Source organism: Carassius auratus, unplaced genomic scaffold (assembly GCF_003368295.1).
Source record: "Carassius auratus strain Wakin unplaced genomic scaffold, ASM336829v1 scaf_tig00031195, whole genome shotgun sequence".
NCBI lineage: Eukaryota > Metazoa > Chordata > Actinopteri > Cypriniformes > Cyprinidae > Carassius > Carassius auratus.
In genome coordinates, this window is record NW_020525904.1 from 26 (window position 1) to 72,114 (window position 72,089).

A 72,089-nucleotide genomic window follows, 5' to 3' on the forward strand; every position below is an offset into this window, starting at 1 on the left:
AAAACCATTAACTTTAAATTGTAATAATATTTCACAATATTACTGTTTTTACTGTTTTTTTTAAACAGAGACTTTATCAAAAACGTTAAAATGGTAATTTTCCAAACATTTAACAAAGTACTGCATTAATGTAAAAAAAAAAAAGTCATACACATACATGTAGAAACATTGCACTGACACACTTTTCTTTGTATTCATTAAAAATATATAAAATAATAAAAAATAATAATGTCAGGAACATTTCAGTGCAATATTTGGAATTCAAACAAAGCCTTGGCTACGTGTCTGAATATTAAATTCTATGTTTATTAAGAAAGATGTGTAGCATGACAGGTGAGGTGACAGTGAAGTGTTACCTGGTGACCCTGTGGTTCATGAGGCACTGCTGGAGTGTGTCAGCCAGCCGTTGATGCACAAGTGAGTAACGGATAAATGCTCTGCCTTTACCCAGAGACGTCTTCAGCTAAGAGAGAAAAAGATCAAAGCTTTTACTGCCACTCAAGTATCTGCACTGTTCCAAAACATATCGGACATTATTCAAATTTGAATGGCAACGGATCAAATAATTGTTGTTTTTTTGGACATTTTTCAAGGTAGTTGCAAGTTATTGCTAGGATTTTTTGGGTGGTTACTTACTATTTGAGGTGAATGACATTTTAAAATGTTAAAACTTTTTAATTGACAGAATTTTTTTCCTTTTAAACTGGTGGATGTTTGACTTTTTCTGTGTGGCATAATTAAATACCTTTGTTTATACATGCATACAGACTACAACCTGTAACCAGTCAAAGCTGAATAATTTACCTATTGTTAATCAAATTTAATTCCCAAAATTCAGCATCTATGAGACCGAAACTGACCACACCACGAAACATGGAAGTTGGTCACCACTGTAGAAGAGCTCAGTGTCAAGACAGTACAAAAAATCTGACCGTGAACAATATCAAACAGCTTTCAAGTGGAAGTGGCTCTTTAAAAAAAAACATGGCCTTTAGATCAGCGTATAATGCGGGCAGACAAGGAACAACCTAAACAATAGTATCACAAGAGAACTGGACAAATCTGACAGGAAGGTTTGTTTAAACAATAGGTCTGTTTTTACAGACAAGAGATGTCCAGTAATACAGCACATCATAATAAAAGAAAGGGTGGTTAAAATTGACCTTTTCCGCTTTTTCATGCATACACAAGCAAGAGAATAATACATTTAACAATAAATTATTACTATTATAAATTAATAATAAAATATTAGTCACATAACTAGTATTGTTAGTTAGTTATTAATAAGTGAATGTGAATGATACAGGTTTATGAATTTTTATTTCCTGTATTACATGTTTATGCATTTGCATTAGTTTGTTTTTATTGCTAACATTGTAAAAAAAATGAGAGTGAGATTGATATTAACCTCTGGAATTGATTTAACAAAGCGGATTCCATCGTTTGCTCCTCTGATTTTGGCCAGGCAGTCGCTGAAATAATCCCAGTAGTCTTTTCTGTATCCCAGAAAAGTTGTTTTCTCCTTCTGGTCGAACTGAGCAACACAACAATAACATAACACTTCAGATAGATGACTGAGAAACATCTTAAAAGCAGGCTCAAAGAAGTTTAAATGAAAAAGTAAAAAAAAAAAAAAGAACAGAAAAAAAAACCTTAAGGTATGAAAAGCTCTTCTACCAACCACTAGATTATGAAAATAAATTAATGTTTTAAGATTATATCAAGTTATATTTACTTGAGATGCAATTACATAAAATAATACTTTCAATTTGAAGTGGGTTCATGATTAAAACATCTGCCAACGAGCTCAAAACTACAGTGGCCCATAGAGCTCAATGCACTGCAAAATGAAAAAAAAAAAACACATGCAAACAGAAAAAACACCAAGCAAATAAGAAGACATGGTTATTATAGTTAAACCCTAGTAATCACAAATGACACTAACCATAGTTTAACTGTTGTATTTGTGTAGTAAGTACACAAATGGAAATCAACCCCCCAAAAATGGTACTTGTAAAAAATAGCAAAGACCAAAAACATAATTAATACACCTTTTCTATAATATAATTATGGTTAAGAATCACACACACTACATGCTGTGTGATTCTGTATTTGGTCGTTTTGTGTGTATTTGCAGTGCGTTTTTGTATTTGGTCGTGTTGTGAGAATTTGTAGCACATGTGTTGTCAAAATGATGAAGATGTTTTCTTAATTTGCTGGTGCTTTAGACGGTTTCATCGGGGCGCATGCGTCTGACCCTAAGTTAACTTCTGGTCTGTTTTTGTTTATCAATCTGGCCATGGTGCTGTCTACAAACACAGTTAAAAGTTAAGATGATGAGTAGTAGACTGAAGTTGGGCTCAAGACTCTTGTGCTGTGGGATGTGTTTACCATATGTGTATTTATTTGTGGTGCTCACAATATCAAAACTGACAGATTTTCCAAAAGGCTTCATTGAATAAACATGAGCACGTACTGCACGTTTAAAATCAAAACGAGGCGCGGGTGTTTTTATATCACTGTATTTCTGAAGGAAGACTATTTTTAATTAGTCTACAAAATTTTCGATGTAATTTTCATTTCATCTCACATGTTATATGTCTGATAAAACAGCGTTTGTGAGCTCAGCGCTGCTTTGTGTACAACAGTTACCCGGGAAACCTGTTTCTCCCGCTTTAAAGCACCTCCTGGCAGGTGGAGAATGAATTAGCATTTTCAGTAAGTCTGATTTACATATTTTTCAAGATTCAAACATATTTTGGATGTTATCAAAAATAATCTACTCTAGATGGACTACTTAGCTGTTGTTATTGATTCTATTTGGAAGTCTACCGGAGTTAAGTTAGGGCCACAAAAGCGAGCATGCACAGTATCGTATGTTTATGTCGTTGCCGTTGAAAACGTCTATTAGCATGTGCTTTCTTAAGTCGCAGTGTGTTGAGCTCTCTCGGCCACTGTACATAACAAATTCATTTAAAGGGAAAACATATTTAATAGCCCATTAGCCAATTATTTTTATTGCTTTGTTAATTTTTCTAAGACATCATCTTACATTTGCATTCCCAGGTGTACCTTTGATTAAAGCTGCAGTAGGTACTTTTGTAAAAATATATTTTTTACATATTTCTTAAACCTGTCATTATGTCCTGACAGTAGAATATGAGACAGATAATCTGTGAAAAAATCAAGCTCCTCTGGCTCCTCCCAGTGGTCCTATTGCCATTTGCAGAAAGTCATCCGCTCCCGGTAAAAAAACAACCAGAGCTACGGTCCGTAACTTTGTTTGTGTTTAAAATGTAGAAAAATTTATATAATAAGCGAGTACACGATGAATCCATTTTCCAAACCGTGTTTTTAGCTTGTCCTGAATCTCTAGGGTGCACCTATAATAAGTGTTTATATTCAGACTATTTTAGATTGCTTCGGGGTTACCGCGGCAGAGTAACCCAGTACCTTTGTGATTCTTCATAGACATAAACAGAGAGAAGTAGTTCCGGCTACGATGTTCTTCTACAAGACGCAAGCAGTTCTGTTTATTAACCGCTAGAGCGTCAAAAGTTCCCTACTGCAGCTTTAAATAACAGTAAAGTTAAAAATCCTTGTTTTAGCACAATGCTTGATTGGCAGGTGAGAATGTGATACTGTTTTGTTGGTCAGGCTGCATGAGAATTTACACAACAAATACAATGAAATCATACGCATTTTTTAACAACTTTGATCTATCAAATAAGAATTTTTTGGAGCCCGTTTACATCTTTTTTTCCGTGTCCATGTCTCTGACCTGAAGCAGGTACTCCAGTTTGTAGGAGAATTTGTGCAGGTTGGTGCTGTCATCTGTAATGGGCTCGCCGTTCTCCTTATACTCTTTTGTCAGTTCTGAAACAGCATCTGTTAGAAAAGACCATCAGAATAAAGCAAGTATGACAATCAAGATGACATCAAGATATGTAAAGGCACATTTTAAAACAGAGGAACACACTGCTATTAATAATGATCACAGACAACCAAAACCCAATTTTATAGTCATTTTTTCAAGGGTTTAAAAAGTGTCTTCTTTAGCCCATTTTTAGTTGTATGTCTTCCACGCGCCTTTCATCCTCCTCAGGAACTGATACGGCACACATAAGGGATGAACTCTGACAAGCAGGTCTCTCTGGTTTTGCATTTCTCTTTCCCCCATGTTGAAAGCCAGCACCCTGAGGACTGTAACTGCACGTGCTCCACCATGGACCACATGTCTCTTTTCACTCTCTAAACAATAGCTCTGCCTCTCTCATGAAAGCCAACGCACATCCGTACCACGCAGATCTCTGATAATCCGTTGGATCTGACCCTCCCCGACTGCAGCACCAGCGGCCATGGTCTGACTAGTTTCCTGCCAACAAGGTCAAGAGGTCATCCGTAGTCTGCTGAGTGAAAGAATCACAGTAACTAAAGATAACTCACATTTGATATGCACATTATATTTATTCATAGAGAAGCATGATATATCAGTAATATTAGTGATTTTGAGTGGTATCCCTTGTTGTCCTCCATCAAAATCCACCAACATATCTGCAATTCCAAATTTCTTCAAATCTGGTATTATAATGAAACAAACTCATCTACATCTTGGATGACCAGAGAAAATTTTGGATTAAGCAGTAAAGCATCACTACTAGTGCTTATACTTTTTTCCCCTTTCTATGTATGAATGCTTTATTTTCCAAGTAGTAGAGATCAATTACATTTCTGATTATTTTGGTATCGCTATAATCGGGATCATTGCTGAAATACATCAAACCAGTTGTCCTGAATGTTTCTGCTAAACTAGGCATCTTTTAAGCAGAAATACAAAATCTGGTAATGTAAAAGCTAAATATTTTTCACTATAAAAGGAACTACTAAAATTGTACCAGTCGCAAGCTAAAGATAATTTAAAACAAGGTGAGAAAACCTACTTCTCTAATCTATTTTAACAGTTGGTTTAAACTGGTTTGGTGAAGATTCTGTGAAACAAAAATACTAAGAACTAATAACAGAAATTTTGCTGACAGTTTTGTTTTTATATATACGTGGCCTTAATGTATAGATAAATAAAATATAGACATATTTTCCATTTAAGGCATTTTAACTTATCTGGTTCTTCTTAAATAGTCAAATGACATTCACTGCGTCTACTTTTTTTATGACTACCCAGAATTTAAAAAAATAAAATTACAAAATGATCACACATGCCATCTGAACCCTCAGAGTGGAACAGATATAAGATCTATAAGAGAAAAAAGAACATGCATTTTTACTGTACTGTACTGTTCGCTAGAAACAGCTGTTTTGAAATGTAAACAAACATCAGCGTCCCGCGTTCTTTCACACATTCCTTTGTCTTTCACTGTAACGAGTTCTTTGGAATGAGTTCTTTTGTTGCCATAGAAACCAGATTTAAAAAATATATATATAGAATAATAACGAACAGACGTTCAACTACATAAAAGTTATGTCATAAGGGTAAACAGCCAGTCACGCGCAGGATGACATGTCAGAATGTTTATTCCGGATAAACGCGGTTTTTAGACTGAAGTTGGCATGCATCTATTACAGCTGGACGTTTGTTAAATGTGTTATAAATGTACTGAAAGTGAAAAAAGAAACTGACGTACTTCGGCTTTTGTAAGGATCCGAAAAGGTCCACTTTTAGTTCACATCGCGAAACAACCTTGCTAGGCTACGTTTTGATTGACAGAAATTTCCTCCATAGACGGCAGGCTTCACAACCAATCTCATTTTTTATTGGACCGAGAAAAATAGCCCCGCCTTAGTTTGGTTACGATAACAAAACAGCCCGTTCTCAGTGAGATGGATTTGATGACGATTTTGTATGATCTTGGATTATTTGGTTCTTTGAAACTCATTATAGGCCCGTATTCAATCATGAAAAATCTTAGTGCTACGAGTTGCTCCAATTAAAAAAATTCTAAGAAAAGTCTGAGACATGTGGGTGTTTCCTCTTAAAATTAAAGAAAAATATCCTAGTGTAGAAAAAACTAATTCAGAAAGCATCTTAACCCTTAAAAGAGGTTTTAAAGTCCAGAATTGTTAAGAGTACTGACGAGGACATTCAAGACGTTTATGAGTCTCTTTAGCAGTGGAGAAAATGGACAAAACTTGAAGAGGGAGAATACATGTGTTGCGCAATGCATAGGGTTGCCACCTTCAGTGAGCTAAAATAAGAAACACCCATTCACGACGGTTCAGCAGCTGTTACCTGGATGAGAAACATTTTAAAATTTTTTTTTATTAATTTGCTTAATTTAGGACTACATCAAATCTAATTAAACCCGACTCTTAAACTGTTGACATTGGTTGATTTTCCCCCGTGGATTAAAAGTTTGAAATGTTGCATAAATTAATTTTGCATTACCTATGATAAAAGTGTGCTGTTAAGTTTTGTGAACGAGGGCCACTGGCAGGAAGCTTTTTAGCTGTGTTTATGATCAATATGCATAACAGTTACTGTAAAATATTTATCTTAGGTAGTACAAGGGGAGTCGTGGCCTAATGGTTAGAGGGTTGGACTTCCAATCGAAGGGTTGTGAGTTCTAGTCTCGGGCCGGATGGAATTGTGGGTGGGGGTAGTGCATGAACAGCTCTCTCTCCACCTTCAATACCATGACTTAGGTGCCCTTGAGCAAGGCATCGAACCCCCAACTGCTCCCCGGGCATAAATGGCTGCCCACTGCTCCGGGTGTGTGCTCACAGTGTGTGTGTGTGTGTGTGTGTGTTCACTGCTCTGTGCGTGTGCATTTCGGATGCGTTAAATGCAGAGCACAAACTGAGTATGGGTCACCATACTTGGCTGAATGTCACTTCACTTTCAATGGAAATTACATATTTTGAGTTTTAAAATGTGGGATATGGCCAGTGCGCTACTTTGGGCACTACTTTAAACACCAATCAACCAATCGACCCCTGCTCCTCACCTCTGTCCTCTTTTTGGAAAACTAAACTATGGTCACCCTATTTTAAACCGCGCAGTGCTGCGCTCACACGAGGGCTTTAACGGTGCACGTTCTGGAGACTCCATCATTGACCTTTTCTATTTTCTTATGAAATTAATTGCAAAATACTTATTTGTTGATTCAGCTTTTTGGCCTTTGTAAAGAACACTCCATTTTTATTTGTTTTAGATAATATGCTCACTTAACATAGTTCATCAAATCCGATTAGTCCGTTAGCATCTTGCTCAAAAATGATCGAAGGGTTTCAATATTTTTTTTAAACTTTACTCTTCTGTAGGTAGGGTGAATTGCCCTAATGTGGGACATTTTTAGCATTTCAGATTTCTGTGACATATTGCATTGTGTAACCAAAACATTAAATTGTCACCATTTATTTCCTATAAAATGTGTTAAGTATGACAGTGTTGTGTATTGAGTTATGGTTTAACCTGTGGAGGGCGATGTAGCTGACATGGGAATGAATGTTTGGTACAAACAAAAAAGAAGAATAAAAGTGAAAGTGAAGCTAGTGTCCGGCTCTCGTCTGTTCTGCTGTGACTATTACAAGGTAAAACGTAACAGACAGCAACTAAAACAGGAAAAAAAAAAAAAAAAAAAAATCACACCTGTATTTTCAAATTGAAGGCTTATAATAGATCCTACTTTTAAAAGGGTCATTTTATTTACTTCTTGGACAGCCAACCAATCAAAATCTTCAAAAAAAAAAAAACTGTATAGCTAGCAACGGGGTCAGCCCTGCTTCCTCACGGAAATAAGTCAATGACATTGAATTAATAAAGCATAAAAAAAAAAAAAAAAAGATAAAAGTTAAGAGCTTTTCTTCGCTCACAGTTGTTCTCAAGTGGTAGTGTCAGGAATACACAGGATTCAATTGCAGGTAACAAAAAGTTTTTCGCCCACACTGGGCATACAGGGAAACAAATGAGTGAGCACTAAGAGCACAGGGCCAAAAAGAAACCTCAGCGGGGATCGTTCCTAGCGTCTTCTGTGACACAACGTCAAAGTCACACCGATCTGAGCGTCCTTGGAACACAGCGTCGAAGGCCCACCAAACTCCCCAAATGAGACTATAGAGTTCAGAGATGGGCTGGAGTCAGGTCTTGGGGATCCCAACAGAAAAGAGATGCCAGGGCTGGAAGCAGAACCAGTCAAGTCTGACAGGATACGGTTCCAGACAAACATAAAACAACTTACGACAGTCTGACAAAATACAGAGCACGAGAGGAACTAAAATAGAGGAGAGCTAATGAGGAAAGAGTGGCTACAGGTGTGACAGAACACAGAGTATTAATGATAACGAGTGGGAGGGGGAAGAAACACATGAGCTGTCAAAACAAAACCCATGTGTTCAGAGACTGGGCACACAGACAACAAGACAAAAACACAGCAACTCAGACCTAGGTCATGACAGGTAGAGCATTTCATTAGCAAGTGCAAGATTGGGGGTTTGATTCCCCGGGAACACATGATAGGTAAATATTGTTAGCCTGAATGCACTCTAAGTCGCTTTGGATAAAAGTGTCTGCTAAATGCATAAATTAAATTTGTAATTTTACAAGTGCATCTAAAAAAAAAATTAGTATCATGGAAAAGTTCTTTATTTTTTGTAATTTACATTATCTCAAAATGTTGAATATTCTCTCAAAGATCAATCAAAAAATGATTTACAAAAAATGTTTAAGACCTCCAAAGCAGGTTTGAACTCAATACTTGGTTGGGGTTCCTTTTGCATGAATTACTGCTTCAGTGTGGCGTGGCATGGAGGCGATCAGCCTTTGGCACAGCTGATGCGTTACTGAAGTCCAGGTTGCTTTAATAGCAGCCTTCAACTCCTCTGTTTGTCAGATATTACTTATCTACCTCATCACAATACCCCATAGATGATCAGGTCAGGTGAGTTTGCTGGCCAATCAAGCACAGTAATATCATGGTAAAACACCCAAACCCCACCGAAAGGTTTTTTGTGTCAATGTTCATCATGCGTACATGTACGTAGGTTTGTTGAAAAAAAAAAAGAGGAAGAACAATCTCCTCTTCAAGTATATAAATAGTGAAAACAGAAAACACACACCTCTACCACATATCTGATCGTCAGTCTGTTCAACAAGGTCAGCTCAAAAAGCCTTATATATTTCATTTCAGACTAGTTTGATTCTGAAGAGAGTTTATTGTCTTGCAAACTGACAGAGGAAAGCAACAGGTAAGAACTAAATGTTTAATGAACTAATTTGGTATGTTTAAACTGAAATAAATGTAGATAAATTGATTAATTTAACTTTTTTTCTCTTTCTTGTTTTGTCTTAATGAAAAGGCAGATTTTATCGACGTTTGAGTTGATTCTCCACATCAAACGTCGATAGGTTATAAAGAAACAAACCAGATCTGCTCTGACTGAAATAGTTTGCTGTTTCTGAACAACATGACTAATGAGACTGCATCATATGAATATAGCCAAGTCTATGAAGATGAGATGTGTCACAAAGAGGTGGTGGTGAAAGTCGGATCCTTTGTTATTCCGATCTTTTTCACAGCAGTGGTTGTGTTGAGCTGCATCGGTAACATCCTCGTTCTGGTCATCCTTGCACTCTACGAGAGCCTCAGATGCCTGACCAACGTCTTCATCCTTAATGTAGCTCTGTCAGATCTGCTGTTCACTTTTGGACTACCGTTTTGGGCCTCGTACTACATCTGGGGCTGGACATTTGGAGACGCTGGCTGTAAAGCTGTGAAGTTTCTGTTCTACCTCGGCTTTTACAGCAGCGTGTTGTTCTTGACTCTAATGACTGTTCAGCGTTACATGGCAGTGGTTCATCCTCTGTCTGACTGGGAGAGATGCAGAGGCCTTTCAGTTTCTCCTTTTATCGTTTGGATCCTGAGTGGAATTATTGCACTGCTTAGTTCACTTCAAAGCGAAGTCTTGACAGAATATGGCAATCTGTACTGTGAATATGGCAGTGATAAGTGGAAATATGGCATTGTTTATTTTCAAAATGCTTTTTTCCTCTTTGCATTTGTAATCATGGGTTATTGCTATGGCAGAATGCTTCAGACAATCACCAAATCACGGACTAATAAGAGACACAAGACTGTTAGACTAATATTCTGCATTGCACTGGTGTTTTTTATTGGTTGGGCTCCATATAACATTGTCATGTTCCTAAAATCTTTGAATGTCCATCCATTCACAGACTGTGAAGTGAGCATTGGTCTAGATTATGCATATTATGCTTGCCGAATGTTAGCTTTTACACACTGTTGCTTGAACCCTGTGTTTTACGTTTTTGTTGGAGTAAAGTTCAGGAATCATCTAAAAATGATTCTGGTGAAGATCTTTAAAAAAAAAAACCTCAATTCCAGTCAAACCAGATTGGCAAAAAATCAGTCACAGGGTTCAATGTATTAACAGAAAACTCAAGTACTTTTACTGATTGCAATGAACTGCAATGAACTAATTTTAAAATACAGTGTGAATCATATAGAGATGCTGCTGCTGCTATTTTATCATTATTATTATTCATATGATGAAGCTGATTATTTGTTATATAAATTTTTTGCGCCATTTCAAAGCTTCTGCCAATATATACAACTGTTAGATCTGCGTGATTAAAATGTATAATAATGTATAACATTTTACAGGATAATTCCTTTCTCTATCAAGCAGCAAAAACATTCAGTTGTGAGAAAATTATGTTCTAAATTATAACCGGTGTTCTTACTTTTTGTGGTTGAAGTTCTCAATATTTTGTAAATACAAATATAACTGAAAGTAAGTAATGAAAGAACCCCACCAACAAATATGCCATTAGTAATGCAGGAAATTTTCCAATATGAATTTAAAATATATCTATTCTTCTATCTTTTACTGTATATTATGACTTTTTATGTTTATGTCACTGTTTGTACAATTTATTAAATGGATAATGCAGAGTAAAAGTAAAATACTGCATGAGCATAAAATATGACTCCAGTTTATGCAGCTACACTCTCTTAAAAATAAAGGTACTTTTTGGCATCTATGGTTCCATGAAGAACCTTTAACATCCATGGAACCTTTCCATTGCATAAAAGGTATTTTATAGTGAAAAAAAGTTTATTGAAATATTCTTCAAACTTGGAAATAATTCTTGTTCACTCTTCAATGGCATTTGCTCTTGCTCCAAAATCTTATAGAGGGCGCAAAAGGATAATACATGTTTGAAGGACTTCCACATTTACGCACCGTTTCCAAACAGTTAAAATGACAAATAAATGTATACTCCGAAAGGTCCACAAGACATGTGTGATTATATTACTGGATGCTTGAAACTGAACGGGAGAATGCACATTCTAAACAGCTTATTGTAGAGGTAAGTGAAATGCAGTTCTAATCGAATGCGCTGCTGCACGGTAACGCACACACAAAGAGTAACAGTAGCTCATACGTCATGTGCAGATCGATTGCGCACAGAATCATTCACTGTCAACGCTGTTCTGGGATTTCTCAATAAAATAGCTTAGAAACTAAAAAAGTTCAAGCATATGTTTGTTTATAACTTAATCCCACAGGGTCACTTAGAGAGACACTACCATGTAGAAATAATTCACACACGCAATCGGGTGTTTTTCACAGCTCCAGACTTATTTGTTCATTAATGATGACATTAGCGACTAGTCGACTTCAACTTGACTTTCATCACATAAAAGTGTGCGCATGCACACTGGCTCATCTATCCTGAGAAATAAGCTTTTTATAATGCTATTTGAGCAAAAGTAACAACATTTATGATGTAAGGTTTAATTGCTGATTTCGAATTTGAAATTTAATCATAAGCTTAGTGAACAGTTTTGGAGAATTTTATATTCCCCCATTCAAAAAGATAGGAGCTGCACTTGGATGCCTGAGAGGCGTTTCAAAGATGGCCGCCAAGTCACATGACTTGTCTTAAAGAGACAATGGCCGCATCCAAAGACGTAGGCAGCTGACTTGCTGCCTCGCTGCGGTATCAGGCAATTACTTTGCAGGCAGTGTTTCTGCATGAAGGCACCTCATGAACAGGACATTTGGACAGGCTTCTGAGGCAGAGTAATGGTTTAATGATCTACAGCAAAATATAGAGAGCTTTGGTGATAACTAAGTGGACATCATTGTAGAAATATTAATTTCTCGCTAGAAGTGACATAAAAAGTGGAAAATGTTGATCAAAATGGGTATTAACTGTTACATCACAAAAAACAACATCATAAATACTAAAGACTTTAAATTAAGCAATGCCATCTTTAAATCAATTACAAAGCGCCACAAGAAAAATGGAAAAAGACAACAGCATTCATCACCCTTGTATCACTGAGTCTGACATGGAGAAAAGAAATGTAAATCCACCTGCGCACTGTAGATAACCTGTAATATTATCCATATCTAAATGGTCTTTCATGTGGAAGGTATCACATTTGAGTTTAGGGACATGTCTTCCATTTAAGTAAAAGCAATTATGTTTATGGAGGCCAAAAGTAGCCCAGTCATTAGATAGCTTTAGAGTTTTTGTGACTGGGTATTTTGTGCAGAAGCCTAAGTAATAAATGAAAACACTATATTCATCATAAATTCAATATCTTTCACTTCCTTGCTCAGTGGAGAAAAGGAGAGACATCGAATTAACAGAGGTGTTCACACTTCCATATTTTGTTTAGAAAAATAAAAAGAGGCATGATTGGTATGATACCAGTTATAAGATCACATTTATAGACATTTTAAGAAGGATATGAAATACTGGTTAAAAATGTGTTTACAGATGTTTTGATCACATCTAGTCATATATTCAACATATACTGTATGTCCATTTAAAGATGTAGCCTACTTTTGCAAAGATGGATGTCTAGGAAGCTAAAATAAAATTTATTTTTCTCACACTGGTCTTGCACATACACATTAAATAGATTTCCTGTTATCTCTCAGCTCAAGAATCTCTTTTTAGAGCGTATTTATCAGAGTGCAATAAATAAACTTCTCAATTCATATCAAGGCAAAGCGACTGTAAAGCGAGAGTACATATGTAACTATTTTTGTATGATTTTGAAAGTTGTAAATTATTTCCTGCTTCTACGTGTAATTTCCCCCCATTATAGCAAATTAAGTTACAAATCAAGTGACAATGATTTTGATAAAATTATTAAATTCGTAAAATTCGTAGCTGTTTAGCCTACTGGAAAATGTGAGCACAAGTGACTCTCTTATAAAACTATAGAAGAGAATACTAAAATTCAAAAGCATTCAGTTGAATATCATGTTCTAAATTATAACCGGTGTTCTTCTTCCCTTTTGTGTTTGCTGAAGTTTTAAAGTTTTTGCATATAAAAAAATAACAAAGTATGTAATGAAAGAAGCCCACCAACAAATGTGTTGTCATTAAATCATAGAAGAGGTGACACAGTTTATGTTATTTGGGCTTTTTGCTCATGAAAAAAAAAAAAAACAGGTGTCTGGTCTGTCATTAAAGTAGAGCAGTAACGTCAAGTGTAAAGACCACAAAGCCACTTCAGCTTCCTCTGTGAAAAGAGTCTGAGGGATGATTTTCTCATTCACAGCACTCAGAAAATCAATATGCTTTTTTTAATACATTGACTTGACACGTTCGTATAACTTACAGTTATTGTACTTGGTTGATCTATTAACATAGTTCATGAAACTGCAGTTCATTTCAGATTTTGGTCGTCTGCATTGGTCAATGTATGTGCTTTTCTAATCACCACTGTGCTCTACAAGGTCAGTATCATCAAGAATTCATATATATATTCATTTGGTTAAGGCAAGTTTACACCAAACATTAATAATGAACAATACTGCACAACATGAAGAAGGTCGTTATTCTGAACACGTACAGTAAAGTGGAAAACCTATACTGCAACACCCCATCAGTTGTATTCAATTCTGTATTGCCACCTGTTGGCACAGTTATGTAATGTACAGAACAACTTTTGTTATGTCGGATCACTCACGAGAAAATTAAAGGGATACAGTTCACAAGAAAAAAATAAATAAATAAATAAAAATAATAATATATATATATATATATATATATATATATATATATATATATATATATATATATATATATATATATTAAATACCCCTTAAAATTAATTTACTTCACATTTCTTTGTAATTATTAGTCAAATTTACAAGCAATTTCTGAGTAATAATTATTTCAACAACTATTTTTTTTCTGTATAAAAATCCTTTCACATTATAAAGATTACTATGTTTGACAAGAAAACACTATTTAAGTCTTTCTAAAAAAAAGTCTGGTCAAATCTGATCTGGCTAGTTTGCGACTCCAGAAACAAAATGAGCAATGAGAATTCAATTGACAAGAAGTAGGCCTAAAACTATAGCAACCTGTTGTGTCGCAAAGAGGAGTGGGAGAAATTCGGATTCATTGTATTTCCATTTTTTTCATGTGTGTGTTGAGCTGCTTCTGTAACATGCTTATTCTGGTTTTCATGGTGCTCTACAAAACCTGAAATCCCAGGCCATGAGTTTTTCCTCAGTTACTCATAAGAATTACTAATGATTATTAAATGCTATGTGAATAAATGATTATAAAAGGACAAGGGAAACCATAAAAATAAAAACAACACATAATTTGCACTTGAGGATCTAAGGATCCTTCACAGGCATTACTTGCTGGTGGTTTTACATCAGTAATATTATAAATTGACAGTTTATTGCTGGTCTGTCATTTTACACTGTTGTCATTTTTATATATAATTCATATTATTTTAAGTTGAAATTAAGAGGTCCAATACTATGAAAATCACACAGCACAAAAAGTAGAATTTCATAGATATTGTTTGTTGTTCATTTTTAAAATATATATGAACTTAATAAATGACATAGACTATTTATTTAGCAAAAATCCTGTCATTTTAATAATTCCAATTAAGCTCAGTGAGTTCTTTTTTACCTCTTCTACATTGAACGTCTCTGTAAATACTTCATAAACATACTTTAAATATTAACTGATGCTTGTCACTTTTTATTTAAGTTAATCGATTTTCTATTCTAATCAGTTCAATTCTACAGACTGACTCGGACCTTTGTCAACTAGCATCAGCTTCTCCAGACTGTAAATCTGTAGAAAATTGAGACAAAAATCGTGTAGTGTATTCCAGCCTTTGAGATTTGTTTTCAAGTTGACATTCATTTAAAAAGAGGTTTCATAATGAGGCTAGTTTCTGTGTTCACCCCATGAGTTAAATGTTTTATTAGTTTATTTGATTTTTGAATATGTGTCACTGAGCTGAACGTGGACTAGCATAGATTTTAAAATGTGCTTAAATGACACTTCACTGTGAATATATTGCCTTGAATGCCTTGTTGCTTGTTTTTAGTTCTCTGATTCTATTTTAATTTATTTTTGTTCATTTTTTGATGATTGACTTTGTACGTATACAGTACAAAGTGAAAAATATTGGTTATTTTAAGGGAACTTTTTAAAGAATAATTTTATATATATATATATTGCTTGAGCTAGAAAGAACTACTGAACATAAATAAAATGTGCAAAAGGATTTTTGAAAAAATACCCTTAGAAAGAGCTACTGCATTACTGCATTCGAACTTCCAAACTGACTCAAATGATTCGCGAACCCGCTACGAACCAGGCCATGAGTTTTTCCTCAGTTACTCATATGAATTACTAATGATTTTTAAATGCTATGTGAATAAATGATTATAAAAGGACAAGGGAACCCATAAAAAAACAACAACACATAATTTGCACTTGAAGATCTAAGGATCCTTCACAGGCATTACTTGCATTAATGGGCGTAGGTTTGGTCTCAGCTTTGGTGGGGACACCCCCATACAGCCAACCCCCCCCCCCCCCCCCAAATTCTTTTGTTGTAAGTTACCAGTGATTTAATGATTTCCTTTTTTTATTTCAGACTGTTGGCAATACAAAATATAACAATACAGAAGTGAATCTACTTCATCTCGCTATATTGTGCCCTGACCCCGATATACCATCCGGTATACTGCCCCTAAAGAGTATAACTGTATAATCTCATAAATGCACTCTCAAAAAATAAATAAATAAATATTCACAGCGTCGTCAACATGCGCGCGCGCACACACACACACATACACACACACACACACACAGCGCGCGCATCACCCGCTCGCTGCTAGTGCAAGCACAAAAGTAGTCCCGGTCTGCGCGTATAGCCTGTCAGATACCCCGCCGTCAATCAAATTACAGCGTTTCTTGTACTGTCGTCATCCTGGCCATTAGAATAGATCCAAATAGCAGTGCAAAGATCCAAATAGCAGTTTTTGTTAAATAGTGGTGGGGACAAATTTGTCATCTCAAAATATTGATAGGGACTAGTACCTAGCGTCCCCCCCTAAACCTACGCCCATGCTTGCGTTACTTGCTGGAACTCCCGAACTGACTCAAATGATTCGCGATCCTGCTCCGTACTCCCAAAATGACTCAAATGATTCGCAAACCCCCTACGAATTCTCAAAATTGATTCAAATAATCCGCGAAGCCACTTCGAACTCCCGAACTGATTCAAATTATTTGCAATACCCAAATTGACTCAATGATTCGCGAACCCGCACCGAACTCCCAAACTGACTCAAATGATTCGCGATCCTGCTCCGAACTCCCAAACTGAATCAAATGATTCGCGAACCCGCTCCGAACTCTCGAATTGATTCAAATGAGCCGCGAATCAAGCCACTCCGAACCTACGAACTCCCGAACTGATTCAAATGATGTGCGATCCCCAAACTGACTCAAATGATTCGCGAACACGCTCCGAACTCCCGTACTGACTCAAGTGATTCGCGATCCCGCTCCGAACTCCCGAACTGATTCAAATGATTCGCAATCTCCAAACTGACTCAAATGATTCGCAGACCCGCTACCAACTCCCGAACTGACTCAAATGATTTGCGAACCCGCTCCGAACTCCCGAACTGGTTCAAATGATTCGCGCTCCATACTCCGAACTAGGAAGAACGAGGAAGCATGCATTGTGATGGGTGCTCTGAAAAGCGGCAGCGCAGGCAAAGGATCAAAACCTCTATTAAAACAGATGTCCAAATGAACATACCAGTACACTAAAAGCATGTTCTTGCACATGGAGAGGTGGCGGTAAGCTCAAGAGCTATATTTGGAAGTGGTCGGTGGTACCGGTGTGTACCAGCCACTTAAAGCACTGTATATATTTTTTAATAAAGCTTAATGGGAACAGGGGTGAGCTTAAAGGGTACAAATAAGTTGTCACCATGGAAAATACTGATGAACTTCTTGTGTTCCCTGCCCCAGTCCTTAAGACTGTATATGGTTTCTGTTTTCTGTGTCAGTTTTTCCTAGACTCTAAACAATCTCTGCTGTGGGTTCCCGATCAGACTGTTCTGTCGTGGTGCTCTTCTGTTCCACCATGGTGGGCTCCTGCTCCTCCGGAGTGTGGGGGATTGAATTTGTTTTATTAAAAGTGGGGAGGACTCATCCCCCATATCCCCCTGTATTCTACGCCCATGCATCCATATAACCTGTCCTCTCACCCCAAATTCAGTATTTAAGGTTTGTTCCTATATTTCTCCCATAGTAAACAGTGCCTGGCCTAAACAGGCCTCTTTTAAAATGACCTGTTTACAGACTAAGGCATGGTGAATTTTTCTTTATCACTGTCCCAGCAACTCCCCAGAAATAACAAGTAAAATAAGTACAAAAAAATCAGAACAAAAATGGGGGAAAATATGATACATTTTTTTTGTACTTATTTTTCTGTTATTGCCGGCAGCAGCTGGCACCGTGATAAAGATTGCGATCGACAGGTTGTTGACCACTGGTCTACAGTATATTAATATTCTGAGGTTTTAGAAACAAGCAGTCTGCAAAAGTTTGGATAGTTGTGTATTAAATTCTATGTTATGAAAGTATATAAGACAATAATGTACAGCATAACATGACAAGAGGAGTAAAGGTTCATTTTAATAGATCCCTCTGAATATCACAAACTGACACAGTTTATTATGCTGGATTCTTTTTATTTGTATTTTTTTTTTATTTGAGCTACACAGGACAGAGTAACCAACACCATTATACAATTACTTCAGCTTTTAAATGAGGAAAAACTGGTAAATGAATATTCAGAATTACATTTATAAGCTTTCAAACTCATAAATGGCAATTTCCAAAAGACTACAAAAAAAACAAAAAAAAACAAAAAAAAAAACAGAAAAGATGAAAAGACAATATTGTCTTGCATAAAGCATTAGTGCATTTGTCTGCAATTGTCTACTGCAAATCAATTCAGTGTGAACGTTTTCTATTCAGTGGAGCCATGACGTTTCTTCTGTTTTGGTTGTTTGATTGGTTTAACAATGCTGTTTGACAGCAATGTTGGAGAATCCATGAACCTGAGTGAGCTGAGGAGAGTCCAGTGAGACCAGAAGTTTCTGTGGGCCGTGACACGTGGGAATAAACTTCTCTGTCAGGCACACTGTGGCATTCCCTGCAATGTCACTGTGAAAGAAGGAAAGATGATTATATTACTATATATATTCATTTTTTATTATTATTAAATAATCATAAAAACTGTTTAGCAACATATATTGAATTTACCATTATGTTCAGCAATCATAATTTATATAATTACTAATTATTAGTGCAAAAATAATTAATTATTTTATTGAGTAATTAAATCAATTTTACCCATAGTTGACAACTCTTGCATGCTGCTGTCCAAGTCCCACAAAGCGGAATACAGAGTTCTTCAGGACACGAGGCAGAGGATTCTGGAAAGTGATTTTGACTGGCACTTCTTGACCCAAGACAGCATCACTTACAGGCTGAGAAGAAGCACATACAAGACACAATTTAACACTAAATAATTCCAACCAATCAAAAGATTCAACAGTTAAACTCTAATTTTAAACTCACAGCGACAACAAGATCTGGTGTGCGCAGTCTGAAGTTGTACTGGGTGGCCAGAACCTGCTTCGTCTGAGCCACGTGTCCAAAGAGGTTGAGCATCAGTGAGGTGTGATCCACCAGGTGTTCCTTATACTCGTCATAACTCAGGGTCCATTCCAGAGCTCTGCCTATTATAGCAAAAATGACAAATACTGAATGAATACTCATGCTTTCATTACAAGTCTCTTTACCCATAAGCTGCATAATGCCAACTGGGTGGTATCATGTATTGCAACTCTTTATCACTTCTCACATTCAGCTTTATCTTTGAACTCTTTATGATTTCTTACATTCAGAGGGCTTGAGCTCGATGCATGTCTGGTCTCTCTTCAGGAAGGTCTTCCTGACTCCGGTGTAGTACGTGGCTGCAGCTTGGCTGTAGAGGGTGACGCTACGAGGTGAGCTGCATTTGTTTTTAAGATTGATGTAAAGCAAGGCATCCTTGCCCACACATAGTCCATCCTCTTTCAGGCTGACTTCACAGACAACATCCTCAGGACAGGGCAGTGGGTATGTGCATCTTCTCAAGCCATGACGAAGAGCTGTTTCCAAAGCAGTGCTCTTCTCAGAAGAACCTGATCAATTAAAGACAGAGTAAAACGGACATATGGTTCAATCGCAGGAGAAACACCAAACTTCATAATTTCAGTAAGCACCATGGTTCAAAGTATTAAGGGGCTAAAGCAAATGTTTTAAGTGAAATGCTTGTGGGTTTTACCATATGGGTGTTTGTAGAAATTTGTGATGTCTACACGTTGATCTGAGCCGACAGCCTTGGTACTGATGCAGTGACCTACTACATCCTTCTCAATATGAACAACACCAAAGGTCCCGTCACATCTCCGCTGCCAGTAAACCTTATCATTGTTCACCTAGAGCCACAACAGGAATCAGAAGTTATAATCGCTATTGTAAATTGTATGCAATGGTAAATTAAAGGAAATAACGCACTTCTGCGAAAAGGAAGGGCACATCATGCTTCAGGAAGACCTGCCCGCTGCGGATCGCAGCAACAGAGGTGGGACCACAGCGGAAGAAGCCCTGGCTGGTCAGTTGAGGAGTGGAATCAACCACCTGCCAACCTCCAAAACCAGATGGCAGGTCTGGCCGAGTCATCCAGGCCTCATTCCACACATGGTAGTTCCTACATGGAAGAGAAGAAGAAAGATCTAGAAACACTTCATGGACATTCAGAGGAACTCTTGGTGACATTATAAATGGTAATGATACTTACCAGATTGGATCACGGTTCATGTGATCGATCAGCTGAAATTTCTCGTCCAAGTAGACATCAGTTGACAAATGAACATCAGTGTCATGAGCAGAACAGAAGTTTGAAACTGGACGAGCAGGAACACCCAAACACCTCAACACTACGAGAAAGAGAAGAACAACAAAATAATTACATCTGTAATCACTTTCTCAAAACTTCTTCTTGTCCAGTCTGCAGGAACTCTTACGTGTGTTGGTGACTCCAGCAAAGGCCAAGCTCTGTCCATACTTGACTGGCGTTCCTCCACATTTGTAGAACTGTTTCAGGATGGCACTGCTGCTGCACCAGGATGTAGGAGCAGTTCCATCTCCATAGCAGTGTGACCAGTTACCCACCAGCACACCACTGCCTTTGCTGGCAATAACCTGTTAAGGAAATACAACTGAAAATATTATAGAAATACTGAATAAAAAAAGTGTTGATAAGAAGGAAATGAAGACTCACCATGTTAGAAACCACTCTGGAAATGTTAATGGGGCTTCCCCACCCTGAGCAAGGTGTACAGCTCTTCTCCAACACATACATACACGCAGACAAGATTCCCTTCTCAAACTAAGAATCACAGATCGCAGAGGAAGAAAATTAGATATTGTGTAAAAAAAAAAACCTTCATTCTATATTGTGCACTTTTATTTCTCAAGTATGGGAAGGTTAGGAAAAACTAGAAACCATAGCGGTGCCTTAGTCTTTAACATATCATGAACATCGTTGAACTTTCGTAATATATTAATGAAATGTTGGCTCTTACTTGACCAAAGTTCCATGTTTTGCAGCCAATCTGCTGCTTAGTTCCGTAGTAGATTCTGCCCATGTCATTCAGCACATACTCAGCTCTCTCCGCCTCATCACTCAGGTACACACAGTCATCTGATGAAGAGAACAATGGACTTTAAATGGAAAAGCATTTGTTTTCTTTTCTCATTCTATTACATTTTCATATTTAGGTTTCAGTTGTAATATTAAAGTATAATTAAACACGTACCTTTACACCAGGGGTTGAACAGCATGTAAATGTCATTTTCAGGAACATAAGGTAAAGTGAATCTTCCTCCTGGACAGTGTGTCACGACACTGAGCTGGTATCGTCCAACACAAGCAGTCGGAACAGAGTGCACACACAGTTTGATTCGGTTTTGGGCTCGTTCCACAATCTTTGCCCCCCAGCAGTCTTTCTTGAATTCTTCCACAATTGGAACGATCACATAAGTGCCGTCCCGGATGGATGGGATATGACCTGTTAAACATACAAAACAACAAGAGATTCCAGTGATGGTAGAAATGCTGGTTCAGCTCCTCACATGTTCCTCCTCTACATATGTAGATACAGTATATTCTCTGTTGTCTTGGATCTTTTAGAAACTAACCTAGTTTGAGCTCCAGGTGAAGCTTGTCACAACTGGGATTGAAAGGACGGCACAGATCCACCCACATGTTGAAACTCTGTCCTCTGCGGACGATGAGATGGTCATCAAGGAAACAATGTGTGTGATGCTCCTGACGATTCAGTCCGGTCCTGCACTTGAGAAGGTCGACTTTACTCACCCGGAGGACAGCATCTGAGAAAACATAAAAGCAGAACACAGGTAACTGGTTATCAAACAAATAATTCATTGAGTTATTATGAGTAAGAATAACACATTTCCCATCATACACTGCAGGACAAAGATAAAGAAAATGTGAAGACTCTTACTCTCTGCTCCACAGACTTGCGTGCTTGTACAGTCATCCACATAATTCTTGACGACGACTTCCTTTGTGTCATAATCATGGCATTGAGCAACAAAACCGTAAGGATTAGAGTATGAAGTACCGCAAGGATAATCATATGAAGTACCCCAAGGATAATCATATGAAGTACCCCAAGGATAATCATATGAAGTACCGCAAGGATAATCATATGAAGTAGCGCAAGGAGTAGCATATGGAGTAGTGCATGGGTTAACACAAGGGTTAACATATGGGTAGGCATAAGGGGTAGTGCATGGGTCAGTGCAAGGGTTAACATATGGGTAATGATAAGGGATAGTGCATGGGTTAACGCGAGGGTTGGTGTGAACCGGTGTGTAGTATGCTGGTTTCCTCCAGTTGTACTCCTGCAGTTTAATGGCTGGGAAACGGCCAACGCTGCAGAGGTTTTTGTATGGGTTGTATACAAAAGGCATGCTGGGCAAAAAAGAAAGAAATGAGAGTCATGAGTGTGATCTGTAATTGGTCAGTAGATGGTTAATAATTCATAAATTAGGTCTCTTTGTTCTTAGAAATCAGATCTCCAGTTTCTTTTTAAGCTGCAATTACTAGACAGCAAAAGACATATCCTTACATGAAACATTGAGCTGTTCCCCCAAAATTTAACTATATAAATTTCATACCAGTACAATACTTTTTAAACAACTCTTGATCCACAAAACTATGAATTCTAGATGTCAGCTTTCTAATAGAAATGAATAATTTAATAAAGTTTCAAACAATGTCTGAGATGATTACTTACATGGATGTTGTCCTTGTCTGTTCAAGAGAAACTGAACTGAAAACTGCTGCAGAAAGTGAACAGTAAGTCCTGCTTTAACCAGCTTGTGGCTCGTTCTGTAGTTTGTCTCTACAGCAGACGGGATATTTATACTACATCTCCATCTCCACCCCATCCACAGCTCATAGCTGAAGTGTGAATAGTTGTCCTCTTAAGAAAGCCATTAAAGGATTTTGAGTCATATTCATTTAATTGTTTCTTTTAGAGAATTAATGGGACAAATTAACATCTTAGTTGAGTTGTTCTGAACTTTAATTTTAGATTAACATCTATACCAGAGATTAACAAACAGGGTCATTAAGAAATATATAGACACATGTTGCTTAAAATTTTTTTCTGATATCTCAATCTCTGAGAGAATGTTAATGTATATAGCGATAATTAAAATGCAACATAAACATTAAGTAGTATATATATATATATATATATATATATATATATATATATATATATATATATATATATATATATATATATATATATATATATATACTACTTAATGTTTATGTTGCATTTTAATTATCGCTATATACATTAACATTCTCTGCAAGTAAATTGCAGCATTGTTAAGAGTCTATTACTCTTACATTTATTCTCATGATTGTCAGAACAAGGATGACTCTTTGATATATGACTGTTAGTCAGTTATTAAATAGAATGACTCATAAAATTGGAAAGCAGAGAAAATGAATATGAAAATTATCATGCAAGAGAATGTATTTATTTAATTTTCATGTTTTATTCTTTAATTAAATTTAATACAATTTTTGGAAGTATGGAATCTGATTTCATAACTTCAAATCATTATGCACCTTTGAATTTATAAACTTTTTTTTATAAAAGCATTTTCAAGTATGTCATGATTTTATTTAATTTTTTAGGGACAATATAATTGTTCACCAACCCCAAACTGAACCTTATCCTCTACGGAAGCCCTGAACCGCATGGTGGAGAAAAAAAAAAAGAAAACTTATCTCGTTATTTCGAGTTATTAAGTCGTTATTTCGACATAATAACTCGTTATTTCGACTTATTAAGTCGTTATTTCGAGTTATTAAGTCGTTATTTCGACATAATAACTCGTTATTTCGACTTATTAAGTCGTTATTTCGACTTATTAAGTCGTTATTTCGAGTTATTAAGTCGTTATTTCGACTTATTAAGTCGTTATTTCGAGTTATTAAGTCGTTATTTCGACATAATAACTCGTTATTTCGACTTATTAAGTCGTTATTTCGACTTATTAAGTCGTTATTTCGAGTTATTAAGTCGTTATTTCGACTTATTAAGTCGTTATTTCGACATAATAACTCGTTATTTCGACTTATTAAGTCGTTATTTCGACTTATTATGTCGTTATTTCGACTTATTAAGTCGTTATTTCGACATAATAAGTCGTTATTTCGACTTATTATGTCGTTATTTCGACATAAGTCTCATTGAGCCACTAGAGGGCAGAATAAGACCGCGAATCAAAGAACGCATTGTAGTTATGTTGACCTACGGTTAAGCACTTTTACAGGTGGGTGCTCCAAAATCCCAGAAGTTTATCATTGGAAATTGCATTCATCCCAGGCATATGCATTAATTTCAGGCTAACATATATTGAGGTGAAATTTATGTAGCCCATAAATGCAATATTACCGTAAAAGTTTGCCATAAATACACTAGGTATAGGCGTTTATTCTATGTAGTTTTCATAACACTGGATATTCTACTAATTCATACTTTTCTAATACATTGCCTAATGGGCAATTAACTTATTTAATAAGTACATATTTTGTGCTAATTGCTAGTATTGTATGGGGTCAGAATTGTTGCATTATTCCAAATAAATAGATTATTATCCATAAATAAATGTAACGAGATTCACAAAAATATATCAAATTCACAAATAAATGTAAAGAGTTTCACAAAAAATATAAAACGCACAAATAAATAAAATGAGATTTGCAAATAAAAAAATATATATTTACAAATGTGTTTAATGTCACAAACACAACTCTACCTGGCATTTATTTGTGCACCGCTGTCTGTGCATTTGTAAATTACTGCACGCATTTGTGATCGCTTCCTGTGCATTTGTGGATTTGAAACACTTCACTTCTAGCGTCGACGTGCAGATAAATCCACAAATAAGTGGACTCCACCCACCGTCTACTTAACCCAATCAGACAACGCCCATGTTGCACTGACCAATCGCAGCACGCTCTCTCTCCAACCAATCACGTTTTGCCTAACAACCAGGGCGGGATCAGACACATGAACGCGAGTCACTCGCTACAGTCTCTTCAACATGGCCGATCAAGAGGAGTAAAGACAGGTGAGTGATGCTTACACAGTAATTAACTGAAGTTTTACCAGGTTCTTGATATGTCATCATTTGTCATAACTAGTGAGGTAGTTTGACAATTTACACCATGATTTAATAAGTTATTATTTGCTCTCAAGCACCATTTCGAAGACTGTCGCATTTGTCTGCCACATACATCAAGGGTGTCTTAATTCTAAAATGGACCATTATTCATTGTGAGGTGTAAATTGTTGTAATTTCTTTACTTTTGAATTTCTTTACTTGTGGCCTACAAAATGCGACCTCCTTGAGAAAGCAGCCATCGAAACAGTCAGCGGATTTATTTTACATTTAGAATTACTGAATTAGTTTATTAGATTAAATAAACTATTACTTAATATTGAGTGCAAGATGAAGAATATGTGAAGCTGCGGGTAGATTCGATGTGCGCCTGTAGTAAGGTTGCCAACTGCCCTAATTATACAGATATACGTTTGGGGTAAGATCTTCCACTGCATATTACATGAGACTCGGTTTTATTCCCCCTTGTTACCCCCCGCAGTGGCATCGTCTCAGATACTACGAGTATGTGTGAACTGAGGGTCATAAGCTGTTGTTACGTTACCTGGAATGCATGACATGTTAATTGAAATTAACTGTCGAAAAGAACCAGTTTTCGAAAAAAGAACCCGACTTCCCATCACTAGTGAAAAGTTGGCCTTCCTCATTATTATGTTCCCTTGTATATAACTGGAACGGTTACTCCATGCACCTTTAAACTACAGTCTGTTCAGTTAAATATTTGGCTGCAGTTTGTGTTTACTTACTGTTTGTTCAGGGCCTTTCTGCACAAGGTGAAAGTGCTGCTCGGGCATTAGTGAAGATCATCGCCAGGGATCTGACACCAGCGCCAAGCCGCTCCACTAATTACTATTATATATAATGCTCATTACTGTAGTAACATCCAAAATAAAACTATAACGTTATTTGTAATTTAACTAGTGTTTCCCAGTTTTCTACCTCTCTGGTGTTTTCTGAACCCATCCGTCCGTCTGTGTTATTAATTTTTTTTTTTTAAGGTAATTAAATGACCACTTGGTCATGTAGCATGTTACATTTAAAAATATTGTTGGAATATTGGCTAAAAATAAAAAAAATCTAAAGTACTGTGCTGTATTTACCAATTAGACTAATATTTCATTGTGAACAAGGTTTATTTCATTGATCAAAATTTTCTGTGTTTGTTATTATGCATTTTAGGACAGTGAAGCAGCAAATGACAGACTAATCCACTTTCTGAAGCTTGGATTACCCCAGGAAAACATCAGTAACATTTTAGGTGTCACTCATACAACTATCGTTCGTTGGATGAGAGAATGTGTTTGGCCAGAGAGAGAATCCAATAATTAACCCTGAGGTAATTATTTCTTCTTACAATGCTTTATTGGTTTTGCTCTGTTAGATTAACCCCCCATATTTAAAATGATTTATTTGTTTACCTTTAGATGGAATATTCAGACTCAATGGCAGTTGAACAAGATGGTGGAGATGCTGACCATGTTCACTTTGCAGTCAACGTGCCTGTAATTCACAGGCCACAACTCACAAATGAGCAAATTGACCCACTGCAAGTGTCTGATTCATTTGGAGTAGATGTATACCTCAAGACTCTCACATATGTACAGACTTTGATTGAATAAAGGGATATTTGAAGGTTTATTTCTGCTGCTCTAATTTTGACAGCAAGGTTGTAAATGTGTATATATAGTTGTATCTTAAGTAAAACTTGTGGAAACAACCTTTTAAGACATGTAAAATAATTAAATTTATTTTAAAATGTTATTGAAGTACTTTATTTATTATTATTACTTGTACATAGAAAAAAATTACATAGAACCAGTGTCCAGAATTAAATGAGTCCAAATCCAATGGAGGATGTGTTAGCACAAGCTTGCAATGTAGATGCAAAGTTATCCATTGTGGTTATTTCATCTGGTATCATCAGGGTCCTGCTGCAGGTAGAAGCCTTGAAGTATCTTCCATTCCAAACATTTACCTGGAGATTCTTGGATGGGACTTCCCATCCAGTCCAAAATGATGTAAGCTTTTGTAGCTGGTCTGTAGTAACTGTGTGGAAAAATAATCAGAAGATGCATACAAACAACTCTTAACATTTTATGGAAGGTTGTATGCATTAAAACTGTCAAACTGCAATGAGTCTTAGAATGAGAAGTTTGAAAAATACTTTTTACAGGATTTATATTGTAATTAAGCCATTTATAATACATATTAAAACAATAAATATCGCTAATTTGATTTGCAAAGTATTAATAAAAAATATAATCTTAAGAACATCTAAGTGTACTCAACTGTGCTCTTTTGAGACACCATAAACTAAAATGTGCTTTTAATATACTACCTCTATTTAAAACAATATGTATTTAGTTACCACTTGTAGTACAAGAAGTTCAGTTGGACTATAAGTGGTAACTAAATACATGTTATTAATACTTCCAATCATAGTAACCTGAACGACATACCAATTTTTCCTCAAATGTGCTTTATAATAAATTACAATAAATCTATGAACAGGCTGTGGTCATGTCATGCATTCCAGGTAACGTAACAACAGCTTATGACCCTCAGTTCACACATACTCGTAGTATCTGAGACGATGCCACTGCGGGGGGTGACAAGGGGGAATAAAACCGAGTCTCATGTAATATGCAGTGGAAGATCTTACCCCAAACGTATATCTGTATAATTAGGGCAGTTGGCAACCTTACTACAGGCGCACATCGAATCTACCCGCAGCTTCACATATTCTTCATCTTGCACTCAATATTAAGTAATAGTTTATTTAATCTAATAAACTAATTCAGTAATTCTAAATGTAAAATAAATCCGCTGACTGTTTCGATGGCTGCTTTCTCAAGGAGGTCGCATTTTGTAGGCCACAAGTAAAGAAATTCAAAAGTAAAGAAATTACAACAATTTACACCTCACAATGAATAATGGTCCATTTTAGAATTAAGACACCCTTGATGTATGTGGCAGACAAATGCGACAGTCTTCGAAATGGTGCTTGAGAGCAAATAATAACTTATTAAATCATGGTGTAAATTGTCAAACTACCTCACTAGTTATGACAAATGATGACATATCAAGAACCTGGTAAAACTTCAGTTAATTACTGTGTAAGCATCACTCACCTGTCTTTACTCCTCTTGATCGGCCATGTTGAAGAGACTGTAGCGAGTGACTCGCGTTCATGTGTCTGATCCCGCCCTGGTTGTTAGGCAAAACGTGATTGGTTGGAGAGAGAGCGTGCTGCGATTGGTCAGTGCAACATGGGCGTTGTCTGATTGGGTTAAGTAGACGGTGGGTGGAGTCCACTTATTTGTGGATTTATCTGCACGTCGACGCTAGAAGTGAAGTGTTTCAAATCCACAAATGCACAGGAAGCGATCACAAATGCGTGCAGTAATTTACAAATGCACAGACAGCGGTGCACAAATAAATGCCAGGTAGAGTTGTGTTTGTGACATTAAACACATTTGTAAATATATATTTTTTTATTTGCAAATCTCAATTTATTTATTTGTGCGTTTTATATTTTTTTGTGAAACTCTTTACATTTATTTGTGAATTTGATATATTTTTGTGAATCTCGTTACATTTATTTATGGATAATAATCTATTTATTTGGAATAATGCAACAATTCTGACCCCATACAATACTAGCAATTAGCACAAAATATGTACTTATTAAATTTGTTAATTGCCCATTAGGCAATGTATTAGAAAAGTATGAATTAGTAGAATATCCAGTGTTATGAAAACTACATAGAATAAACGCCTATACCTAGTGTATTTATGGCAAACTTTTACGGTAATATTGCATTTATGGGCTACATAAATTTCACCTCAATATATGTTAGCCTGAAATTAATGCATATGCCTGGGATGAATGCAATTTCCAATGATAAACTTCTGGGATTTTGGAGCACCCACCTGTAAAAGTGCTTAACCGTAGGTCAACATAACTACAATGCGTTCTTTGATTCGCGGTCTTATTCTGCCCTCTAGTGGCTCATACTGAACTTAACACAAGCCTTAACATAATGAGACTTATGTCGAAATAACGACATAATAAGTCGAAATAACGACTTAATAAGTCGAAATAACGACTTAATAAGTCGAAATAACGAGTTATTATGTCGAAATAACGACTTAATAAGTCGAAATAACGACTTAATAAGTCGAAATAACGACTTAATAACTCGAAATAACGACTTAATAAGTCGAAATAACGACTTAATAACTCGAAATAACGACTTAATAAGTCGAAATAACGACTTAATAACTCGAAATAACGACTTAATAAGTCGAAATAACGACTTAATAAGTCGAAATAACGACTTAATAAGTCGAAATAACGAGTTATTATGTCGAAATAACGACTTAATAACTCGAAATAACGACTTAATAAGTCGAAATAACGAGTTATTATGTCGAAATAACGACTTAATAACTCGAAATAACGAGATAAGTTTCCTTTTTTTTTTTCTCCACCATGCGGTTCAGGGCTTCCGTAATCCTCCACCCAGAAGGCGTATGAGAAAATAAGTAGAAAAAGCCTTTAATATGACCAATTAAATTAAAATGACCCAAATACATCCATAAATCAACGGTTCAGCACATTATTAAATGAATAATAACTCTGCAAAGGCTTTATCAAATTGATATAACTACAGTGTGTCTAGTAATTCTGTTCAAACTTGACAGAAAACAATGAAAAGGACAATATTCATTTATTCAGTATTAATTCAGTCCGACCGACCGTCCATCAATCCATCCTTTAATCCAGTTCAAAATCAATCCATGTCAAAATGGATTTACTTAAAATGTCTTTGTGTGAAATCATTTTAGTAGATTTTTTCCATACAATTATCTTGTCAACTCAAACTTCAAGAGAAAATTAAGAAAAGTCAAGGGATTCAAGTTCATGTGCCTTTTTTCATGGGAATAAATGTCAGGCTCCGTGCGGTCAGCCTTGAAATGTCACTGATAAACAGTATAACCACTACAATTATAATGTAACACATGTGCATCTCCCATTCCATTGTGTTTATCAAACCATACTTGTTAAGTCAGTAAAATCAGTGTGTGATGGTGTGACACAGTTAATTAAGATATTGGATGGAAACCAATATTTTGGAGATGCAAAACTCTGATAAACAGGGTTGCTCTGTCTACTGTAAGGTATTTTATAATTTCTATTATGTATTACAGACCACTATTATAATGCTCTAGTCAGTCTTACCCATAATTAATCTGACATGCTGCAGACCAAGTCCATCAATATGGAGGAATAGGTGGAATTTTCACTTTAACTAAACACAATAATATAATATAATATAATATAATATAATATAATATAATATAATATAATATAATATAATATAATATAATATAATATAATATAATATAATATAATATAATATAATATAATATAATATAATATAATATAAATATTATATTTTTTTGCAGGGCTCTATCCATTCTAAAAGTTCAACTAAAATTTCCACTGGGATACCTAGATGCTACACCACTGTCTTTCATAATTTCTTAGTTCTTCTTCAGCATTTCTTAAGCTGCGGTCCCAGCGTTGTTTCTGATATCCGCATTGGACAGACCTTCCTGAAGCATGATTCTCCATTTGTTTTTCGCTTAAGTGCATCAGATCCTTAATATATCTCCCCATGAACATTTTGATGTTTCTCTCTCATGTAAATCCAAAGTGCACACACATAGCAGTGAACACACACCCGGAGCAGTGGGCAGCCATTTTTATGCTTCAGCACCCGGGGGTTCGGTGCCCTGCTCAAGGGTATTGTCATGGTAATGCTGGCCCGAGAGTCAAACCCACAACCCTAGGGTTAGGAGTCAAACTCCCTAACCACTAGGCCACGACTTCCCCGCTTGATTGCAAATGCAGAAAAACTAACATGGAAGTTTTTAGAATTGCACGGAAAAACAGTATGTCCAGGTATAGATAGTCTCTAAAATCTGCCAGGACCAAGCATATCCGCAAACTTCTTGCTTTATGTTGGAATGCAGACTTAGAAGTGTGTTACCGGCACCTGTCCCTCAAGTGGACCATAGGAGGAGTGTCAATGGTTCAATTGAAAGAATGGGGTGGTAATGCACTTATAAGTCTGCAATCCGCCATAAAGCAAGAAGAAGAAGACACCTCATGCTCCTGCTTGAGAGAACAGCTCAGGAGGTGGTGCTCAGGAGAGTTCTAACAGTTCGGACATTGTCTGAATCAGAGGTAAAAAGCCATTAAAATACTGTTCAGTTTCTTGTACAGACCGATCGTTTTGTGTCTTTACACATCAATGTATCATCACGAGCTGCAGGGTTTAATTTTTTTTGGGGCATGTTTTTTTTGGTTTTGTTTTATTGTATGTTTAAGCCAGGATTCCCATCCAATTACATTATACTATAAGTGATATACTGCAATGGTTTGAGTTAAAAATCTTGGTTTGTGTTCTACTGAAGAAACAGTGTCATGGCTGGAAGAACCGTTGTCTCATTTTGATCTTGGGTGGGTAGGGTCAGGTGTTTGTCTCATTATCACTGATTGTTTTATGTGGGCCTGACCGCTATTTGTGACATCAGCGGCAGCTGCGATTCATTTCCAGCTCACTATTTATTGCCCTGTCTTTCGTCTTGTGTTTGTCAGATCGTTGTTGCAGTCTCCTGTGTGCGTGCCTGGTCTTTTCGTCCTTCATAGTTTCCTGTGTCACTAAAGACCAATGATCGCTCACTCCTGTTTCACCGTGGGACCTTCACCTCCGTACTCACCTCTGAACCGCCCATCTCAGTCCCTGCGTCACGCTCTCCTGCTGTCTGTTTCTGGACCTGATCCTTGGCTACCGGAGTTCTTACCTCGTATTCACAGTGTGACCTTGTTTACTCTCTGATGTTTTGTGTTATCTTATTTTATTAAACTTATTGAACTTGCATTTGCTTCCGTCCCTTTTTGCCGTGACAGTCTTGGATGCCCTTGGGGTAAGCAGATAAACATTACATTTTCATTTTGGGTGTACTGTCCCTTTAAGGTTTGTTGCCTATTACACACAATAATAAATAAAGGCTCAAGTTGGCTATTGAAAGATCCTAAGTAAGGTCAATTGCAAGCTGGAGCAATGGGCATGGAGAAAGGTCATGATTGGTCGACAAAGCTGTCTGTCAGGGTGTGGGAGTAGGATTAGGTCTGGGCTAGGGGTTGTTTCTGTTGTACTGATTCAACTTTCTACATGTCCATGGGTTGAGGCTGCAGCTATCCCTGTCTTAAAAGAATGGAAAGGTATATTCCTGAAATATATTTTTTAATCTATTGGTATACGATATTCGAGTTGAAAATAGATTTTACTGAGCTTCACAGTTTACAACATATATTTAGTACATATTTAAAATACATCTTGGACAGACTATTTATTTTTATGTTTGTTATCGTATGGGAAACTTTGAATATTTTTAGCATTTTAAAGCCACTAACCCAGCAATTATATTCCACATCTGTTAGGTATTTTTTACTGTTTTCTCTCCATATTATGCCACATTCCTCAGGGTTAAGAAGTGTAATTATTCATGTCAGGATGTGTTTTCAGCAACCTTTTAAACGTTCAAAGAACTAACTTACTAAATAAAGTTTAAACATTGCTTAAACTTACAAAAACTTACAAACCTTATAAACATGAATCTATACTGTAATGCTCAACAGCCTAATTAGAACCATAGAGTTGTTGTTGATTTCATGATCATTTCATCCACAGATTCATAGTACTGCAAGTGAAAAACTTTTTATTGATGCAAGAGTGAGGACAGATTATCAGTGCAGCTAAAAGGAGTAAATAAATCATTGAACACAACCACATATTGTTATTTGGTAGGTTGACTAACAACATGAAGCAGTTGAAGTTGTGTATTACTATAATAGTTCAATACTTTATCTTAAAATATGTGCAACTACAATTTCATCACATAATTCCAAAATATTACCCCCATAAAAACAATGTCTGGCATAAATCATAATAAAAGCAAGTTCCTAATATTAAATGCACCCTTTGGTTAACCCTTTATATGGATTACATATCTAAAGTTCTCTTTTTTTAACTCTGCAAATCAATCCATGTGAAAAGCATGCTGAAAGCTTTCTGCTCCTCTGCTTATTTGAGAGATTGTACACTTTTCTTTGACAGCAATGTCTAGGAATCCATGCACCTGAGTCAGCTGAGGAAAATCAAGCAAAGCCAGAAGTTTGTAAGGGCCAGGACACTTAGGAATAAATGTATCGGTCAGGTTCACAGTGTACTCTGTGTGTATTTTTAAGAGTCTCTGGACTCTTAAAAATAAAGGTTCTTTATTGGCATTGATGGTTCCATGAAGAACCTTTAACATCCATGGTGTGTACGTGAGACAGAGAAATTGAGAAAAAGATCCAAGTTACATGAATAACTGCCTCAAAATAGTATATGCTTACTGACTAAATTAAAAATCATTTTCATACCTCAGCAAAAATAAAGGGTGTGTCATATTTGAGGAAGACCTGCCCGCTGCGGATCGCAGCAGCAGAGGCAAGGCCACAACGGAAGATGCCCAGACTGGTTTCCTGAGGAGTGGAATCAACCACCTCCCAACCTCCAAAACCAGATCAGGTCGAGTCATTCAGGCCGCATTCCACACATGGTAGTTCCTACATGGAAGAGAAGAAGAAGATTAGAAGTATGATCTTTGTGAACAGATTCAAAATAGAGGAGACAGAGAAACTATGTTTGTTCATTAGATAGCTTCCACCTGCCTGCAAATATTTCAGTAAGTTTTCACTAATTCAAATTAGTGTAAGCACGAAGATGTCTTAAATCTGCTTAAACTATCTAATCCAGTGAAAAGCAGGATTTCCGGAGTCTTTATAATAATGCATACAAGAAAATGTTGCAATGGAGATTCTTCACTTTATGCTTTTTCAGGAACACTGCAAAGTTTAGATCAAAACTGCAAAAAAATAAAATATTCAATGTACGTTCAGTGCATATACATTTCTCACCAACAGGTGGTGCTCATCAAAGCACTAATAAACTGTTTAGTAATAAACAGTAATAATTTATTAATAACAGGTGTGCAAAAAATATTTTAAATATTCATAATAAGCAGTTTTAGAAACTGTTCTATTTTTGTACTTGTCCCGTGACACTATGCTGATGTTTCTGTACACAATGAAAGAGGTTTATACAAAACCTTATCAGATTGAATCATGGTTCAGGTTATCAAGCAGATCATAGTTCTCATCAAGATAAATGTCTATTGTCATAGACACATCAGTGTCATTGTTTGTTCCTGGTCGAGCAGGAATGCCAAAGCACCTCAACACTACGAGAAAGAGAAGAATATAAGTGGATTACATCTCTTTCTCAAAACTTTTTTTCCTTGTCCATTCTGCAGGAACTCTTATGTGTGTTGGTGACTCCAGCAAAGGCCAAGCTCTGTCCATACTTGACTGGCGTTCAAGCAGTTGGAAAGGAGTGCACACACAGTTTGATTCGGTTTTGTACTCGTTCGACAATCTTGGCGTCCCAGCGACATTTCTTGAATTCTTCCACTAATGGAACAATCACCAGAGTGACATTGCAAATTGATGGAACATTCCGTGTGGAATAAAAACAACAAGAAATAACCAGGGTTATCATCATAAACTAAAACTATATATATATTAAAAAAAACTTGTGTTACTTAATATAAAATATTCATTAACTCAAATAATAATAATAAAAAAACATTCAGTTTATTTCAGTTAGTTACCAAGGCAGCATTTCTCATTTATTTTTGTAGTTTAAAGTAATAAAATAACTAAAAATTAAATAAAAATGTATAAAAAATAAATAAAATGACACAAACACAACAGAATTACTAAAACTTAAAAATTACAATGAAAACAGAAGATACAAAATGAATGCGAAATAGTATATAAATGATACTGAAATAGCACTGTAAACAACAGTGATGGTCTTAAAATCACATCATCGCTAGACTGATCGAAAGGACCTAACCGACCAAGTTTCAGCTCCAGGTGAAGTTGGTCAGATTTTGGATTGAATGCCCTGAAAAGCTCAATCCACATCTGGAAACACTGTCCTCTACGGGCAATGAGGTGATCACTGTGGCAACAACTGGTGTGATGCACAGCCAGACCCTTTCCAGAAACTGTCAGACTCCAGATTAATGCCTGGGAAAAGTGAAAGTGAAAAGTGAAAGTGAAGTGACATTCAGCCAAGTATGGTGACCCATACTCAGAATTTGTGCTCTGCATTAAACCCATCCAAAATGCACACACACAGAGCAGTGAACACACACACACACACACACACTGTGAGCACACACCCGGAGCAGTGGGCAGCCATTTATACTGCGGCGCCCGGGGAGCAGTTGGGGGTTCGATGCCTTGCTCAAGGGCACCTAAGTCATGGTATTGAAGGTGGAGAGAGAACTGTACATGCACTACCCCCACCCACAATTCCGTCCGGCCCGAGACTAGAACTCACAACCCTTCGATTGGGAGTCCAACCCTCTAACCATTAGGCCACGACTTCCCCAAACGGCCAGTGTTGCAGAAGTCGTTGTTCGGGCCATACTTGAACTGAGACATACGGTGAGAGGCAAAATATAAAGAATGAGATTGATATTAGTTGTCATTTAAGTGATCTAAGATATTTTGTTGCCTTTTATCCATCAAGAAAGAACAAACAATCTGCAATAAATATATGAATTGCATATAGTGGTGTTTCTCTTTAAAAAAAAAAACATTTTGATCATTTTTAGTTGATTGATTTAGTTCATGCTCTGGCGTGATTCTGAATCTGAAGATATTTTTGTCCCTGTTTGGTAAAAGTTAAACTCAAATTACTAAAGCAGAGCAAGTCTGGCTGGAACCACGGCTTCTTGCGCTGTGACACTTCTCTACACTTTAATCTTAATATATTCACTTTTTGTTCTCTTCCCCGTGAAAGGATTTGAGATAAATCACACAGGTTAATTTAAAAAACAAACTGTGATGGTGCACATTTATGGCTTAGTGTAAGTGTTCTGACTATAATTGACAGAAGAATGATTAAACTCACAGGCAGAGCTTGTAATTGAGCAATTCCAGCATAAAGGAACACATAAGACAGTTTATGGAATATGCTAGCTGTACAATAGCAGTTTAGACACACCCAAACATTCTTTGTTATTGCTGTTTTCTATATTTTAGATCCATAGTGAAGTCACTAAAATACAGTGAGGTTTATGTAAATGAATGAAAACAGCTTTTTTCAAACTCGCCACCCTCTGTCTATTCAATTACTCTTGGGCTTCATACTGAATGATATTATATGTTTGAAAAACTGGAATTGCAGTTCTTTGCGGAATTATATTCTATGCGTGGGTTGTTATCCAGTGCGGATGAATCTGTTTCTAATGATCGATTAACTCATATCACATCAAACCATGCAATTTATTTAATTTAAAACTACGAAACTTACTATAATAAGTTTAATAACAAATGATAGGTAAAAATTGATAGCCTGAATGCACTGTACTGTAAGTCGCTTTGGATAAAAGCGTCTGCTAAATGCATAAATTATTTTTTTTATTTAATTAAAATTTATTACAAAGAAATGGCAAATAACATTAAAATTGTATTTCCTTGTAGAACATACTCTAATAATAATAATACAAATAATAATAATAATAATACAAATAATAATAATAATAATAATAATAAAATCATTTTGCAAAGTATTAAATACATTTGTAATTGTTTCGTATTCAGTGCAGTGTAAAATGCTCAGCATCCAAAACTACATATCAATCTTCAATGTTGGCAAAATCATTTCTGTGTTGGTCTGGTAATAGCAAGTGTCTCAGACACACGTATACCAAGAAAACTCCTTCTTTACACACCCAAAGATCTTTAGAAACGCAGAAACACTGCAGGTGTGTAAACTATTTAATTCTGAGGTTCATAACTGTCACATAACCTCCATCATCAAAACCATCCCAAAAATGGCAAAAAGCATAAAAGGAAGGAATCAGAACGTGAAATTAAGTGTAATTTACATCTTAATCATCAAACAGTAATCAGAGTAGGAACATTTTTTTTAATGCTAATGTAAATATAAATGTTAGGTTTGGCAATAATGATATACCATCAGTCAAATTATTTGTCCAGTGTCTATTAACTGACACACAATGTGCCTAATTTCTGATCAGGGGTTGGACACATGCATTTGAGTAAATTAACCATTAATGGTGGGAAGCGCTTTATATGAATGATAAATCTAACCTTGCAATATGTTTGATCTGGCCTCAATTAAAAGCTATTATGCACAATCATCCTGCGTGTTATAACACCTCTATATTAGCCTCTGCAGGAACGGCTGATTTTCCCAGTGAATTATCAGATCAGATCCCTTTGCTTGCCATACAACTTGACCTTAGTTTGTGTCTCCTCATTTGGGTAGTTCTTGTGCTTTAAAGTTTAGGGAGGATACGAATATTATAATGTTACGTTACAGTTTCAGAATAAATGACTTTCTCAGTAAATTATTTATTCTGGATACTAATGGCACTAATTAGGTCAGTAAAGTGTTGCATTTATGGTACTGATCAGATAGGGGCACACAAAAATTCTCCATTATTCTCACAATATGATATATACTGTACATAATGGCAAGGTAAGCCCCTTATACTTGAGAGCAGCCACGTACAAGGTGTTTCTTGGAGCTTATAATCTACTAAAGAATGATCATGTGACTTTCACTTTTACACCAGGTGACCTGTAAATGTGACAAAACTGTTTCCAATGCAGTTTTGCTTAATATTCCTTTCTCAAATTGCCTTAAAAACCACCTCATGTGAGCATACACACTTTTTTTTTGTGATTTGGGAGTGTTTACGAAATTGGCATGTTTCACCTCGGCCTATTTTCAATTTGTGCAGTTTGAAAGGTAATGGAAACGCAACTTATGTTGTGATGAGAAATAAAAGGAAGAATTGTCAGGTCGTCATATAAAAAAAAAAGGAGTCAGCTTGTACGCATCTTTACCTGCTCACAAGTCCTTCTCTAATTGATTTAGCGAAGCTGCACATGTTTTTTTCCATGGTTTAGTCATCTTAAATTGTGTCATCATAAAGTGTATAACAAGAAAACATGGTGGACAGTGTACAGTGGTTTATATATTTATAATTATGGATTATATCTGTTCATACATACATGTGTACATTAAATAAGCAAGCTCTTTCAGAATTAGCAAAATTGCATTTCTCATTAAACAAGTAGGCTACTGTGTGATTATATGCAATATCAGTATAGTGGCCATAAGGGGGCTCTAATGAGCATATTAACCTTCAGTCCTTGATTGAGCTCGAGGCTGTGAGTGAAACCGCAAACTGCTGTCTCACTGTTTCACCACCCAGAAAGACATAACAGTCAAGCGACTGGTTCACTAAAACAAATTCAAGTGAGCTTTAGAAATATGCAAATTACAATTAAATGACCACAGTGTTCATTTCTTAATAAAAAATGTCTTTCCAAACTAGTAGTAAAATATGTGTAAACATATACAGGTATCTACAGTACATTGCACATGTCTGCGTGAATGGTATGTGAAGGTTTTGTGACAAATATATAAATGAAAAGGCCATAAACATACTATAAAGTTAAGAACACACATCTGGAATGAGTTATTATTGTGTTTTGTTTGAGAGAGAAAGCATGAGTGTGTGTATATGTGTGAGTGTGAAACCACACATCACCAGGAAACAGAATCCGGAGTGAACATGCGATTTCAGCAGAACTGTGAAAGCCATTTCATTTCCTCTCCATGTTGTTGTAAGCAACCTCTCCTCTGCTGGATTCAGTCCATATTCCACAACATGAAAACAAGAGTATCAAAACAACACCATTTCATTTAAACGATCAATGATAATTCATAATTCAATAGTAATTAATTAATGTAAGGATCACTGGTGTTTCAGTTTAAGTCATAACTTAAAAACTGTTGCAACGGAAAAACACAATGCTAATTGCAACTAACCATGTAATCACAGATAGGTAGGCAAATAGGCTTAGCCACAAAACACAGTAATTCATTTGTCATTTGGTAGAAACGAATCAAACTGAGACAATGACCGATTGTGTGACGTGCCTTCATCCAATGAACAAAACTACATTTAATATAAATTGTTATAAATTAATTTAGAAGTCATATCAATCATTTTGCAAATTTCATGTATATATATTATCACAATGACCTTCATTTAATTTAAGCTACATTTATTTTCAAATAAAAATATTTATATTTTGCATAAAGAATCAAGCATATTTTAAGGACTTTGAATTGCATTTTGAATTGCTTTTCATGACAATTAATGTTTTTTATTATTTATGTTAATATATATAAATGTTTTATTTTAAACAAAATATAAATAATAACAGAAAAAAATAAACAAAACCTTTTCAAAATATCTTATATTTGTCCAATGTTTGTTTCCAGTACCCTAAAAATGTACATGTTAAGTAATTTATACAAATTTTAAGAAGTTTAATTTCTATCAGAAATATTATCTAACATGACTTAATTAGGAAATGACACCAACAAAGACATTTGTAAGGTACAGTAATAACTGCACGTTTTCAAGCTTACATGTATGTTGTACATACTTCATAAAATGTGATTCAATTACAAAATGCTTGTTCATATATGTTTATCTTGCTTGGTTGCTTAAGACTTATTTTGAGGCAGTTCCTTGGAAGAAAATCTGATGTATTATTGCGGCCAGCCTCTCTAAGAGGAAGACACACTTCCCCAAACAGGACGAAGGTCAAATTGGTTAAAGCAGCCTCAGGTTGAATGCCTGTCCACCAAAAAACATCAACAGTCAGGCAGGTCTCTTTGTAAATCATACTGTACAGTATGTATCAGGTTTAAAACTCTTCAAACACTTTTTTTTTTTTACTCCCACTTCACACAGAGGCATGAAAACACAACATGTACACTTCAAGTTCTGACTAACCACAAACCAGTCATGCACCCAATGAGGTTAGTATCATGAACAAACAAAACAAGCTAGCGAAATCTCTGAAAGTTGCCCAACTGATGGCAACAGACATCTGAACAAATGAAAAATAATGCAGTTATTTGTAAAGTTGTAGCATTAATAAATAATAAATATTATACATATTTATTATGAATTGTTGCAAATTTTTATGGCCTATGTTGGTGGTGCTTGAGAAGGTAAACATATTATTTTCTCATGATTTCTCTTTTAGATTGATTGATAATTTATTTATTTATGTTTTGCCTGGCCACTGGCAACAATACAGAATAACAAAGCAACACACATACACAAACACACACACACACACACAGAGAGAGAGAGAGAGAGAGAGAGAGAGAGAGAGAGAGACTTATAAAGTCAATTACATAAAATTTTATTTGTCTAATTTGAATTTGTAAAGTAAGACTGATTACCCCTTGGTTAACTGCTAGTTGGTTAAACTAGACACAGTCTTAACATAGTGGCTTTGTTTATGTAACTGGTCCCAGTTCAGTAAACTTTCAACGGACGTTAACAGAAGTAGGCTATTATTAAATTTCAGTGTCTTGAATATGATTGAATTAAAAGTTCAAATGTGTTGTAATAGTTAACCAAAACATGGTTGTTACTTGTTTTTGTTTTTTTCATTTACTATTTTTTTATTTTATACAGCCAATTTAACTTATTGTAAACCCTGTCTGTGCACAAATAAAATAAAGATATTGCAAAATAATATTTAAGAATATATTTTCATTTCATTTTAATGAATGTTGCAACTGCCCCTCTGGACTATTGCAAACATCCCCTGTTGTGGGGTCAGTTGCAACATTTGACAACTGTCATGTGTACATGTTAAAGTAGTGCAGGTAAGTAGCTGACAGATGTGGATGTTTTCATATTTTTATTTTTATATTTTACTTTGTAATACAAACAATATCTGAGAAACTAAAAGAAATTAAAAAAAAAAAAGTAGTGCAACCTTCCCCACTCTACTCTAATATTAATCAGCAATGCCAATAATTTGTTTATTTGGCAAAAGTTTGCTAAACGGTGTGAATCGATTCACATATGTCTGGATTGCTCTCTCTCTCTGAATCATCTGAAGCGGTCAAAACAGACAGTATTGAGATACTTAAGAGTACAGTGACTAAACAGTGCTGGATGAAATAGATATTTACCAAGAGAGTTAACGTCGAGAAATTGTAGATACGGCTGAGTCGCGTATAAGCAGACAATATATATATATATATATATATATATATATATATATATATATATATATATATATATAATATATATATATATATCGTATTTTCCGGACTGTAAGTGGCACTTTTTTTCATAGTTTGGCTGGTCTTGCGACTTATAGTCAGGTGCGACTTATTTATCAAAATTAATTTGACATGAACTGAGAGAAATGAACCAAGAGACAACATTACCGTCTACAGCCGCGAGAGGGCGCTCTATACTGCTCAGTGCTCCTGTAGTCGACACTGAAAACACAGAGCGCCCTCTCTCGGCAGTAAACGGTAATGTTTTCTATTGGTTCATGGTTCTAAATAAATGCGACTTATAGTCCAGTGCGACTTATATATGTTTTTTTCCTCATCATGATGTATCTTTGGACTGATGCGACTTATACTCAGGTGCGACTTATAATCCAAAAATAACGGTTAAAAAAAAACAAAAAAACAAAAAACAAATATATATATATATATATTTATTATTATTAAAAATAATCAAATAAAAATGTAAACCCAAAGGACTTCCAAATTGAATTGCTTAATGCTGGACAGTATTTACTGTGAGTTTTTAAAAACCGTGGTAATCAAATTCGGTTTTAATTCTAATTGAAATATTAAACAGCAATAAAATGTAATACTAACTGTTGGGAATGTTATAGTATTTCATCTGTTTATAACCTCTATTTACACGTAGCCAGTCATTCAGACTGATGGCAGAAGGATATGTTAAAGAGCGTGACACACACTTTCCCTGTATATTTCAACCAATCCAATGATGACTTTGAAACTCCTGAAGTGTTTCAAATTTTGTGTGTCGAATGGATCAGACATTCAGCCAAAGGTCCAGGCTACAGTAACAGTTAATCAACATTTTTGATTAAGGCAATGTACGTTACATAATATATATATATTACAGTGAAATAGCTTAATTGAAGATTTTGGGGTCATTCGTGTTCTGTTGTAGTAATTTGTCCCAGTACCCACACTGGCAGTCTTTACACTTCAGCATGCTTACTCACATGACGTTTTTCCTCTGTTTGGCCCAAGTGTAAGTGGGTGTGAAGACCACAAGTTTGTGAATAACTTCTGATTAACCAATGGCACAGACCTACAACATAGTACTGTAAAAATGCAAGTTATGTTATGTTTATACTGACATGCATTTTTAGTGAAGAAGACACTGTTTTATTGTTTCCTTTGTAGAATGAAAAGTCAATTTTAAAAAAAATAAAAATAATAAAAAAAAAACCTTGGTAGTACATAGTGATTTTTAGTATGAGGATGCACAAGGCTATAGACTGTATTCACCCAATCAATGACAATGACACGGCAAATATGCAAATAAGGACATACTGTATGCTTCATGGTTGTGCATTATACTGTATATAATGATACTGTGAGTTTTGTAAAAGCCAACGTGGCTAGTGGTGTGGGTTAGAAAGAGAGAGTGAGAGAAAGTGTGTAACTATCTCGCCGTTATAGCTGTGTTGGTGGATTGGCTAAAGCTTCAACTGATCTCATTGAAGAAGTCAAACATCAGTCTTTGTTTTACCTTGACACTGTCTAGCTACCTAAGTAGAAAGATTTTGTGAGACAGACACTTAAATATAGTAGGCCCTCACATTTCTAATTTTTGTAACATATATTTTAGTGTGAGCTAAAGAGAAAGCATATGGGCAATTAAAAGAAAAACAGTGTGATAAAGTTTATGACTCTTGGTTTGTGTGTGGAGAGAGAGAGACAGGAAACTCCTGACCACTTCAACTGACCCTGAGGAATGTCAGATTCCTACAGATCCAGTCAACATCACATGCCAGCAGCTAATGGGCCAGATCACATTTCCCCCGGGAAATTAAAAGAAAATGATATTGTTTGCATTAAAGAAAACAAAGCACATTTTAAGAACTATTAAGATTTTTTAAATTGCATTTCATGACAATAAATGTTTTTATCATTATTTCTATCATTTTATGTAAATGGTTTAACGAAAAAAAAAATGTAAATGTCAAAATTCTATAAAAAAAATCAAATTAATAAAATGTATTCATAGTTACAGTAAATTTATGCTGTCCAGATTCAAAATAAATACACATTTTTCTTTCTTTTCCTCTCTTAAACACACAAACTCACACATTCAGAAAGTCGTTCAAGAGTCATGGTGTAGGGGTAATCTAGAATAATCCTGCTTTATTGGCTGTTACCACTGTGACGCAGGTCCGCTCCCCCTGATAGATTCTGGGTGACATCTAACCTGACCTGACATTACGGCCAGTCCTTTATACTCACGCACTTACCAACTTGTCTCCCTAACACACACACACACACACACAGTTACACACGTCCGTCTCACTCCCTCACAAACACACGTTTGCATAGCCATCTAAACAGGGAGTTGATTTTCCCTTAGTCTAGTAATTCAATTACTATAGACTAACCCTAACACACAATCCAAGCCCTAAAATAAATCTGCAGCACTTTTAGAAGCGAATAAAGACACTGGAGTCTTTATGAAGCATTTTTCTTTTAAGGATGTCCACTTAGGACATATATGGAGTAGCTAGGTGCATTTTTCAGCAAAATATCCCCTGAAATAAAGCATGGTTTTATTTATGTCACATGGCTTGTTTACTGTGCTTCAGAGACTGAAACATTTTTACTCACATTTATAAAAGTACAATTCAACTTCTTTCTCTAGAGGGCAGCATTGACATTCACTGTTGTCTATAAAGGCAGAAAGGTCGATTTTTAAGTAATTATGTACCTCCACTCTAATTTCCTTTAGAAATTCTGTCATTTTTGACTCATATATATAAATAATTTTAAACATTGTGTTGTCCTGTATCAATAAAGTTGTTTCGTTGTGCCATAGAAACAGAATAAATAACATAAGACAAAAATTCTAAGCTATACTTTGCTCATTATAAATGTTGCTGTACTGTTTTAACAGGTCGGTATATGGGTATAACTGTGAATAATATCACTGTAGTAGGTGAGGACTGTCTGGATTGGTGCGCGCAGCTATCAGTCAAAGTCTCCGTCACTCCTGCATTAGTTTGCGGGTTAATCTCTACGCGTCCTCACTGTGTGCAACCGAGATGACATGAGTAACCAGCAGTTTACACAGAGCCACAGCTGACAATGTGATCCTGCAAGTAGGTCTTCCATTTAATTATTAATGATTATGCACATCAGTATTCTTTAGTCCGCACTTTAACATGATCTGCATATTACTGGTTGACCTATATATTTATTTTTTACAGATAAAAACAAAAACAACATGTAAAAACTCGAAGCTTCCAACTTTCGCTTTGGTTGAGGAGAGGGACGGGGTCTTCTGCTATTTGACATACGTATTCTTGGAAACACGTGCCCTTTATTGTCGGACACTAAAACTCTTTGCAATCATGCAGCAATCATTTTGATCATCACGGTCCCCCAGAGAACCACGCTCGCCACGAACTCCAGCTCTCTGAGCAAAGGCGCAAACTGGACATCTGGAGAGCTTTTACGCACAGAGGTGAGGCGCAGCGGCGAAACGCAATGCATAGACGTGCATATAAACTCTCGCCCGACTAAAAATACTTTTTCTACATTTATTTAATGAAATTGTGATATTTTCTTCTTTCATCCGCTACTTGTTTCGTGTGATTTGGCCCAAAACGACCCGATTGTAGGACTATTTAGGCTATAACAGACCGATCTGTAACCACTCGCCATGGAAGCGAATCTAAGTAACTTGAGCGTGCTGAACTGGGAGCAGGTGAAGCGTCTCGATGTCATCCTCACCGAATCCATCCCCATTCACGGCAAATGGAACTTCCCCACTTTGGAGATGAAGCCTCGGGATATCGTCAAAGTCGTGCGGAGGCGCATGGAGGAGCGCAAGATTCACGTCCGGGAGGTCCGGCTGAACGGTTCCGCGGCCAGTCACGTTCTGCACGAGGACAGCGGTTTGGGCTACAAAGACCTTGACCTCATATTTTGCGCGGACCTGAAAGGAGAAGTGGAGTTTCAGACCGTCAAGGATATCGTTCTCGACTCGCTCCTGGATTTCCTGCCTGAAGGAGTGAATAAAGAGAAAATCACCCCAGTTACATTAAAGGTGACCATATTATTTGAAAATTATGTTGATTTGTTTAATTGTGTTGCGCCCTACTTAGTTTAAACCATCATAAACTTGTCTCTTTTGTATTATTATTATACTTTTTTTTTTTTTCAAGGGGTTTTGGCTATTTTTCAGCCTGGAGACCAGCTATAAATTTCAGCAAACCAGCTTAGTCTGGTTTAAGATGTTTTTAAACAAGTTAGCTAAAAATCCTAGCTAGGAATTTAAAAGCTGTGGGTTCAAACCTCGCAAGAGTTGTTTCGTCACCCTCCAGCAAATCACTTAACCTCAGGTTACTCCATCAGGACTGTCCTTATACTGTCAGTTTGGATAAGAGAGATTCAGCTAAATAACCACTTTGTTACTGATGTAATGTATATGTTTAATGTGTTTAATAAAGGGGAAGTGCACGACCTGCTATGATTAAACACTGACTGGATCTAGACATGTCCTAGAGAGCGTATATTACATTTAAGCTGTAATAAGATAAGGCCACAGTAAAAATTCTGGCTTCTACTACAAATAGGATTTGTCTAAACCAATTTACTATGGATCCGCTTTCTCCTCTCTCTATTTAATGTATGCAAAGGCAGACAGCCTTTACGTGTATGCAAATTAGGCAAATATAATTAAAAGCAATAGCATTGTGAAGGAATGCCTTCATATGCAAACACACTTTACAATGACAAAATTATCAACTGTAGTCTTCTGCTTTTGAGAGTATGCCTATTGCAGATATATTCATTTTTTTCTTGCACACATTTAAATAATACCAAGGGCAATGACTTCAATAATTATTTATTTTTCTGCTTAAACATTTCATACTGCACCCACATACCCTTTTGTGCATCTTTTAACATATTTATATTTTAAAAGGGTCGTATTTTGCTCTTTTACAAAGATTTTGTTTTGGGGGTGTATTAGAACAGGATCTCATTTTACATTTTACATTATTACAACACCTCTCTCCCCAGTCTGGCACAAAAGGCTCAAATGGTTCCCTTTATCCAATGAAGGCCCACCTTCTGAAATACGAAATGTGCTGTGATTGTTTAGCTGGTCCAGTGTGTGTTGTGTTTGACACCACTTGGCGCCTGATCTGAAAATGTCATGCCCATTATTATAGCCAACTGCCAGCTTCAGTGTAAATATTTAGTCAAAATCAAATCAATTCCAGCACGATTTAAACTCGGATGATTGTAAACACTCTTAAGTCCATCTTTCTCTGGAAATCTAGGGTATCTCAGACATAGTGATGTCACTCCCTTCTCTGACTTATAGTGCAGCTCAACCAGTATTTGTGATATTACAAATCCCAGAAAATATGCCTTGTAGTCCAAACGAGTCGTTCGTTGTAGTTTTTGAAAACCTTTTTTTCTCTTTCCTCAGGAGGCTTATGTGCAAAAGATGGTGAAAGTGTGTAATGATTCAGACCGCTGGAGTCTAATCTCCCTCTCCAACAACAGCGGGAAGAATGTCGAACTAAAGTTTGTGGATTCCCTGCGGCGTCAGTTTGAGTTCAGCGTTGACTCTTTTCAGATCCGTCTGGACTCCCTCCTCCTCTTCTATGGGTGCTCTGAAAACCCTATGGCTGAGACATTCCACCCCTCCATCGTGGGAGAGAGCGTTTACGGAGACTTCAATGTAGCCTTGGACCACCTGCAGCGGAAACTGATCTGCACGCGAAATCCAGAAGAGATCCGGGGCGGCGGCTTGTTGAAGTACTGCCACCTGCTGGTGCGGGGTTTCCGTGCGGCTTCGGAAGTCGAGATGAAGCTTCTCGAACGCTACATGTGTTCCCGGTTCTTCATCGACTTCTCAGATGTGGCGGAACAGAGGCGCAAGTTAGAGTCCTATCTGCAGAATCACTTTGTGGGATTAGAGGATAGGAAGTATGAGTACCTGACCACGTTATACAGTGTTGTCAATGAAAGTACAGTATGCTTGATGGGACATGAAAGGCGACAGACTCTGAGCCTCATCACCATGTTGGCGGTACGTGTTCTGGCAGAACAGAATGTAATTCCCAATGTGGCTAATGTCACTTGCTATTACCAGCCTGCACCATACATTGCAGATGGCAACTTTAGCAATTACTACATTGCTCAGGTGCAGCCAGTCTATGCCTGCCAGCCCACCCACACATTCTCGCCATGGTTGCCCTGCAACTGATCAACTTTTAACTCAAATTTTGTCCAACATGTTTAATCAGAGCACTCGCCCAATGAGACTAGTTGACAAGTTTTTTGTGTGCTCTACAACATGAGGAAAACCAATACTTTCCCAGTTGGCTGTTGCCTGCTTGCTGCCAGAAGAAGCTACGAGCACGCCGGATGAGAGAAAGGGGGTGTAGGGGAGGTGAGGTACCTTGGATTTGTTCCAGTCAGGCAGCACGGTCTACCTAGGCTTTCCTACAGACCTACAGAAGCACAACACTGTTTTTGAACATATGTGTGTGTAACAGACATACTTGAAGAATCAAAGGTATACCACATAATGTGTTGAAAGGGCAGACAGATTAGCAAGATACATTTTTGATGCCCATTACTCATGCTACCAGACTGAAATGAATGGACACATTTCTCGAGCCAAGGATATTCTCATAGATACCAGATACCCAAAACAGTGCCTTAGACTGAAAAATTAAAGTCACTCCGTGAATGACCCTGAAGTATGTTAGTCAAGACATCTTTTTGGAGACACATATGAGTGAAGGTAATGTACAATAGCAAATGGACGATGAATTTTGAAGGCCATTTGATCATGGATTTCCAACAGATAGTTGTAAGACTTATTTTTTTATAATTTATTAATTTGGGGGGTCCGTATGAAAGGGTTGCTGTATGAAGAGCCATTTTTCCATCTAAAGCAACTGGCAAGATTTGTATATCTGTGTGCAAGATTGAACATGAGAGTTTTCCACAGTTTCTTGTCTCATCTAAATTTACCTCAATGTACTGTTGGCTCAGTGCGGGTGCAGCTCAGATTAAAATGTCCAGGGCAATGCCATTATATCTAATGCAGAGAAGTAAAACAGGTCACTTTTGAACAGGAATACAATTAGTAAAAATAGGTTATGTCCAAATTGTTGTTGTAATATCCAGGTTACCTGGCGTCTTTCTGAAGACCGAATTATTACACAGCCACCAAATCCAGAGATTAAATCTTTGACACATCTAACCTGTATAACCTGGGGGATTAAGACCAACAGAGAAACAGCAGCTCATTTAAGACATATACCAAAGATATTCTTGATATTCCTCATTACAATATTTGTCGTAAAAGCATCTACATGCTGTTGGAAATTAATGCAACACAATCCCCCACTTGAATTATTCCATGAAGTCTGAAAGTGAGTGCTCTGACATATGTTAAGGCCCCCAATGCTCCCAAATCCACACTTTGGCGACGCAATGCTGCATAGCCTGTCCAGTAGTAGACTTAGGGTGGAGACTGGGCAAAAGGGGGACATTAGGGGCACTTAGGCACATTCTTGTTTAGAATCTAAAGAAATGGACCCCCTTCGTTCACATGCATTTGATGGCTGTATCTTAAGGCCATGTCCAAATGCTCCTCTAAGGCTTTGTGGTCCTCAGCAAAGTCTACAATTCAGTGATTTAATGCTGCATAGATTTTCCAGTAGCAGTCCAAAGGTGTAAAATGGGTAAAAGGAGGGCATTGGGGCACTCAGGAGCACCTTTCAGAATAAAAAAATAAATGGCCATATGTCGAGGCCTTGTTCTAGATGCTCCCTTAACCCTTGCGGTCCTCATATGAGCCTACACTCTGGTGATACAATGTTGCATAGTCTGTCCAGTAGATTTGCATTAACTGATCATACAGAGATGGACACTTTCCTCCCATATTCTCACTCACATATAATCTCCTATTTTTCTACTGAACCTTCTATTTTTGTACATGTTTGAGCTGAGGTCTAGGTTAGGACCTTAGTCTAATGCTGTGAAAAGTTACTGTTGTGTTTTATGAGTCGAAAGAACCGGCCAAGCAGTAGTGCAGCAAATTCTCAACAACTGTTGATGTAAATTTTCATTTTGAGTCATTGCATTTGGGTGGCCACACAAGTGAGTATGTCTCAGTCTATGTGTGTTTTATCTTCTAAATTAAACTTGTATGTGAATTCAGATGTGGAATTCTGAGCTCACTGCTGTCAATATTGCGATGCATCATGTATTTGCAAATATGAATGACTCATTAAAAGGTGGTTTCTTTTTTAAATACATTGCCTCAATGATGTTTGTTACCAACAAAATGTCACACACAAGTCTCTATTTAACCCTTGTATCATGTTGTTGTTCTATAGATTATCTCTTCCTGTTGTGTGGTTTAAAAAAAAAAAAAAAAAAAACTATGATATTCACACCCTGCTGATAAGCCAGCATTTGTTGTGTTTTGGATGGTTTTACTGGTTAAAAGCATGCTAAACCAACACGAGCACTTTCTAGCACAAACAAGCCTTGACTAGCCTAAAAGCGCAATGCCGTTGTAAGATAATGTTTTCACCAGGAAACTGTGTTAAAAACATACATTTTTTTCGAATGTAACTAATTAACACTTTGTTACCATGCCATCTGTTGTTGCAATGCAACAGAAACTGATCTGTTAGTCTCTAATGCTTAAAGTAGCAGTTGGTCAGTCTGTTTATAGTACATCATGTAGGCTAAACAATGCACCAATCTACCTGTTTAACGATTTCTTAAACTTTGTACTTTGGCAACGGTACATCTCTCACCCTCCAAGCTATCTGCTATGGTTTCATCTTCGCTTCCTTCCTCTAAACTGTTAGCATCTTTTGATGCTAACAGTGCTATTGATACTTTCTGCTCCACTCTTACATTTTGTTAAGACACTTCTTGCACCACACCTTCTACCCCTTGGTTATCTGATGTTCTCCACCAACATCGCTCTAAGCTTAGAGCTGCTGAAATGTTTATCAGTCACTCCTTTCTTCCTTCTCTGCTAATGCATCAACTGCTAAAAGGACATACTACTATAACAAAATGAACAATTTGTCTAACTCTCACATTCACTTTAAAACGTTTTCCTTGCTCCTTTGTCCCACCAAACATTTAGAAAGGCTCGTATAACCCCAGTTCTTAAGAAACCCACCCACTGGGGTGCTTCAGGGATCAGTTCTTGGACCACTTCTCTTCTCTGTCTACATGGCATCATTAGTTTCTGTCATTAAGAAACATGGCTTTTCATATCACTGCTATGCTGTTGACACTCAACTCTACCTCTCATTCCATCCTGATGATCCGACGGTAGCTGCTCGCATCTCAGCTCGTCTAACAGACATTTCTTGCTGGATGAAAGACCATCACCTTCAACTCAACCTTGCCAAGACAGAACTGCTTGTGTTTCCAGCAAACTCATCTTTTCATCACAATTTCACCATCAAGTTAGGCACATCAACACTCCAACACTCTTGGCAGGTCTGCCAGCCAGTTCTATCAAACCTTAATGTATAATTAATCCAGAATGAGGCAGCAATATACATTTTTAATGAGCTGAAAAGAATGCACATCACACCTCTGTTTATCAAATTGCACTGGCTACCAATAGCTGCACGCATAAAATTCAAGGCATTGATGTTTGCCTACAAAACTACCACTGGCTCTGCACACCTTCATTACTTCAGACTTATATGCCCTCTAGAAGATTGTGTTTATTTTGCCATCCCAAAGAAGCACAAACTCACTTTTACGGACTTATAAATTTAATGTTCCCTCCTGGTGGAATGACCTACCCAACTCAATCAGAGCAGCCGAGTCCTTAGCCATCTTCAAGAATTGAAATTCTATTCTTAAAAAAAAAAACAACAACTAGCTTTCTCATCTTTTTGTATTCTGTTTTATTTTACTTTACTATAAAAATTAACAAAAGCAAAAAAAAGACCTCTAACACTAGCTTGCTCTATTCTTTTTGTATTCTATATTTTTTATTTTTATTTATTTATTATATTATTTTAAAATCTGTGTACTGCGTTAAGATAACTGAGACTTGTTATAGCACTTGTATATCATTTCAGTTTTGTTGATTTTGATTGCTTCCATTTTCCTCATTTGTAAGTCGCTTTAGATAAAAGCGTTTGCTAAATGACTTTTTTGAAGTTTTTGTTTATATTCACCTGATCTTACATATGGTTTTGCAAAATTAAGATTAAAATAACTGAGTTCCTTTGAATTAATGTGAATCTGAATTTAATTTTTATTGTTATTTTTCAAAACATGGCTGTGAAGTCAACGAACGTGGCACTGATGAACGTTGTTTTTCTAGTTAATAATTACATGTCTACTTCTCTACATTCAAATTGCAATTCTGCATCCTGTTTGCTACCTCAATTTGAAATCAAATTTAAATTTAAAAGGCATTTTGGGAAATCAGTAGACCAACTTAGGTTGGTTTAAATGGTTCACTTTAATATTTAGACTTTTGTTCAGACAAATAATTTACATTCCCTCTCTTAATGTTGGAAGGTAAAATTCTATCCTTACACAAATAAATTTGTTAAACAAATGTTGCTCACTGTTGCTAACAGTTTTTTTGTACCTTAAATAGTTAAATGTGACACAAGCAACAACTTGGTCATGGAGTTTGATTTCCAGGGAACTCACATAAAAGTTCATGCCATTATGCATTAAAGTTAACAGTGAGTGTTACATTAGCTATGTGGCAAAGGGAGCTAACATAGCTAACACCCACATTAATAGGAGCCTAAATAGTTTAGCTCCCGCTTTGGCATACGTGCACTAGTTTACCTTGCACTCTGGGTTCAGCTGGCCGATAAATTGGGTCTGAGGGCATGTTAACGTAGAGTGGGCTGGGCTGTGTGTTATCCTCTTGTTAAGCAGCACTTTGAATATGCTATATTTAGCACTCCATGAGAGGGATATTAACCCATCTCCCCTAATCTGATTAAATGCTTAATAGCCCTGTGCTCAACAGTCTAGGGCAGTTAAAGTGCTCGGGTTCATGAGTATTGTACACATTCGCCCAGGTGAGAGCGCATTCCCTTACTGTCAAATTAAGATTGTTTTGTCAGTGTGTCCTACATTTTATTGAGATGAAGATACAGAAAGAAAAAAAAATGATTCAGAAAGAAAATGGTATGCTGAAAGTTCTTTCCTTCTCAAGTTCACCTCCTTCTCATGCTTTGAGACAAAGCAAACAAAAGCTCGCTCTGCTAAGCTGCAATCTTGGACAAGTCATCCACTGACCCAGCCTCAAGCTAACCATGTGACATGCTAATTAATCTGACGGTGTGTTTTTACTTATTCATTTGTGCCATTTGTATGCAGTTCCTCATGCTAGGCAATCCCTTCCCAAGACTATGAACTGGCACCTCATGTGCTATTTTGAGAGAATTGAAACCAACAGTCCTACTGTCTGTCTTTGTTCAATCTGGAGTGCCTCCTTGTGACAAAAATGACATACTGCATCTTTAATGAGCTGCGGAAAAATACTTCAGCTGCTTCACAATATTGCAACAGATAAATTGATCTGTAGGATGGCCAATGAATACTGTTTAATGGCTTTGTACTTTCAAAACTAGTGCATGCCACATCAGAGCTGTTTGATTAATGGATTACAGAAGGTTTTGCACTTGTTCTCGAAAACCTGGGTTTGGTCCAGATTTCATAAGGTTTGTTACACAATGGACTCTGGTTCTTAACCATACATTTAGTTCCTTCATTTATGAACACTTTTGGCCCTCTGGACCTTTTAAAATGATCATATAGCAAAACAATGTCATTTGCTATGATAGCACACTCATTATTGTTATTTTTACATTGCTTAGATTATCTATAATAATGTGTAATATTATGTCAGAAAACATGATTCAATTTGAATGGCTTTTGGATTACTGCAGAAAATAAATGTTTATTATCCCTACATGGTTTAATAATAATATTAACCAATGAACACAAACTGTTTGCATTTTGAAGCCAAAATGCAGTCACTAAAACTAAAAAGCTAAACATTTACAAATCACAACATGGTCACATTCCACCGCTGATCTTCCAGCTCTTTCAATCTTCATTTCAAATCCACAAATTGGAAAATATGCATTAGAATATTTGAAAGAGCATGATTACAAATGAGACAGTAAAAGTGACTATAAGTAGATGAGTTTTCATGCTCGGTGTGATGACATTTAATTTCACAGACAACCTCAAGAAGAATTTTGTTTGCAATTATTGTTAAAATTTATATAAAACGTGAAAATATGTTGAGCTTGTGTTAACAAAATACCTTATTTCAGATATTTAACCAAAACCCCATTCAAAAAACTCATTGACTTCAGGACGATGGAACCGGAAGTGCATAAATGTAAACTGATTTCTGAGTTTTAAGACTTATTTATGCAGCAAGATCATGTTTTCAGAAAAACTATCTTTCAGTGATGTAAGCCATGAAAACCACAGATGCAGGCGTTGTTGTTGTGAACACTGAGCGTACAGTATGTCCTCCGGTTCCCCCTCTTAAAACAGAGCTGTTGTTTGGATTTCTCTCTGCGGGAGACAATGACCTCTGACTCTTTACTGATCTTGTCGGTTGGATTCTCATTAGACCAATGAAGAATATTCCAGACGAGCATATCTCTGTTCTGTCTGTGTGCAATAGGAAAAAAGGAGGGGGAGTAGGGTTTCACAGAATCGCAAACGCTCAAGCCAGCAGCAATAATGCAAACTATACAGTTTAAAACTCAAAAAAACTTTTGCTGTCATTCAAAAGGATAGTTATGAAAGTCGTGATAGTTATGTAAATATTCTAAATCTCAAAATTCTGATCTCACGTCTCAGTTCGCAAAACTCATTTGGCTGTAAACGTAGCATTAGGAGACAGCCAAACAAGACATTTTCAATCAAACATTAATGTTAATGCTGACCGGCAGTGTAAACACAGACTGATGAAGGCCTCAGAAGGGAGTGAGAGATGCTGTTTGGGTAGCTAGTTATTAGTGCATGCTGAAAGTAATACGCAGAGTCCACATTGACTGTCATTTTCCTTCTGCTTAATAATAACACGGGTGAGTGTACTTGCCTATGCAGCGGTTGGGCATCTGTGGCAGACTTGATGGCGGAGTAATGTGAGATGAAAGTATTATGGTCCTTGGACAGATTTCTGCGTAGGAATGAGGGGGCTTTTCCACAGAATCTATAAATCTGCTGATAAACAGGACGAGCCAAGTGCAAATCTGGCAAAAGCCACGGCTCCTCCGCACACAGCCATATTACTGTCTGAGAATGTCATTATGGGAGCCTGCAGAGGGATACCAATAATATGTCAGCTCGAGGGTTATCAAAGAAGCACGCTTGATTAATCTCCAACAAAAGCTATGCATCCAAATTCAGTGGCTACTTAAGCCACACGTAAAGATTTCAAAAATCAAGTGGTTGTGTGCAAATCATAACCAAATTACTGTAAGTAATTTGTTTTCAATTTGAATTGTGGTTGCAAACTGAATGCAAAATCATTCCATTTGCATTCAGTTTAATTTTTATTAACATTTTAATTAAAAGAAATGAACTGAAATTAATAAAAATCATTAAATTGTATTTTTCAGGATGGATGGGATGCTAGACAGAACAATAGATAGATGGTGATAGAAATGGTGCACACGCTTTTCTCTAAACTAACTTCACTCTTCTGAGACATTGACTTTGAATCAAGTGTTTGAATACCTGCATTATCCTCTTATGATATTTCCTTCACTGACCGTGCGTGTGCATGGATCTATAACTCTGTCCGTTTGCATTGTCAGCGGTGATATATTAGTCTCCATAACTCCATAACCAGAACAGACGCCTCCTGCCACAGCTGCTCAGTAACTATTTCTCTGAGCCTGTTTGTAGAGCTGGAGTCTTTCTCTTCATGCTGCAGATGTGCAGGCCTTTGATGGAGGGGAACATCTGGAGCAGCTGGGCAGGAAAGAGCGATATGGAGAGCACCCTAAAATGGCTGAGATAATTCATCTCACTCCTCAGAGAAAGATTTCACTTGTAGCCCAAAGTTTGTATTATTTAAGGATTATGTGTCAGAAATAAGCTTCAAAGGGAGACTTAAACTGATGTTCATCTGGCTTTACAATGCACCTTTCCTCTGAGACCAATCAAAAATATGCCACATTAAGAACAGTGGAAACTACAATCGGATAATGAATACACAGTGGACCAGAGAATATTTGCGCACTTAAGCATTGTAGAGTTTATGAGTGTCATTGCATTAGAAACATCAAAGCATTTAGTTTGAACAGTTTTCAAAAATATTTCACAAAAGCTTATTAGATTAGTTGGTTAAAAGTAAAAATCTAAATCTAAAAAGTAAAAATCTAGTTAGTTCTGATGCATGGATGGATAAAAAGATAAATAGATAGACATGAATGAATGAATGATGCATGCACAGACAGATAGATGGATGGATGGATGGACGGATGGATGGATGGATGGATGGACGGATGGATGGATGGATGGATGGATGGATGGATGGATGGATGGATAAATGGATAGATATACATGGACGGACAGATAGAAATAAACCTCTTTTTCCAGTCTTCTCTCACAAATCCCATAAGAAACTCTTTGTGGATGATATCCAGAGATGTATAAAGTACTAGAGAACCATACTTGAGTAAAAGTACAAGTGCTCTATCAAAAAAGTGACTTGAGTAGAAGTAGAAGTGCTCTTTAAGCACCACACTTAAGTAGAAGTACTAAAGTATTCAACATTTTTTGTACTTAAGTATTGCAAGTAGTCTATTTTTAAATTTACTACTCAAGTACTGAAAGTAAAAGTAGAAGTATTGTGTTATGTAGCTATTAAAGAAAGTAGTCAAAAGTTTGAACATATTGTTTGTACTATTTCAAATGATTAACCTAAAGGACAATCACAATTCCTTTGACTGTAACTTCTTGTAAACAAAAAACGGTTACTAGGGTTAGTTAGCCCAATTTGCAAAATGATGTCATTAATAACTTACCCTCATGTTGTTTCAAGCCCATAAGACCTCAGAGGGTCATTTAGAATTTTTTGAAGCATCGAAAATACATTTTGGTCCAAAAATAGCAAAAACTATGACTTTATTCAGCATTGTCTTCTCTTCCGTGTCTGTTTTAAGACAGTTAAAAACAAAGCAGTTTGTGATATCTGGTTCGCGAACGAATCATTCGATGTAACCGGATCTTTTTGAAACAGTCCACCAAATCGAACTGAATCGTTTTAAACAGTTTGCGTCTCCAATACGCATTAATCCACAGATGAATTAAGACGTTAACTTGTTTAATGTGTCTGACACTCCCTCGGAGTTAAAACAAACCAATATCCCGGAGTAATTCATTGACTCAAACAGTACACTGACTGAACTGCTGTGAAGAGAGAACTGAAGATGAACACCGAGCCGAGCCAGATAATGACTCGTTCACGAGTCAAGAACCGTTTCTGTCAGACGCGTCCGATTCGTGAACCGAGGAGCTGATGATACTGCGCATGTGTGATTTAGCGTGAAGCAAACCGACACACAGAGCGTCTGGAACCGAACTGTTTTCTTTTGGTGATTGATTCTGAACTGATTCTGTGTTAATGTTATGAGCCCATGTGCAGTCAACGCCAATGACGCCATTGCATCGAGCGCAAAAGAATCGGTGAACTGTTTTCTTCAACTGGTTTATTGAATCGAACTGTCAGAAAGAACTAACGTTACTGGTCATCCGAAAACCGATGCAACCGGTTCTTGACTCGTGAACGAGTCATTATCTGGCTCGGCTCGGTGTTCATCTCTCTCTTCACAGCAGTTCAGTCAGCACGCGCAGTGTCGCTTGATTCGCTCAGTGCCAGCTTCATCAAACCTGCCATCTACAGTTCTGGCAGTGGTTTGTAATGGAATTATTCGTAACATTATTATAATTGTAACGAGTAACGATGCCGCACATAAAAAAAATATCGGAGTAAAAGTATTAAACTCAGCGAAAATATGTACCGAAGTAAAAGTGGAAGTAGGAGAAAAAAATAATACTCTAGAAAAGTACAGATACCGCCTTTTAGTACTTAAGTACAGTAGCGAAGTAGTTCTACTTCGTTACTATACATCTCTGATGATATCTACAAGCGCCAAACTGTCTATAAGCGTCATTCAAATCACCAATAAAAGTTGAAAATGCAATAAATCAGGAGACCCTTACCAGAACGAAGGAGGAAACTAGCATTTAAATGGTTCTTAGATATTCAATAGGTTCAGTATTCAATAGAAGTTATCTATCACTGTGATGTGTGGCTGCAGGCGTTGGTTATTTCATTATCCAGAATGGGTGCAAAAGGTCAAAAATATCCCTGTGTGTTCACATAATGCGGAAAAGGGATATGATGAAGATATACAGCTGGAAGTTTCCAAATTTTTAAAGCTATTTCAAATAAATGCTCATAAAGGATCATGTGACAATGGAGAATGGAGTAATGATGCTGACAATTCAGCGTTGCATCACAGGAATAAATATGATTTTAAAATATATTCAAACAGAGAACCATTATTTAATAATAATATAATAATCTTTCACAGTGTTACTGTTTTGAATCGAACGAATCATAAAAATGGCAGGCTATGAAGTTAAACTCACCGACAGCTTTAGAGATTGTTACCAGAGTCGTAAAATGCAATGTGTTCTTCTGAGTCATTGATATGATCTGTCCTATCTAAGAACATCTTGTAAAATAGAAACTTACCATATGTGCAAACCACTGATGAGACGGCAAACGTTTCCTCATAAACTCTGACATAAACAAATCAAATCCTAGGAAAGAATGTACAAGCACTTATGAGCACTTGCAAAGGAACTGATCCGTTGTTTTGTCACTTTTCATATAGAGTTTGTTAAAAAGCTCGTAATGATTATCTGTCTCTCATACACAGGCACAAAGACATGCTGTTGTAATTATGCATATAAACGTCTCCCAAGATTCATTAATGGAAACAGATTTCAATGTTTCTTGCAATTTCTTCACCCTTTTGTTCTCCTGAGGCTATTCTCCACTGTCACAAATCATAGTCTTTATCACACCCACAAAATAACGTGCAAACACCTGCTTGGCCCATACACACACCTGTTCTGAGGTAAGTAAAGCTTTTAACCATTAGGTAAAATGAAAACGTATCCGGCCCTTGAGAACTCGATGGTGAAGTTCAGCTTCAGATCGGTCATAAAGTACATGACATAACTCACAAATGTTTCAGACACACATTGTACTGATAATCAGATTAGTATATACATTCAAATATAGCAAACATATTCATTTTTTCATATTCAAATGTGCATTAAAGCCTCTGGATCATATTTGATAAACACAATTTTAAAGGTTCTAAATGAACAAGATGATCAAAACTTTTCTTAAAAATCCCTCTATTACATGCCTTCTGTCATGATCATAGACTGTATAAAAACATGGACGTACTGTAGTGTCCGTGACATCACCCGTAGACTCCTGAAGAGAGTTTTGTAGCAGAACTTCACTTGCGTTAGCATTCCCATTGACTCCCATTCATTTTGGCATCATTTTGACAGTGAATAACTTTACATCTGAGGCGTTTAAAGACTCCGTTTGCCCATTAATTATTTCTAAAGATACACGACAATGTACAAAGGGCTCCATTACCTTCTATGTTACATTATGGCCACGTAGAAACACTTTTTGTGAAAATAGGCTAACGATTGCGTCATAACCACTCGACTCTCTGTCGCATTACCGTACAGACAGGAGGAGAAGCTCGCAGGCAATTAACTTAATATGGCGTACTGGCGTTACATTTTAAAATACTATACAAAAAAATTAATCAGAATACTTACTCCTGCTCACTCACGCCAAAGAATTCCCCACTCAAGCTCACCGTCTCTGCAAGATTAAGGATGGCAGTTTGCACGCACAGCTACTAGAAGATTTACATCTGTCAGACAGGTTGCTGACGTCAAGATTAGTTTGAGTTTGCGCGTCAGAAACTGAAGTGCAAAAAAAACGCTAAAAATGGGCTTCACTTGTCTCAGTTGAGTTCCAATGGGGTCGCTGTGTCCATTTCTTTCACTGTCTATCACTGTCTGTCTATCTTTTGTTTTTGAGGCCTAAAGTGTGGAGAGCGAGCCATTGCCATCTTGGCAGCGCGTCACCGCGCGACTCTCCTGGGCAATCGAAAATGGGCAAAAGGGCGGGAGCTGGTTGCTGAAACCACGCCCACTTAGCGCGACGGCTGTGACAGCAGTGGCAATTCACCTGTCACTCACGTGGCCACGCCCTTAATTATGCAGAACTTTAAGGCTTAATATAATTTAAACGGATGAGTTATAAAAAAAAAAAATGCACCCCACTCACAGTCTTCATGAAGGAGAAAATTAGCTAGTCCAAAATATTTTTTTTTCACCAGGCTGAAAACATGTTTTTTTCTGCTGTAAAGTTGGGCATTTTAACATGAATTGCAGTTTTAGTCACTTCCTTCACTAGAGAGAGAGAGAGAGAGAGAGAGAGAGAGAGAGAGAGAGAGAGAGAGAGAGAAGTTGCCGCTCGGTCACGACTGATAGTTCAGACTTTTTTAGCGAATAAACATAACGATAACTTTTATGTTGCTAGTAATATTTTAAAATGAGTAATATTGAAACCACTTGCTGTAGGTTTACTTAATCATAATTTTATAGAAAAATAATGTTAATATTAAAGTATCAAATATGATGCATCAGGCTTTTGAAGAAAAAGTTAATTTTGTTTAACTCTCAATCATCATTGTATTTTATTGCATTGCATTATATGTTTAAAAACTTCAGAGCTTTGTTCATAAAACTAAGCATTTAAATATAATCTTACAAAAAAATATTAGGTTCAATAAACTATTATCACTGACTATCATTTCATAGGCTTTACAAGGTTTTATTCTTTGGTACCTGATTGGCACCTGACCTTAAAAAGAGGATGTTTCAAGCCAGAATAAAGTGACATTGGCCGAAAAGGAAAGCCTTTTCAGTAGTGGAGAAAGGTACGCTATATAAAGTATTAGTTTCTTAAATAGTTCCAGAAAAGTGGATTAAGAAAATAAACAGTAGGACGTCAGGTAGGCTAAGATGTATGAACTGGAAGATAAAGAAAGAGCTAATTAACTTTTCTCTTATTGTGAACTTGAACTTTTTTTTATCTCCCATTGACTCCCTCTTTTCATGCCATTTTCCTCCCTGTGTCTCTTTCTCTCAGTCCGTAAATCTCACGTCCTCAAGCAGCTGTTGGGGAAGGAAGACATACTTATTAATCCATTTCATCTTTGCCAGAAGGAGATGCAGTAAATTTGGCCTTTCACACTCCTCAGCAGCACCCCATGCCGAGCCTCAGACTATAGAAACATAAAAAATGAATAAATCATACCGTTACTGCACTCACAAGACAAGAGTTGACAACTGAAAACACGGGAGACTAGACTTCCAACTGATGTCAGCAGAGTTTGTTCTTGGCATGCTGCTAAGATAATGGTGTAATACACTTAGTACAGTAATAAATATGAGAACATATTACATTTTCAATATCATCAATATTTCCCCCCTCACTGGTTTTATTGCAATGCATTCTGGGATTCCTTCTCTTTGAAAGATATATGAAATATTACTTTAGAATTCTTCTAAAACAAGTCATTCTTATAAGGCAGCTATCAGTAAGGTAAAAATAATACTTTTTTTCAGCAATAATGCATTAAACTGATCAAAAGTGAAAATAAATGTTATAAATGATTTCTATTTTAAACGAATCCTGTTTTTTTTTACTAGTATTTTCAGTACATTTCTATACTATTCTACATCATCGCTCTCTTTAATCTTTACAATTTCCAGCTGTGTGTGTGTGTCTGTGTGTTTAGCACAGCTGTTTTACACCTCATTTAACACCTCATTTGTTGTTTGTTTCACGTTTTGTCCACATCTGCAGATTTATTCTCTCTCTCTCTCTCTCTCTTTCTCTCTCAATTTCCATTTAGTTTGCTTAAGTGGCACGAAAAATGATGTACATTTGTATTGTCAGTTTTTCCAGCTTACAGCAGCATCACAGAGTATAAAATAAAATAAAATAAACAGATATTCAGTAAAAAGAGAATGCTTAACAAGACAATCCTTGTGGTAGATATAGATGGATAAAACGGTTCTTTTTATTGGCAAATTTTCTATTTTGTGGCATATGTTTATTCAAAGATGATGAATGCTTTGGCCCATGGTTAGCACATGTGTCCAGTTCAGTCCTTCTTAGATGCTTTTGCACATCCTTTATCTGCTGAACCTGTGAGTAATTCATCAAGGTTTATTCACAGTTTATCCTTTCATCGCATATTAACAGTCTGTCATGTATTTTTACAGCCAAATTGCATTGTACATTGTTTTAGTGTTTGGGTTTCCCAATAGATTACATAATCATGATTTATTTGTGATGAAATCTGGTTCAATCTAATTAAAGTTCAGAATGTTAGTCTGTAGAGTGTTAAGTGAAGTGAAGTGAAGTGACATTCAGCCAAGTATGGTGACCCATACTCAGAATTTGTGCTCTGCATTTAACCCATCCGAAATGCACACACACAGAGCAGTGAACACACACACACACACACACTGTGAGCACACACCCGGAGCAGTGGGCAGCCATTTATGCTGCAGCGCCCGGGGAGCAGTTGGGGATTCGATGCCTTGCTCAAGGGCACCTAAGTCGTGGTATTGAAGGTGGAGAGAGAGCTGTTCGTGCACTCCCCCCACCCACAATTCCGTCCAGCCCGAGACTAGAACCCACAACCCTTCGATTGGGAGTCCAACCCTCTAACCATTAGGCCACGACTTCCCTAACTAGGCCAAGACTTCCCTAAATTTGAACATCTATATACCAAAATATTTATGTCATGCATCCTTTTTAGACAATAGCGCACAAGTTCGAAAGATACCCAAGGGATAAAATTACACAGGGATTTGTGTTGTCTTTGCTCAAAAACACTGAAATGGGTTGAAACGCTGCCCATCTGTTTTCTTTCTTCTTTTTTTACACAATGCTGACAGATGTTTCAACATCATGTTTCGTCATATAAACCTGTGCTCTGTAAAAGTGTTTTTTATGACCCAGCTAGCCTGCACAGTTACATTACAGACAGTTAGAGGTGTTGGGCCTTTACTCCTGAGATATATCATCTTCATATGAACTGCTACAGCTCCCCAATGACATTACAGCTCGCACAGGAAGTGTTGCACAGACCTCCGATTTCTCCCGTTTTCCACATAAAATACATGTCAAAGCTGCAATGAGAAGGAGGGTATTTACAAAGAATGAACTGCGTCATTTGTTTTCACATGTTGTCTGTGTTCTTTTGGCACAAACATCCCGTTTAAATTGAATTCTGTTTCACAAATTCTTTTGTTGAAATCAAGTTGCGAATGGTTGAAATAAAGTTGTCGGTTACACATTAAGCTGGCATAAGAGAGCGTATTCGTAGATCACCTTTAAATACGTATTGTGCACTGCTGGCTAGCCATCATGCTTTGGGGCTGGGGTCAAACCAGAATTAATTTTTTTACATTTGTGAAGCATATCACCATACTAGCATCTGATTAAGTTGAACTCTGGGAAAGTTTTGTGGTGAAATGAACAGTAATATGCTACAGTGATGCAACAAGATTGATTCATTTCCGCAGAGTGGTATTGTCAGACATTTCAGTGTAACGGTTCAAAAGCGATTCTGAAGTTCTTTTACAATAATCTGCATCTTGGATAAGTTTCCTTCATCAAAGTTATGCACTTATCCTAATACAATAGGCCTAATACAGACATTAATGCACAAACCACACAGATAAGCTGTATAAAACAGTCTCCATGATTTAAATTAACCACTTAAAATATAAGTGGTTAATTAACAGTACAGATCACAGCATGCTCACCATAGTTGAATAAGAGACCAAAATGTAGTTTATTTTATTTAACTGAAAGCCAGCTTAAACAATGCAGTGTGCACTACACACAAATCAAATTCTATGGAAATCATCCATGCAAACACGCACGCACAGGCACACATACATACACACACATATTATAAAAATTCCTTGTGAAAACATTTTTGGTTACTTCAGACCGCCCAGAAATGCACAACTGACAAATCATTTTCTGACAGTAGTCATTGCAGACTACATTTTGATCATGATTTAAAGAAACGGGGCAACTAGAATTGAGTTGAAAATTCAAATATATAGTTTATTTATATAAAAGGTATATTTGTGTATAAAGTTGCTTATCATAGTGTTATTGCCATTCCCTGTCCCACCCACTTCTATGAGAATAAGGAAGTTGCCGCCACTAACTGATAGCGATGAACCATTGGAATTACTTTCATAAAACAAATTCATTACACACCTTATTGATGATAAATACTTTATATGGCAAGCAGATGAACCCAGAATATAAATGCAATGCGCAAAGTTTAATACGAAATGTTTTCCCATGGAATTTTCTTAAGAGTGTAGGATGCTTAGGAGCAAATTCACTATATAGTTTACATAACCTAGCATATTTCTGGGTAAAGCCTGCATCTTATTTAGTGAACTGCACTGGATCTGCTGCCACACTCTCACTGAGAAAGTGGAACTGACAGAAGAGAAAAAACAGAACTAGATGTGTGAAGAAAAGAGGGAATGAGTAAGAAAACCAGCTATTTATCCTGCACATTACCAGGTTTTAGACCAACTCTCAAAGCGCTGGAGGTGAGGACTGGAGAATGTTTGTCATCCAGTAGGTCATGTTTCTGGAGCAGATGATGTGGGAGAGGACCATTGTTCTGCAGTCTAAGCGTTCAGCAAGGATTATAATGAGCTCTTTCGGCTGTTCGTCATCCCCTGAGCCAGATTCGGTTCTGTCTGCAGGGTGAGGTAGACGAGAACATCAGAACCAGATGTGAGATCCAACTCGCTCTGGCTCGGACCGCACCAGGAACCACACTCTGTTGTTAGCTGATGACTCACCAGCTGCTATTGGCTGGTGGCCACCCCCAGAAAACAAGACAAAAATCATTATTTGCTGTTTTGTTGATAGTTTTGACTCTTTTGCAATCTCTCAGTTTTCCCATTCAGAATATGCTAATCTTTTTGACATATTGTGCCATTTTGAACTGTCCCATTAATCTCTATAAAATCTGCAGTAAAGCCGCAAAAATGCATTTCTTGTAATCTCGTCACTTGTCACAACTGTAGAACAATATTTACTACTCCACTAATATAGGTGGTGAAATGAAAAACTGACATAAATAAATAAATAAAATAAAATAAAAATAAAAGTCTCTGGCATTCTGTGCATTTCTTCACACACACACACACACACACACACACACACATATATATATATATATATATTCTATGAGAAGAATGGATTTTATGATCATACTGTCAGTACAATAATAGGATGGGTTGGCAACCACTGGTATGCAAACTAAAAGACAAAATAGATTAAAATTATGTTTTTATTTAATTGAGAGGTTTACTTGAGCAATATTGAAGAGATTTACCCAAAAACATTGTCATGCATGCAAAATCTCTCATCTCTCATGTGCATGTGTCAACATTTTGTGTAATAAAGTGCAGCTTCCATCTTAACCATGCATAACGTTTTTCTTCCCACTGAATAAAAAAAGGCTGCATGACAATGTTTTTGGGTAAATCTCTTCAATATTCCTCAAGTAAACCTCTCAATTAAATAAAAACATAATATTAATCTATTTTGTCTTTTAGTTTGCATACCAGTGGTTGCCAGCCCATCCTAATATTGTACTGACAGTATGAGCACAAAATCCTTCTTCTCATAGAATATGCAAAACAAAGCAACATTATTCTTGCAGGTTCTGTGAAACAATGCCCAAAATCTAAATATGAATTCTGAGAGCAAGGATTATAATGACAAAAACAGATTAATTCTGAACCTTAATTTATGTGGGTTGGCAGTAAAATAATAACCAATTTAAAACTAAAGTAATACCTCATGCTAGCCTTGACTTACACCACTGTCTAAAAGTTTGGGGTCAGCAAGATTTATTTTATTATTAAATTAATATTTTTATTCAGCAAGGATGCTGTCACGTGTATGTTCTGTTCTTCTCTGCCTTGTCCTAGTTTTCTTTGTTGCTTGAATATTTAATTTATTATATTATTAGTCGATCGGTTGGTTCAGTATAAATAGCCCTGCCTTTCCTAAGTTTCTTTGTCTTTTCTGCTGTTGTTCACAGTTATTAATGTTTTTCCTCTGTTTCTCCCCATATGGATTTATAAAAGACTGTTTCCGTTTGCCTATACCTGCTTTATTGTTCTCCATCGAGCTTCTTCGCTTGGCGTCACCTGACAGCAGGGGCGGATCTACCGGGGTGGCATTGGGTGGCCAACCTTGCTGACACCCCAGTTGGCAGCAACTAATTAAAGGTTATGGCCAATTTGAAAATTTACGAGCGCGTATCTTTCGTTATTCGTGATCCCGCTCCGAACTCCCGAATGATTCAAATGATTTGCGATCCCCAAACTGACTCAAATGATTCGTGAACCCGCTTTGAACTCCCGAACTGACTCAAATGATTCGCAATCCCGCTCCGAACCATAGACATATATAGGTAGACGCCCCATCGAACGCTACTGCCTATTGGCACGAACGAGCCGTGGAGCCGCCATCTTGGACCGGTCGCCAGCTCCACACCCAGTGTAATTTGTTTGCTAGGTGCAATGTGCTGTTAGCGCAATAAATAAATCATATCTCACTGAATACCTAACTGTTTTTGACGCGGGTTTTTTTTGCTGCAAAGGTCATTCATGCAGCTATGATACAGGACACATGATTCAGCGTATTTTAATATTCATAATAGTCATATCAGAATATAATATATAAGTGACCAGACGCCCAAAGTCTAAATATGTGAGGTAGGATATTTATAAATCACACACTATAAATATGATAAAGAAGCAGAAACAGATAGTTGCAGTAAAATAAGATATTTTAATAATTTGAAGAAACAATTTATTATAATTTGTGACATATACACTCTCTCTCTCTCTCTCTCACACACACACACACACACACACTTCTCCCTCCCTCTCTCTCTCTCTCTCTCACACACACTTCTCCCTCCCTCTCTCTCTCCATCTCACACACACACACTTCTCCCTCCCTCCCTCTCTCTCCATCTCATACACACACACACACACACACACACACACACACACACACACACACACACTTGTGAGGTTATAAAACAACTGCTCTCTTATAATTATTTCAAAAAAATCATGCAAAATGCAGAACCACCAAAGAGGGAGAGAGGGTGAGATGACAGGATGAGACAAAACAATTTAGCACGGACACAAACACACAAACCTGCTCCAACCCCGTCTACAGAAGTCATGCAGTTTACCATGCTTACTGCCTGCAATGCATTGTAATGTAACATTGAAAAACTGGGATTTTTTCAGTAAAAAAAAATATTAAAATTTGACAAAAAATATTTTATTTTTGTTATAATTGTGATTTTATAATATTTAGATATGAATCCAAATGAATCCAACTTGTGAAAAGATATCTTTCAGGTAGTCAAATAGCAAATAGCACATAGTGGAGCTCTATAGCCATCTAGTGGTTAAAAGTTTTTTTTTTTTTTTTTTAACTTCATTTTCCAAAAAATGGGTGTAAATGTTACATTAAATCATTTAAAATTATCCATGTTATCCACATGAATGAAATTTAGAAATATGTGTCTTTTATAAAGTGAATTTGACATAAAATGCAGTTTTTTTGTAAAAAGCCTATTTAAATAAAGATTTATTTATTTATAGAAATTTAGAAGATATCATAAATCCTCCAAAAACTGCACAAATGTTGAGTAAAAACATTAACAAACAGAGTAAAATTACATTTGTAAAATATATATATATATTTTATCTTGTTACAAAATTAAATGTTATTGTCAAAAAACACGAGTGTGGACAGGAAACGAAGACCATTGGAGGTTTAATATACATTACTTCCTGAAATCACGTGCGCAAACACAAATAACAATAGTAGTAATAATAGTAATGTTAAATCTTACTTGTGAAAAGTAATCCCGAGCCGTACTTGTGATGGTCCGCCGATTAGAACAGGAAAATGCTTCACAGTGCTCTGGCATCTTAACTGCTGCTACGCAACGAAACTATAGGAGTACGACCGGTTCAAGATGGCGGCCGCAAATCTCGTCGCCCAGCGGACAATAGGGCGTCTACTTATATGATGCTCCGAACTCCCGAACTGACTCAAATGATTCGCGAACCCGCTCCGAACTCTCGAATTGATTCAAATGAGCCGCGAAGCCGCTCCGAACTCCCAAACTGATTCAAATGATTTGCGATCCCCAAACTGACTCAAATGATTCGCGATCCCCATAACTGACTCAAATGATTCGCGATCCCCATAAGTGACTCAAATGATTCGCGATCCCGCTCCGAGCTCCCAGACTCACTCAAATGATTCGCGATCCCGCTACGAACTCCCGAACTGATTCAAATGATTTGGGAACCCCATAACTGACTCAAATGATTCGCGATCCCGCTCCGAACTCCCAAACTGACTCAAATGATTCGCAATCCCGCTACGAACTCGCGAACTGACTCAAATGATTCGCTATCCCGCTCCGAACCCCCGAACTGACTCAATCTGCCTAGGGCATCAACTCCCAGAGGGGTCACCATCCCAGTTGCTCCAAAAAAAGAAAAAAAAGAAAAAAAACTTCCTCCATTCTCCCATCCGCGCTCGCGACCGCTCGCACCTCATGTTTGCGGCTGAATGTTCATAATTGATGGATGAATCCAATCCAGCAAAGAGAAAAGAAAAGTGAAAAAAAAAAAAAAAAACAGACATAAGGTTGGCTTGACATTGAACGTTCGAGAGTCTCAAATTTAGGGACCGTCTCTAAAGTTACATGCGATATTGGTATACACTTTTCTAGCGTCAGTAGCATTTGAGGAGAATGACTTATAGTCATAAAAACAACATAATTGTTCATGTAGGTGTCAGCTATAATACACAATTGAATTGAATGTTTGATATTTATCAAAATAATCTGTAAATCATATGTAAATTATGCTACTCTTTCACATGGGCTCAAACGAAAATTTGAAGCTCAATAGCATTTGAGGAGAAAGACTTGCAGTCATAAAACAATTGTAATGTGTTCATTTAGGTGTCAGCTACAATACACACCTTATAAATTTTTAATATATATATATTAAAATAAAGTATAAATCATTTAGGTAAAAATGAGGCCTGTTTATCACTTTCAGGCATATTCCTGTGAAAGTTTTTTTTCCCTTGTGAAAATTACCCATGGTTTTAACTATAAATAACTATATTTGTTACTTCAAATAATAATTTACAAAGTGTTAATATACTGTAATTTTTTTTTTTTTTTTTGCTATAAAAACAGACCTAAGCCATCAATAGCCTTTAAAACGACTTAAAATGCATTATATAAAAAAGAATAATGATGCAATAATGATTGGTTGATAATAACACTGTTACAATACATAATGTAGGCAAATACAAAATAAACAATTTATGTACATGTTATTACAAATGCCATGTGATTGCTGCTGTTACACGTACAGGACAATCAAATCCTTGTTTATTTTACTGACCAAACATTTAATTCAATTATTCACTAAATCTTTCATTTTTGGATACCTTGTTGCTATAGATGACACAGCCTTTATAATTTCTTCAACAAAAATAAACCATGGTTTTATCATAGTAAAACTGCTTAGTTTCCTCATGCATGATTTATGAATGCTTGAGACTATAAAATAAATTAGAGTCATATTAAAGTTATAGCCATAGGTAAATGTCGAGAGCTACAATTGTAATTTGTAAATAATACAATTTATTCATTTAGTTTTTTATTTTTATTTGCACTATGAGAGCATTTACCCATTTCGTTTGATAAAACTATCGTCATTCATTCATATCGTATACACAGACTGACAGTAATGGCAATGTCTTTATGACAACCTGTCAAAATAAAATCTTGGTACAACTTGAAGAAATTCAAACAGAAATATAGTACTATTACACAGAAGAGTACGCTATACTTCAAGTAGGCCTATTAGCTTATAATAATAGTTTATTAAAAAAAACACAGAAACTCGGTCTACAACTCACCAAAATAAAAGTTTGGTGTAACTCAAAGAAATTATGTAAGAAATTGCTTAGTAAAATATACTTTAAAAAAAGATAAACTAAAACGTTATTTTAAAGGAACATCACACAAGTTTTCATAGAATTTTTAATTCAAGCTTGCCAAAACAATAACACCATATTTTTCAAAAACAATTTCTAAAAGTACATTTCTATTTGGGCCTATAATGTTTATTTATTTATTATTATTGTCAGCTAATAAAACCTATGCTTCAGGGACCATATTCATATAACATCTAAGTCTAAATGTAGCTCTTGACTGGTTGAGTTAGATGATGATTCTCTCAAGCTGCAAATGTCGTTGGCTGTTAAAATCTTGTGTTTCTTATAATAAACTGACATATTGATAACACTGAAACTTTTATAATGCTCTTAATTACATGTCGATGAATACTGTATGCATTAGTGAGTGTGGTGGTGCTTATGGGGTATGGTCACTTATTCCTTATATGAACTGTTTCAAATACAAGACATTGATTACATGAGATTAAGTTTGTAAATGATAGACTGTGTCCTTTTGTAGTGTGCACATATATTTATCATCAAACTGTGATAACTGTGACTAAATTCAGTATATATACGTCTGCCATATGTTGCCACCCCTCAAAAATTCCTGCCCTCTTCTCGCCACCCCATCAATATTTTTCTAGATCCGCCCCTGCCTGACAGATTAATTAAACTGATCAAAAATAAAAAATAAAGACATTTATAATGTTACAGAAGACTTCAAATAAATGCGGTTCTTTATATTCAAAGACTCAGTTTAAACTGAAAATAAAGAAGCTGTTTTCAACATTAATAATATTCAGAAATATTTCCAGAGCAGCAAATCAGCAGAGTAATGATGAAATTTCAACTTTGCATCACAAAAATAAACTACATTTTAAAATATATTCAAATGGAAAACAGTTCTTTTAAATTGAAATAATATTTCACAAAATGATCATGCTATTTCACAATATTATCCATGATCAGCATATGAGGCTTCTTTAAAAAATATTTGACCTCAAATGTTAATGCATACTGCTTAAATCAATGCATTTAGCACTAATAGTCAGAAAAACAGTCCTAAACGTGATTGCAGGTGAAATAAGGTTAAAGTTATTGTTTTGGGTTGCCTGCTGGGGTTTATCAAAATCTCTGACACCAGTAAACATCTCACTATTGCCTCATCATCCAGCTGTCCCAACACACATGATTCATTAACTGCATAAAATCGTATGTTTGTGCATGCAGGGTCTGCAGGGTGGGCGCAGAGGGTCACTGGAGTTTATCGAAGCAATTGATTACATATCTCAAGCCGTGCAGATGTGAATGGGACGTGAGAAGGGCCGGATAAGGAGACAGGATATGGTTTTGATTAGACTTGCCGAAGCATCAATGAAGACCTGTCCTTAAAATGCCCCATAAGAGTGGACAGATGGGGTGACCTGTATTTCACTCTTCACGACAGCTGTTATTTAGCCCAGACTTGTTATGCAGGACGCAGCAGATCTCCTGCTCTCATCCTCTTGTAGCTATAGGACACTATTGGATGCAGCTGTGATGGTGTCGTCAATGTGACCACACTGCGTTTGCTGTCATAAGTTTCATTCAGGCCGGTTCTGGTTTATTGTTGCTGGATTTTAAACTCAATTCACTCAGCCCTGAACACAAATTGACTTTTAATGCAACAAAGGGGCTTTTATATTTCTTGGGCGAGCCACAAATAAACAGACGTAACACATCCCCGCTAAGTGTTCAAAGAAGATGGATGACTTGGATTGTGGTATTGCTTTATTTTGGCAGGTAACAACAAAATACTGATTAGCAGAGGTTATGGAAGCTTCTATTTGAGGATGTTTTTATTTTTACTCACAAAGGATAGCTGGATTTCCCTTTAGATCATCAGTGCAGTCAATTTTTTTTTTTAGCAAATCTATGCCGCTACGCCAAGAAAAACGGCTGTTATAGCAAACAGAAACTGTCTTGTACCTCTTTTTTGACAATTCCTCTAGGCACGAATCATTTCTGTTAATTAATCTTTAAATTCGACAGCTGAAAGACTTTAAAAATCATTAAAATCATGTTTGTTTGGTTTTTTTTTTCACATATTTGACTAATGAGAAACAGGTTCTGTATAATGCGCATCATTCAGGAAAGACACGTTCAAATGAGTTTAATAATCTCAATTGATATACTTTGCATGGATTTTGCATGTTGTTAAGATAATGATGCTTGACATTGTACTAAGCATAACACATCAGAATCAGAATCAGAATCAGTCAGAGCTTAATTGCCAAGTATGTTTACA

At 36.5% G+C, this 72,089-nt stretch overlaps 4 protein-coding genes and 1 long non-coding RNA gene across 9 annotated transcripts; 3 read left to right on the forward strand and 2 right to left on the reverse strand.

The window, feature by feature from the left end:
• Nucleotides 1-336: 336 nt before the first annotated feature.
• On the reverse strand, nucleotides 337-5,752 carry LOC113080404 (FYVE and coiled-coil domain-containing protein 1). 3 transcript variants are annotated; one of them, XM_026252580.1, is made up of 5 exons: nucleotides 5,640-5,752; nucleotides 4,300-4,406; nucleotides 3,782-3,888; nucleotides 1,409-1,534; nucleotides 337-463 (listed from the first exon to the last, which is right to left on the reverse strand). In XM_026252580.1, exons 2-5 carry the CDS (start codon nucleotides 4,358-4,360, stop codon nucleotides 353-355), a joined length of 405 nt encoding a protein of 134 aa, XP_026108365.1. In that variant the 5' UTR covers nucleotides 4,361-4,406; nucleotides 5,640-5,752; the 3' UTR covers nucleotides 337-352. The 3 variants fall into 3 exon arrangements, with proteins under 3 accessions (XP_026108365.1, XP_026108364.1, XP_026108362.1); XM_026252579.1 differs by having other exon boundaries at nucleotides 4,300-4,409; nucleotides 5,640-5,740; XM_026252577.1 differs by lacking the exons at nucleotides 4,300-4,406; nucleotides 5,640-5,752 and adding an exon at nucleotides 4,090-4,283.
• Nucleotides 5,753-9,088: 3,336 nt separating this feature from the next.
• Nucleotides 9,089-11,025, forward strand: LOC113080403 (chemokine XC receptor 1-like). 2 transcript variants are annotated; one of them, XM_026252575.1, is made up of 2 exons: nucleotides 9,089-9,198; nucleotides 9,310-11,025. In XM_026252575.1, the coding sequence occupies exon 2, from the start codon at nucleotides 9,418-9,420 to the stop codon at nucleotides 10,399-10,401; it is 984 nt and encodes a 327-aa protein (XP_026108360.1). In that variant the 5' UTR covers nucleotides 9,089-9,198; nucleotides 9,310-9,417; the 3' UTR covers nucleotides 10,402-11,025. The 2 variants fall into 2 exon arrangements, with proteins under 2 accessions (XP_026108360.1, XP_026108361.1); XM_026252576.1 differs by having other exon boundaries at nucleotides 9,314-11,025.
• Nucleotides 11,026-18,272: 7,247 nt separating this feature from the next.
• Nucleotides 18,273-22,033, reverse strand: LOC113080406 (protein-glutamine gamma-glutamyltransferase K-like; the record flags this gene model as incomplete). Its single annotated transcript, XM_026252581.1, has 13 exons — nucleotides 18,273-18,514; nucleotides 18,704-18,840; nucleotides 18,932-19,092; nucleotides 19,255-19,539; nucleotides 19,683-19,836; nucleotides 19,916-20,108; nucleotides 20,199-20,337; nucleotides 20,425-20,602; nucleotides 20,682-20,789; nucleotides 20,986-21,104; nucleotides 21,220-21,471; nucleotides 21,602-21,793; nucleotides 21,928-22,033. Coding segments are annotated over 13 exons (2,172 nt in total), but the record flags the coding sequence as incomplete, so codon positions are not given.
• Nucleotides 22,034-25,045: 3,012 nt separating this feature from the next.
• On the forward strand, nucleotides 25,046-26,899 carry LOC113080407 (uncharacterized). Its single transcript, XR_003281853.1, has 3 exons — nucleotides 25,046-25,087; nucleotides 26,318-26,474; nucleotides 26,563-26,899. It is a non-coding gene; the product is annotated as an uncharacterized LOC113080407 (long non-coding RNA).
• A 17,566-nt stretch (nucleotides 26,900-44,465) lies between these two features.
• Nucleotides 44,466-49,789, forward strand: LOC113080402 (terminal nucleotidyltransferase 5A-like). Of its 2 annotated transcripts, XM_026252574.1 has the most exons (4): nucleotides 44,467-44,600; nucleotides 44,709-44,965; nucleotides 45,123-45,550; nucleotides 46,943-49,789. In XM_026252574.1, exons 3-4 carry the CDS (start codon nucleotides 45,164-45,166, stop codon nucleotides 47,723-47,725), a joined length of 1,170 nt encoding a protein of 389 aa, XP_026108359.1. In that variant the 5' UTR covers nucleotides 44,467-44,600; nucleotides 44,709-44,965; nucleotides 45,123-45,163; the 3' UTR covers nucleotides 47,726-49,789. The 2 variants fall into 2 exon arrangements, with proteins under 2 accessions (XP_026108358.1, XP_026108359.1); XM_026252573.1 differs by having other exon boundaries at nucleotides 44,466-44,600; nucleotides 44,709-45,550.
• Nucleotides 49,790-72,089: the final 22,300 nt, after the last annotated feature.

Bases quoted from the DNA above. Each gene is read 5' to 3' on its own strand.
- LOC113080402 (XM_026252573.1), top strand. From the start codon at position 45,164: ATGGAAGCGAATCTAAGTAACTTGAGCGTGCTGAACTGGGAGCAGGTG. The intron at 45,551-46,942 runs GTGACCATATTA...CTCTTTCCTCAG, and splicing joins TCACCCCAGTTACATTAAAG to GAGGCTTATGTGCAAAAGAT.
- LOC113080403 (XM_026252575.1), top strand. From the start codon at position 9,418: ATGACTAATGAGACTGCATCATATGAATATAGCCAAGTCTATGAAGAT.
- LOC113080404 (XM_026252577.1), bottom strand. From the start codon at position 4,180: ATGGGGGAAAGAGAAATGCAAAACCAGAGAGACCTGCTTGTCAGAGTT. The intron at 1,535-3,781 runs GTCAGAGACATG...TGTGTTGCTCAG, and splicing joins AACTGGAGTACCTGCTTCAG to TTCGACCAGAAGGAGAAAAC. The intron at 464-1,408 runs GTTAATATCAAT...TTTCTCTCTTAG, and splicing joins TTGTTAAATCAATTCCAGAG to CTGAAGACGTCTCTGGGTAA.